Source organism: Eupeodes corollae, chromosome 1, assembly GCF_945859685.1.
Source record: "Eupeodes corollae chromosome 1, idEupCoro1.1, whole genome shotgun sequence".
Lineage (NCBI taxonomy): Eukaryota > Metazoa > Arthropoda > Insecta > Diptera > Syrphidae > Eupeodes > Eupeodes corollae.
Window position 1 is genome coordinate 64,612,738 of NC_079147.1, and position 72,089 is coordinate 64,684,826.

The following is a 72,089-nucleotide window of genomic DNA, read 5'->3' on the forward strand; positions in this document are numbered from 1 at the left end:
GAACGCTTTTGAAGACCCTCAGCTTACTCAATACCAGCAATTCGAATTTAAACATAAACACTCGACTGAACACGCACTTCTTTCACAGCAAAATCACATCCTTAAAAATCTAAGATTAAAAAAGGGCAGTTGCTTAAGCTCTCCACTTAAATAAAGCGTTTTGATTCGGTTTGGCACGAAGGCCTCATCTACAAACTCAATCAACTCAATTTTCCAAAAACATTAATTAAAATCATCCGGTCATTCTTATCTAACCGCAGCACACAGATTTATTTTGAAAATACAAAGTCAGGCTCTATCCCAGTCCTTGCTGTAGTCCCCCAATGTTCTATTTTAGTCCCATTCCTTTTCAATATATACTTATATGATTTTCCCATCCAAATTAATCCTTCTGAAGCAATTCTGTATACAGACGACACATTGCTATTCAGTTCCCATGAGGCTCCGAGTCATGTAAGAACCCGCTTAAACGAAGTTCTTCCGTACTACAAGAAATGGGGAATCAAACCCAATTTTAAGATATGTGACTTTATTTGCTTTCGTAATGCCTCTGGTAGGGGGCATCATCTAGCCGCACGTGAAGGAAAGGAAAGAAGGAAATAACATTCCACATGCTAGAGTAGCCCTGCGCAACAGCAAAGCTGCAGCTGCAAAACTAAAATGAGGTTGAAAAAAAACTAAATTACTAATGTAAAAAACACTATTTCGCCCTCTTATTTGTTATGGTTTCTTATTGTGGTTTTATATAACCCCAAATGTCGCAATGGAATTACAAAGGTTTGAGAGAAAAATAATAAAAAATTGTGTCTTAAAAAGACGAAGACCATCAGGGAAGTGGCATAGCAATAAAACGTTATAAGAGGAATCAGGAATTGATCCCCTAATGAATTACTTATATTTTATATATACTCTCTAAAAGAAGAATCACTGCACTGCAGCATCATGACAACCCCATCCTGCAGAATATCTTTGCAGATAATTTTAACTATTCATACAATGACATATTTATTTCGCCAATTAGCATTCAACTTGTTTCTTGCTCCTTTTTATAAAAAAAAATTTATAAAAAAAGATCACCCAACAATTTTAGAGGCTAGGAGATTTCATCTTTAATGTCACTATAAATAAAAATGCTAAATTATAAATACAAATATTTGTGAGAATAACAAAAAATGTGTTTTCAAGTTCATGGTATTTTTTGACCATTGTACTCGTTGGTTAGCAATTTTAACTCGTTGATTTCGTTGTTGACTGTTGAACCACTAGTTAGATTTTGATTCATTGACTAACAAGATGTGGACTGCTGTTAAGAAATCAACTTCGCGTTGGTATCATTTATGAGAATTAACATCTGAAGAAACTGAAGATTTTACTGTGCAGGAATTATTTTTAATAAAAAAGTTTATTTGGATTCATATTCTAATAACACCACAGACCTGATGATACTAAATTGATACCAAGTTTGAGATTGACCGAAATGTCATTCTCTCTTTTCATTCAATTAATTTCAAAGTTTTATCACTAATTCTTATTCCAATTTAATAACCAAACCAAAAATATTAAAGATGAAACTAACTAACAGTCCAGTGTGAGCGGTGTTTAAAATGAGGCTGTCACTGCATTTAGCAATGCAATTTGTTAAACATCCCTGTTCGAAGCTGAAACGTATAAAGCTTGACATCTTCTTTTTTATAATAAAATATCTTTGATCTCTGGCAATGGTCATTTTTCAATTGTTTTTGCAAATGAAAAGTTTCTATTTCTTTATCTTATTAATTCAAGAAATTGAGGATTATTAAAACTGTAGCTACAGGGACACAATTGTCCATTAAACCGCACAATGGACCCACCGACATCGTCGTCAGACCTCAAGTTATTGAAGCGTCTAGAAAGTAAAAGGATAAACGAAGCTCTCGAAAGAGAACGCCATAAAGAAGAATTAAAATCCAAGGAAACACCAAGTGAGAAACGTGCACGTCGCTTAAAGGAAAAAAATGCCAAAGAAGCTAGACGTCGCGAACGAATGGGTTGGGACACCGAATACCAACATTACACTAACCAGGATAATCCCTTCGGTGATGCCCATTTAACATCGACCTTCGTTTGGAACAAGAAACTCAAAAAAGAAGGCTTCAAGAATGTTGCCCCCGAAGCCGTGGAAGTGATGCATCGCCAGAAACAAGTTGAAAATAAGAAGGAACTCGAGAAGGTGAAAAAGAGGCGCATAAAGAGGGAAATGGAGAAACAAATGCGCGAAGAAGAAATGCAGATGCTGCAACGTTCCCGGGAAGCTACAAAGTTTGAAGAGTGGGAAAAACAGGAAGATATGTTCCATTTGAAGCAGGCCCGTCTACGTAGTTCCATTCGAATTCGCGATGGAAGAGCGAAACCAATTGACTTACTCGCTCAATACATTTCCAATTCCAACTTGGAACAAACTATCGAGATGCAGATGCACGAACCGTACACCTTTCTCAATGGCTTGGATATTCAAGATCTAGAGGATCTCCTGGTAGATATTGAGGTGTACAAAGATTTGGAGAAGGGATCAAATTCAGACTTTTGGACTGACATGACCGAGATTGCCAACGATGAACTCCAGAAACTCCGCAAAATTAAACTTGGCCTTGAGGACGACACTCAAATCGGCAGGAGGGAAGGAATACACAAGAGTGTATCAAAGGAAGTGTCTGATGTATTTCGAGGCAAGTCTGCCCAGCAGCTGGATGAGCTAAGGAACAAGATCGAAACCAAGATAATGAGGAAAACTGATGGCGTCGACATAAGCTACTGGGAGAGTTTGTTGTCCAAGTTAAAGGCCCACATGGCCAGGGCAAGATTGCGAGATAAACATCAAGTAAACCTCAGACAAAAGCTGGAGTTGTTGAAGAACTCATCTTTCGACGAACCAACTCCAAAATCTACTTTTGTAAATTCGAATTCGAATGTTGATGAGAAATTGGACCCCAACTCAGCTGATGACACCAACGATGACGAAGCAGACGACGAAAACGCTACCAAACTTACCGACGAACCTCCTTCAGACGCATGCTTGGACCTCTACAATGACGGATGCTACAGTCCTCCATACCTAACAATGGACGAAGTCGAAAGTGGTAAAGTAATCTCAGCGAAGAAGGCTGAAGAGAAAATAGAAGCACTGCGAAAATCACTCGTCCAGGCGAGCTTCGCCGAGAATGCCATGAGTCGAGAGGATCAGCTACTTCACGAGGAAGCCCGGAAGGGCATGACCGATGATGAGGCGGTATTTTCGGTTGAAACCAAACTCGAATCACAGGTTTATCTGTGGTCAGATAAATATCGTCCCAGGAAGCCTCGATACTTCAATCGAGTCCACACAGGATTCGAATGGAATAAGTACAACCAAACCCATTACGATATGGACAATCCTCCTCCCAAGATCGTTCAGGGTTACAAATTCAATATATTCTATCCGGACTTAATAAATCAGGGCTGCACTCCGCAATACTTCCTGACAACGTGTGCCGATAATAATGACTTTGCTGTTCTGAGATTTCATGCTGGACCACCTTATGAAGATATAGCATTTAAAATTGTGAATCGAGAGTGGGAATTCAGTTACAAGCGTGGTTTCCGATGCCAGTTCCAGAATAATATATTTCAATTGTGGTTTCACTTCAAACGTTACAGATATCGTCGTTAAACCAACCGAAAAGACAGAGGTCTGTTTGTGTATCATTTTATTTTTTGCACCATCAAATATTTCACATAGAACAGAAAACGCTGCATGCAAGCGCTATAGTTTTTAAGTTATTATTATGTACATTTATGTAATATTAATAAATAATAAAATATACGTCAAGACAGTGACATACTAACCTATATTTCTTTTTCTTTTATAATTAACGGGAACTCAAGGGGTTAATTATACAATCAGCATAAGTTTAAACATAGTGCAAGCTTTAGGATAGTAGGGAAGGATTAAAGAGGAGATACCGATGTACATTGGTCTTAAAGTTTTGAATATCAAAATGATAGAGAAAAACAGAGCTGGGTAAAGCATTCCAAATTCTCGATGTGTGATTAAAAAAAGAATATCTTTACTTGTCAGTACGTCCGAAATTGAGCTCAAGGGTAAACTGATGAGCATTCCTGGAAGTGAGAGTATTACAGCTGAATCGTTTAAGGGGTGGAATGCAACTGGCTAGTTCAACAGAACATTGTTTGTAAAAGTATCGACAAAACAACGAAAGGCATGAAACATTGCGGCGGTGTTCTAGCGATGTAAATGTTTCGATTATAGTTCTATCGCCTATCATTTTTAAAGCCCTTTTTTGTATTCTATCCAAGAGATTTAAACTTGTTTTGGGGGCACCTGCCCAGATATGCGAATTATATTCAAGCTTTGGACGGATGAAGGCTTTGTAGCCAGATCATAAGGGGTGACAAATTTCTTGCACTGTCAAAGAAATCCTTAGAACCTATCAGTATTTTTGGCAATATCGAATATGTGATCATTCCATAAGATATGATCTGTGATACATGATTTTGATTTGTTTCCTGGATGCTAGTGCCGCTCGTGGAAAGAAATTAGTACAAACTTCATGAGGAAAAAAAGGTCAAAAATTGCACATACAGTTAATTACAATACCGGCCAAAAGTTTGAGACCACCTTCAAAGGGTTGCTTTATTTGTACCTGGCGCCTGGGTTGAATATAGGATTTTGTTACCTGCATTGTTAACTTAGACCATTTATAAAAGGTGCAAGTGAAAGAACCCAAGATATTAATCTTTTTCTGTAAATTATGAGGAATTTTGTAAAAAAAAGGTAAAAAAAACAGTATTGGGTTTTTGGCTTCTATTTGGGTTTCCCATAGTTTTTATTTTGTATGACTTTTTACATTCAATTTGGAATTTTTTTATGAGTGGGGTAATATTAAAGGGTAAAAAAATGTAAAATTTGAATACCTACATATTCAGGATTTTGTATGTAATGCTCAGTTTGATCAAATTTAAAATTATTTGAGACTGTGATCTTCTCCAGTAAACAAAGTTCGCTTTATGTGAAAAGTTAAGGAATAAACTATTGAAACTCGATGTGCGATTATGACCCTTATTGAAGAGGGCTTTTCGCAAAGAGAAATCGCTACAAAATTGAAGATATCCAAAGGAGCAGTTCACAGGACCATACAGCGTTACTCTAGTACCGTCGGTTTTAAGGATAAACCGAGGTCAGGACGACCTAGAGTTATGACGAAAACCGAAGATCTCCATATCATCACCATAAGCAAGCGTTCTAGGAAGAAAACAGCACCAGAAATACGCACCCAGCTCAATGAAATCCGGGAAGAACCATTATCTGTATCAAGGATACAACGAAGGCTAAGCCATGCTGGACTTTTTGGACGCGTTGCAGTGCAGAAACCATTTCTACGACCCCAAAACAAGATCAAACGGTTGGAATGAGCCAAAACCCATAAGGATTGGACAGATGAAGACTTCAACAGAGTCTTATGGAGCGATGAGTCCAAGTTTGAGATATTTGGCTCAAATCGCAGAGTGTACATCGGAAGAATGGATAAAGAAGTCTATAAAACAATATTGGAAGACCACGTTTTGGTATCTGGACTCCGATTAATGGGTGAAGGTTTTGTATTCCAGCAAGACAATGACCCGAAACACACTTTAAAACTTTGCCGGGGATACCTGAAACAAAAAGAAGATGAGTAAAATTCTAAAAGTAATGGTATGGCCACCGCAGTCTCCAGATATTAACCCCATTGAGCTCTTATGGGAAGAGCTTGACAGAAATGTCCGGAATCACCACATAACATCGGAATCTGCTCTTTGGGAAACTCTACAAAATTGCTGGAATAATATTCCATAAGAAAAAATACAAAACGTTGTAAGAAGATTTCCCAGAATTGTAAAAAAAATTATTGAATTTAAAAAAGAGTTTTTTGATAAGACTCATTTTAGAGCTTTTATTGCTTTTTTAAATAAATAATTTATGTTTAGTACAAAACTAGTTTATATTTTTCTATCATTTGCAACTAGACATGCTCTTCACTTTTTTCACGTATTAACTTTTTTCCTAAAACTTCAGTTTAGGGGTTAAAACTCGATATTTCAGAGGTGGTCTCAAACTTTTGACCGGTAGATATTTAAGTTTTTGAGTTTGATAATCTTTTGCGCTTATTACATCCTGATAGCGATTCTTTATGGAAAGAATTAGTTTTGAAGTGATTTAAGGTAAAATTCTGTTCCATTTTCCATGCTGGTTCTTATAGCTTATTTTTGGTTTTCGGACCTTCATCCTAAATAATTCCAAAAATCAATGGGATTTAGGTCTAGAGATTGGTGAGAATGAGGCATTTCGGACTAAACTTTATATAGAAGGCACTCTTTTACTATGCTTGAGGAATGTTTAGAGTCGTTGTCTTGCACTAGCAAAAAGTCGTCTTTTAAGCCAATTTTTAAAGCGCTGGCCTTCAAATTATCCTAAACTTGTAATTATTGTAATAGTCATATTCGATGAACCAAATTTTTGCATGATCAGAAATTAAAGCAAAAAATACTACAATGTCCCAAAGGTAGTACAAATTTCTGTTCATTTGTAAAGAACGTACCAAACACCACGTCTTCCTCGGTTCCAATCCCTATGTAAGCTCGATTGATAAAGCCAATTTGCTTACAGCACATTTTGCTGTTAATTCGAAGCTAGCGGATAGTGTCATGAGTCCTCCTCTTCTTGAGAGCGTAAATGATTCTATGGGTCGAATCTTCTTTCGCACTCGTGCAGTCGCAAGAGTACTGAAAGACTACACAAATCCGCTGGCCAGAAAACCTGACAAAACTACTGTGTAAGCTTTTTCATTTGTCCTATTCTTCAGGTCTCTTCCCGAGCGGATGGAAAACTGGATTTGTCCAGCCTGTCCCTAAAAATGGTGAATCCTCCCCCCCTCAAACTATCGTTCAATCGCACTTACGTCCCTTCTTTCTAAGGTCATGGAAACGCTGATTACTTTTCAGCTTAAGAAATATCTTGAAGAACGGAAGCTTCTTAACGACCGACAGTATGGCTTTCGTAACAATAGGTCCACTGGTGATCTCATGGTTCATCTCACCAAACAGTGGAACAAATCTTTTCATCGTTTTGGAGAAAGTAAGATTATTGCACTTGATATTTCAAAAGCATTTGATAGAGTTTGGCACCAAACTCTTTTATCGAAAATGCGTGCTTTTGGTATTGGTGAATCTCTTCCTCGTTGGATTAGAAATTACCTTCATAACCGTTCAATACAAGTTGTATTAGATGGTTTTCAAGTCTGAAATTCATAAAATAAATGCTGGTGTCCCCCAGCATTTTTTTTCAGCTCCGATTTGTCTCCGACTCTCTTCTTTATATTCATAGACGATCTTTTGTCTTTCACTTCTAATCCATTAAACTGTTTCGCCGACGACAGTACCCTCAGCTTTTCATATTCGTTTCTAGATTTACATCCTGGTTCTTCGGATGTGGAACATCAACGGCAGCGTATGATAAGCTCATTAAATTCTGATCTTGACAGCATTGTCCAATGGGGAATCAAAAACCGTGTACAATTTAATGCTTCGAAAACTCAATGCTATCTCCTGTGGTTAAAGCGTAACGCACCCTCGATGCCACTATCTATGAGTGGCACTTGCATCCAGGAAACCAATCAACTATCAGTACTCGGTATGTGTATTACAGATCACCTTTTATGCAATGATCACATATTCGATATCGCCAAAAATGCTGCCAGGTGCTTAGGATTTCTCCGACCATGCAAGACATTTTTCACCCCTTCTGATCTGGCTATAATCTACAAAGCTTTCATCCGTCCAAAGCTTGAATATAATGCGCATATCTTGGCAGGTGCCCCCAAAACAAGTTTAAATCTCTTAGATAGAATTCAAAAAAGGGCTTTAAAAATGATAGGCGACAGAACTATAATCGAAACATTTACATCGCTAGAACACCGCCGCAATGTTTCATGCCTTTCGTTGTTTAAGCATTCGACCCCTTAACCAACTCGCACTTCTAGGAATGCTCATCAGTTTACCCTTGAGCTCAATTTCAGGCGTACTGTAAAGTGTAGAGATTCTTTCTTAAATCGCACTTAGAGAATGTGGATGCTTTGGCCAACTCTGTTTTTCCCTCCCATTTTGATGTTCAGAACTTTAAGACCAATGTACACCGGTATCTCCTTTTAAATCCTTCCCTATTTTCCTAACGCTTAAATATAAACATATAAAGGGTACTAATAACCCCAAGGTGATCGTGAATCAGAAAAAAAAATATGTATTTGTTTTTGGTTTTGGATTGTTGTCTCTATAAAAACTAAATTTACCACAAAGTTATACCCCATATAGCTTCCCAGAGCATAACGTTTCCTCCTCCATGTTTCACCGTTTGATGCAAATTTTTCACATGTTGGTTTGGTTTCCTTCACACAAATCCGCGACCGTCCGACTCAAAGACATTAAACATCCTCTCGTTAAGGAATAACACATTCTTCCCTAATTCACCTGCTTTCAAAACGTATGCATACCCATACATAGTTCAAGCGTTTCGAAACGGTTACTTTTGAAATAAAGGTTTTTTGTACCGTGCGATCATTATATCCCTTTGAATGCAGAAAGTTTCGAACAGTTTGAGAGTTAAGCATTATTCCATGATTTCCTAAACTGTCAACAGATATTTTAGGAGCACTTAACTTGGGATCGGTCTTTATCATTCCTACAATTTTCCGTTCCATATGATCGTCTAATATTTATTTTCGACCTTTTCCTGTGGCCACTTCAAAACCTTAATTTTTCAAATAATTTTTTAATACATACCTACTGACCGTGTTCTACCAATAGTTGACGACATCTCAGCATAACTTTTTCCATCCATTGTTTAATGTACGAGGGGCGTTCAAAATATTCTTGGTATCGATATGAAGGAAAATGCGAATCCAATTTAAATTGTTTTTATTTTTCAATATAATCTCCCCCAACATCAATGCATTTGTTACATCTTGAGATAAGCTTTTTTAAACCCTCAAAAAAATAAGTTTCCTCTTTCCCTGCAAAATACCCATTTATTGTCGACTTGAGTTCTTCATCATCCGAAAATCTTTTTCCACGAAGACATTTTTTCAAATCCGGAAACAGGAAGTAATCATTAGGGGCAAGGTCTGGACTATTGGGTGGATGTTGAATTTCTGCAAAACCACAATCTCGCACAGCAGCCTTGGAAACTCGCGCCGTGTGAACAGGAGCGTTGTCATGAAGAAGCAACACACCCCCTGCGAGTTTACCCCGTCTTTTCTTTTTAATTTCCTCCCGCAAATTATGCAAAGTGGAAGCGTAGGATTTGGCGTTGATGGTTTCACCTTTTTTTTTGTACTCAATGAGTAAGATTCCCTTTGAGTCCCAAAAAACTGTGGCCATGAGCTTCCCGGCAGACGGAGTGACTTTGAACTTCTTCGGGGGGTCTGTTCCTTTTTTATGCCACTGCATGGACTCTTGTTTGCTTTCAGAGTCATAGTGGTGAACCCATGTTTCGTCCCCAGTAACAATCCGATGCATAACACCGTCCGCGTTCTCACTACACATCTCCAAAAGCTTTCTACAGCATGCGATTCTCACTTTTTTCTGAGGCGCTTTGAGCATTCGTGGCACCCACCTTGCACTGACCTTTGAAAGGTTAAGATGGTCATGAAGGATGGTGTGAATGGTACCAGTCGAAAGCTTGGTGATCTCTGCCATCATTTTCACCTTTATTCGGGCATCCTCGAAAACAAGTTTTTCGACTTCTTTGATGCTTTCTCTACTAACGGTAACAAATATGAGGAAAAGCTTATAGTTTTGTTGCATTTGCTAGTATACATATATTATAAATGGACAAATAAAGTCAATAAGCTCACATTGGTGGTTCGAAGTTCATAAACCCTCTATTTTCAGTTGCTGTACGTGCAATTTGATGTAGTGTATATAAATTTATGAATAAAATCGATGCCAATTTTAGCCCACCAGATCGGATCCAAAGCCCACTAAATCGTCTTTTATTGACTTTTTGTCTTCTAAACAAACATGACTTGATTTTGTATTAATTACCCCTATTATGGTCGAACGTTCGAAGTGAGATATTTTCATTAGCGAAATTACACATTCGACTTATGTACCACGGACGGTTGGCGAACTTTACAATTCGAGTTCGAAATTCAGTGCTACCATAAAAAAAATAACAGGCATAAATAAACTGTAAGTCATGAAATTTCAAGACAACTTTAATTTCTTGGAGCTCTCTAATCATCTCTTAAGTAAAACAAATATTTTGCACCTACTGGAAGTTCTTTTAATTCTCATTAATTCCTTAAGTTCCAGATCATATTTTCGACTGAATAAGGAAGTTTTTGTATTCGTTTTAAACAAGTTGTAAGGCAAATTTAAAAATGCAAGCACCTCATTAATCCTGCTATACTATAATTAGCTTCTGCTCTTAGATTTTTTGCTAGTGGGAGTTATCAGGGTACAGTAGGAAAAGATTTTGACTTAGGCCTGTCACAATCCTCGGTTTCCTTAGTAGTAAAACAATTTGTGTGTGTAATTGGAGACAAATTATGTCCAACCTAGATCTGTCTCAGCATTTCATCCGATGAGAAACAAAACGCACGAAACTACTTTTTTTTAACGGCCAGGTTACCAGAAGTAATAGAATGCGTCGACGGAACCCTTATAGGAATCGTTGCTCCGATTGAGTTGTGTCATCAGTATCTTAGCAGGAAAGGATATTACAGTTTATACGCAATGGTAGTAAGTTTTTTCCCCGAGATTTTTTAAGGCGTGTGACCATAAAATGTGTATTCTTTATGATAGATAGATAGATATGTTTATTTGTTTATAAGCTTAGCTTTTACAAATTGATTGGCAATATGTAAATATTACATTATTTCATAAGGTAAGTGCAATATAATTATAATTCATCTAACATAACAATAAGGTAAGATATGAAGCAACAATTATAAAGAAAATACAAAAATTAATTACTTTTATTACTTAACCTGAAACCTGGATTTATCATTCGTTAAGGATAAAAGCTCTTAAGTTAAGCGAGTTTGTAACATATTTGTATATATTCAGTGCAACGTTTTGATCTTCAACTTTCATTATACTATTCATGTCAGTTAAGTTCATAGGGGATAGGAAGTGGTTTCTAACTGCATTCAAAATTGGGCTTCCTCAAAGGATTGTTCAATTGTATCATCTTCATATGTATTACACAATGTGCAAATGTTCATTGGGTCAAATATATGTCTATCACCGTGTAAAACTGTTCTGTGGGCATATCTGTTCGCGCACCTAATTTGCGCTAAGACTTTATGCACGTATGGTTTGCAGGATGAATTCAGGTACGGAGCCGGTTTATATTCTGGTTCTTGTATATTCGCTAAATAAGGAGCATAATAGCAGCAAGAAGTTGAGTTAGATGCCTTCCTGAAATCTTCATTTATATAGCTTCTCTTCTTGTCTTCCAGGATGCTTACAAAGTATTGACGAACAGGTAATAAGTTTTGCTGTTCCCATATATGTATCTATAAAATTACTCATTAAGGCGGCCTTAAATTTTGTTGCCCAGTTTGGTCGTTGGGAGTTGTTATGGGTTCTCAAGATTTCGTTGTAACACTTTTTAATTAGGCGCTCATCAGAGGCATTCAACAGTTTTTCCCAGAAATGCAAAGCTCTTTTCGCTATCTCGTAATCTAATGGAAGTGTACCAGTTTCTAAACGAACCATATTGCTTTGTGTGTTTTTAGCTAGACCAAGCAACTTCTTTAAAACTGAAGTTTGAATAACTTCAATTTTGTCTCCAGCTTCCAGGCCCCATATCTCCGCACAGTATAGTAAAGACGTTTTAATTGTTGAATTATAAACTTTGATTCTTCCTTCCCAGTTTTCCATGTAAGGGCTCCTCATAGCTTTTTCGGTTACTGCTGCTGCTGCTCTTGCCTTGGTTTTGAAGACATTCATGGTTTCATTCCAAAATCCAGTTCGACTCAAGGTTATTCCCAGATATTCAAAGCTATCTACAACTTCAATTGAGTCTTCTTTATATGCAAATCTTTCCGGGCATGATGATATTTTTCTTTTTGCAAAGTTTACTATCTTCGATTTTTCAGTATTTAATGTCATATCTTTTGCTGTAAAATATTTTTCAAGTGATTTCAGAGTTTTTCTTAAATGAAGCTCAGACTGAGCGAAGACAGCAATATCGTCGGATTATGCTATCGGGATAGCATTTGTTGTTTCCGAAATATCTATTCCTGTAAGGCCCTCGATTCTTAAGAATTCTTCCAAATCATTTATATATAAGTTAAATAGGAGGACACTTGATGGATCACCCTGTAGAACACCCTTTGTGACATTCACTTCTTTTGTTAGGCCAATTGTTGTCTTAATAGCAATTTTGGTTTTCACATATATGTTTTGAAATGCATGTATTATTTTCCCACTTGCTCGAATGGATCTAAGGTGGGTCCATAGCTTATCGTGATTCACACTATCGAATGCTCCTTTAAGGTCAACAAAGACTACAAAAAAACTTCCTTTTTTTTTGCAAGAGTAATATCTGTGATTGCACTTAGGATAAAGAGGTTATCAATACAACTTCGTCCTTTTCTGAAACCGTTCTGAAATTCAGGAATTAGTTGCTCTTCTTCTGCCCACTCTTGAAGTCTGTTTGATAGGATTTGGGTGTAAACTTTCATCAAAGCATTTTCGATCGCTATAGGTCAATAGTTCGTTGGTAGAGATTTATCACCTTTTTTAAATTCTTTATTCTTTATGTTGACTCAAGATATACTGGATATACCCATGATTCCTTTGTACGGAACTCCAAGTCTTAGGTCAGTTCTTGAAACGTGGTACCAAAGAGAACTTTTAGTGTTCCTTAGTAGCATTTATATTTTTATTTCGTCGTTCAATAATATTTCTTTTCCATCGCGAACGTTCAAATCAACGAACATTCGATAATGACAATAGAGTGAGATCAATCTTCGAAAAATGTATGACATTTAAGTCGAATCAACGGTTCTCAAATTTCTGACACTCAGACGTTTATTCATTCGAAGTTTATAAGCTTTGTCTACCACTCAAGAAAACCGTTTAATGTTTTTATTTTAACTGCAGCGTTTTTCATACATTGCCTGAATAAATAAGTTAGTATGGATGCAGAAAAAAATAGTATTATTTTGTGACTCATAAAGCCTTATCTATGTTTATTTCTCCAAGAGACCTTCCAATTGATTACATAAGCGTATTTTTTAAATACTTGCGTTGTATTAAATTTTAACAGATAAACATAAAAACGATAAGATTACTCTTTTTTTAAATTTATTATTTCATAAGATTAATTAAGATTAATTAAAATTAACTCTGATTATCCTTCAATTTAATTGTTTCTTCGACCATAGTATTTAAATCCAACAATTTATCGATTTGTGTTGGCATAAAATCCATATTGGATAACTCCTTTGTCCATGCTCCGACATCTACTCGAAGTTGCAATCGTATCTTATCATCGTCAGACATTGCACCACCACTCGTTGTTGTTGATTGTTGTTGATTTGTAGACTTTTCCTTAAGGTTCTTTAAACGACGTAAGGATTCCTCGGTTTTTTGAACTGATGTTAACACTTCCGTAACTGATGTGTAATACCTGTGGAGAGGAACAATATTTTTTGATAACAACACACATTCTAAATCAAAGAAAATGTTTTCAACTTACTCTTTTGTTATTCTCACAAAGACTTGTCTAAGTATTCTCTGGACAATATAATCATCGAGTTTGTCACCCAATCCTTCCTGGAAAGCTTTGACAGGCTTTAGCATTTGCTCCACATAGCCAGAACTTCGAGTTGGAACTTCTCTGTTCGTCTTTCTATACAATCGTGGCAGATCATTCACTTGCTGAATGCTGTCGATACTTTCAACGGTCAGAATGTCAATCAAAGCCTTCTCTATTCCAGCTAGATGCCCCTGGAGAGTCTCTTTAACATCATCAATAGAATCACTTAGAACATCATTGTTTTCCGAGATATTCGAGGACAACAGACCAAGGACATAAGGCAGCTTCTCAATAAACTTTGTGGTGTCTGCATAGAGAAAGACCATCATATTAATCTTGGGAGTTTTGAGAACCAAGTCCTTTCTCTGCAAAGCCGTCACTGCATCATTGATCCAATGAGAAAGTCTCAGAATAATTTGTATGGTGAGCTTGAAGAATTTCGGAAATACCTCGTAGAGGTACACTCCATCCGACCAACAGCGATCGATAGCTTTTAGAGCGGAATTGAAAGGAATCAAATGGAAATCACCCTCATCGACGAGCTTGCTATCGTCCAGAACTGGCTCGAGAACGCCCTCGAATTTACCGGCGATTTCTTGGAAGCAAATCTGAAAATAAACCGGCAGATTCCATCGGGAGTGGAAACTTTTCGTCTGCGAATGTTGTCGGAACAACTGAATCGATTCGGGGCTTTGGAGGATCTCCTCGATTTTCTGGATAAAGTCTCTCGTACATTTGTATTTCACATAGAAAACTTCGGAATTACCAGGAGCAAAGATAGAGGACATATGGGCTTCAAGACGTTGCTCCACATCGCTCCAAAAGCTATTCACCAAAAAGTTGAAGCCTTTCATTTTGTCAGAGTATTGTGTGATCCTCAGTAAGTCGGTCATGTGGAGTGAAATGAAGTTGAGAACTTTGTTGTAAATGCCAGCCAAACCTTGTGGGGAATTCTGCAGGTGATGCTCTGATATGGTGTTGGCCATATATGGACCAACGGTGTCTTCTTTGAAAACCAGCTCAGCCTCAGGGCATGCATCGAGTGTGATGTAGATTCGGAGACATCGTTCTAGACTCTCACTGGCTGTACTAGTTGAGGTCTTGAGGGTGGAGTTGAAGAGAATCCTTAATTTTTTGAGGATTTCCTCATTCAAGGTCTCAATCTTTTCCATTTGTCCAGTATTCAAATATTCCTCACAGAATTTTCTATTGAATTTTAATTGAATCAATTCTAGAGCGGCTCTTTCTAGATCGACCGGCTTAATAGCTTCTGTGTTCAGTTTATTGGCAAGCAGTTCTTCGAGCTTTGCCATGGTTTCCAAGACTTTCTTTAAACTTTGAAGGTTTCTCTTCAAAATCCGTAGATCATTCTTTTGCTTTAAATATCCACTGACTTCTTGTTCGTTTTCGTTGATCAAGTCTTTGATGCTCAAGATTTCCTCCCGAAAGACTTCCAATGGCTTCCGAATGGCGCCGATCGATTGATCCAGTCCTACAAGATTCGCTGATAGGCTCACAAAGTCAGCGTAGTCTTCGTTTATAAGATCAATCATGGAGGATCGTAGGACTTTTAAGTAGACACCAAGATTGTCGCGGAGTTGTTCCAGACTCGGTGCATTACGATTTCGGTGGAGGAACTCATCAACTGAGAAATTTGTCTAAATAGGAGATGATTATATCTTCTCGTTAAGTTTTAGGGTTCCAAATTTAATTTACTTACTTTCATGAATTCATTTTTATCGAAACAAAGCTCAGTTGATGCGGCTACAACCGAGTTATCGTTATGCGATTGCATAGTGGTGGAATTTGATTAAATTCAATCCAAAAACCAGAAAAATATTAACTTTTATTCTCGGATGAAAAAATTTACAAAAATCACAACAAAACACTAATTTTGCCAAGTTGTCATTTTTTTATTTTGACATATGACAGTTCTTTTTGTAAGAAAGGGAGTGTTCGCAAATGAATACATTTTAGGCTGTGCACACAGTTGCAGTGTAGCGACCTTCAGCTGCATTATGGTTAATCTACATGTATCTGTATTTGATTTCTGCAAAACAAAGGTAGTACATATTAAATTAATATTTTTGACATAGATAAAGACCGAAATGCAGTGAGGTTTATGTAAATAATTGCAATATTTCATTTAAATCAGGGAAAACTTCTCCAAATTTAAAGCTGGCCAATTGGATTCGAACCGATCCAAAATCAACCGTGTTTGGTTAAACTGAGGTGACCTCGGTTTAGCTCAGTCGTTCCATTTGGGTTTTCTGCAAGTCAGAAAATTATGAGCCCGATATAAATTTCTACGAGCTAAGTAGTTTTATCTGTGTACATAATCGTATGTCCAACTCATACTGAAGGAAACAAATTCTTAATGTCTCTTTCCCTCTATTTATGTTTTCTAATTCAATTGTCAACTTTTTCGTCCATGTTTTTCTGCTCAAGACTTTCGTAATTTTAAGATATTTCTCTGAAAAAAAAGGTTGGAAATTATTTATTTAATTATAAGAACCCTTCTCTTTGTTGATTATTATCCAGAGCTATGAGCTTAAAATGAAAAATATAAAAATGATTTATCTATGTATCGTGTATACCGGGCAAATCTATTTCTTGAGGGCTTCGGAATTTCAAAAGAGTTTTAATATTTTATAGGGACTACAACATCGAGTTAGCATTGCCGCTTTCGGGCTTCAACATAAAATATAATAAACACTGTCACTGTTAACTTTTGTATAACTTAACTAAATTTCTTAAAAACATCAAATTGACACCTTTATTTTCACAAAAGGCGAATATATAGAAGATCAACTAAAAAGTGATAGTTTTAGTATTTTTTAGGGACTACAACATCGAGTTAGCACTGCCACTTTCGGGCTTCAACATAAAATATAATAAAGATTGTCACTGTTAACTTTTGTATAACTTAACTGAATTTCTTAAAAACATCAAATTGACACCTTTATTTTCATAAAAGGTGAAAATCTAGAAGATCAACTAAAAAGTGATAGCAAATGGGTTTCAACTCAAGTACAAAGAAAGATATTGAGTTAAACTTTTTCACCTTACACTACATTTTGTTTATATTTTTCAAATCTTGGGAAGTAATCAGTATAGGTCACATCCCAGCCTATTTTTTACTTTTCCAATATAACAAGAAAACATTTATAGAGGAAATATATTTTATATTATTATATAAAAGTAGGCATTTCTAACTTATTGCTCTGCTAGTTTCTATCTCTTAAAGACCCGGTCCTACCAACAACAAGCGAGATAGAATCCATTTGATCCCGGGAGTAGCTAAGAAAGGGTTCTTCATCTGACAGATTATGCAGATGAGGCTAGTAAATCCAGGTGTCCCCAGGTACTTTACCCTCAGCTAGGTCAATACTTAAAATGGGTTGTAGGTTAGTTTAGGTTAAAGTGGCTGGGGATTCAGAAACAACACATTTAGGCCAAAAGAAAGGGCCTTTTGCTATCGCAAAAGCTGTTTCTTTTAGCAGAAGTTTACATATAGCTATGGGTATACCCATCTTCTCCCTTTCAAGTGAAATAGGTATGATGGTTCCATTTTTAACGAGTTCATCGGCTGAAGGCTCTACAATTTCCTGTGATGTCTCTGTGGCCCAGCACCAAACAGAGGTGAATGTTAAATTGCTGCGCCATCTCTATAAGAGACGATCGGCAATCGAGGGCCGTTTGAGATTTGGTTGAGACACCGTCAAGAGATTTGATAGCAGCCTGACTGTCAGAGAAGATGCGGATATCACGTTTTGTCTTAGCCAGGAGTGAACCTCTTTAGACTCTAAAATCTCCGCTTGGAAGACGCTACAATGATTAGGGAGGCGGAATGAGATGCTTAGATTAAGCTTTTCTGAGTACACACCACTACCAACTCCCTCATTTGTCTTGGATCCATCTGTATAAAAATGAATGCTTTTGTTATCCAGGTGTTTTTTGTCTTTCCATTCATGTCTAGATAGAATGGATACCTGGAAGTTTTTTTTTCCAAATTGGGGTTTAGGAATAGTGTAGTCTGTGTACTTTGGTATAGAACCAAAGAGGTTCAAAATGATGGAGTTCCCCACATTGTTGTTAGTCCATTGAGATGAGGCGTTGACTCTTATAGCTGTACTCGCTGCCACTTGTTTGCTGAAGATGTCGAGGGGTGTCAGATGGAGAAGAGTGTCTAACGCTGCTGAGGTTGTGGTTCTCAATGCCCCGCTTATGCCGAGATATGCAGTGCGTTGGATTTTGCTGAGTTTGTCGAAGTATGTGACTCTCTCCAGTGCGTATGTGCATATAAAGCCAATAGGTTATGCGAGGCTAAAAACCCCATTTGCTTCCTATGGCTTTCTTGCAAAGGAAAAGATTGACTGTAGCTTTTTTAACTCTTTCCTGAATGTTAGGTTTCCAACTTAATTTGTTGTTCAATATCAGACCAAGATATTTGGCTTCATTGGTAAAAATTAGTGGAGCACCTTTTATTGAAAGAGGTATAATTACTGGGATCTTGTATTTCCGTGTAAACAGGACGAGGTCTGTTTTTTGAGGATTAATACTGAGTCCGCAGTGATCAGCCCATCTAGTGAGCATATTGAGTGCATTTTGGAGGAGGTCTCTCAGTGTATTAGGATGTTCCCCTGTGACGGCGATAGCAACATCATCGGCATATGCAGCCACTCTGTAGCCTTCCCTCACAAGGGATATTAGTAATTCGTTAACCACTATGTTCCACAGGGGAGGGGACAGAACACCATCTTGCGGAGTGCCTCTACTGACAGAACTTCTTGTGTAAAAATCCTCCATCTTAGAGTTGATGATCCTGCTTTTTAGCATTAGATTAATCAACTTACAGAGTGAGTGTTCGAAGTTTAGGGTCGTCATAGCAGAAGTGATAGCGGATATGTCAACGCTGTTGGAAGCACCCTCAATATCCAGGAAGGCCACCATAGTATATTCCTTTTGCTCTAGGGAGTATTCGATAGTTCTTACCAGAGTGTGCAAGGCTGTTTCTACCGATTTCCCTTCACAGCAAGCATGCTGAGACATCGATAGTCTCTTATCAATGCTTTTACGTACATGGATATCAATAAATCGTTCCAGAGTTTTGAGAATGAATGATTATAGGCTAATAGGTCTTAGATCTCCAGGTTTGACATGCGAGCATTTGGGTTGTATACTCAACTTTCAACTGGGAACTTTTCAAAACAAGGAAAGCTCAAGGAGTTAGTAAGTACAGGCACCATTCTGAAAGAAGGATATTTAGGTTGGGGGTGGAGTTGGTAACATTGGATCTCCATTCCTTGGTTGGAGAGGAAGAGATTTACGGAGAGGTTGGCGAGCACCCTTTGGTTTCATGATCTATCTAGAGAAGACTTTTCGAGAATAATTGATCCTACTCAGCTGCTACAACTCGGCAAGTTCGACACTCAGGTAGAAGAACAACCTTATTTAGTTCCAAATCAACGAAATTTCGGACACAATTCTTATCCATGAGTCTAGTACAAAACGGATAATATGATAGTCCTTAAAAGTTTGAATTCCTGTTGCCATTTAATAAGGAAAACATTTTAAAGTTATCTTGAAAAATTCCTCAATCATTCCATGCATCTCCAGCAACCTTAAAAAACAAACAACCATTTTTTTTTTAGAAAAGAAACAAAAATAAAATTTATTTTTTGTTTTCGCAAAATGTTTTTTGAGTGTTCCATGTGTTATTACTTGTTTTTTTTTTGTTTTGTTTTTCGTTTTACCTCTCTTAATTGGTTTTACCTTTTATTTTGAAGTTCTTATGTAACTTATATCTAATGAATACAAGCCCATTTAAAAACCAGTTTTATAAATATTTTTTGTTTTAATTACTTTATGTGAAAGAGTTGATGTCTTTAAATTGTAATGCACTCTATTTTTCTTTTTAGTTTGAACTTAAAAAATAAAATCTACTCTTTTATAACATATATAATAATTATAGCAAAACAAAATTTTGTTATTACATTATTATAATATTATTTTATTATAAAAAAAATCTTCGATAAATCACAGCAAATGACTTTCTGTATGTGTACCGAATCAAACGTTAACAGATCAATTCTAAGTTTTGTATTGGAAATTGTGTAAGAGATAGCAATTGGATAAAATAAATAATAAATTTAAAAAAGAAGATGTATCTATTTTTTTGTTTTGTTTTATTTTGTTTTTATTCTTAAATCATTAACACGTTACGCTTTAGACAATTATCTTTTTTGCCTAAAACGTAACGTGTTAAATTTGATATTCAAGAACATGCCTAAATTTTAATATTTTCTTGGATTAAAAATCACTTCTTAAGGTAAATTGTAAATCTGTATTTTTTGTTTGTTTTTTTACAATGCAAAAAATGAGGCTTATTTATTTTGTTTAAATGTTTTTTTTTGCTTTGCTTTGCCTTCTTTTCGTTTTAATACAAGATTTTTGTTTTTTTATATTTGTTGTTGTTTTAAATTTACAATTATATATATAATTTGTTGTTTTGTTTCCTATATGGCGACGATTAATCGATATACTGCGCTAACCAACGGAATCCTTCGCCATAGCCTTGTCTTTTTAACACTGAGCACATAAATAATTCTAATGGACGACCGGGTAAGTCTGATCGAGCTACTTTACCCTAAAATTTTAATTAAATAAATTTTGTCAGTAAAGAGGAGCAATGAAAAGAAAAGAATAATTATAAATTTACCTTTCCTGTGGTAAGCCTGTAGAGACCAAAATCATTTCTCAATTCATCTTCACTGGCAGCACCGGGCTTGTCGATTTTATTACCGAGGATCAAAATGGGGCAGTTGGAGAGAGCCTCATCTGTTAGAAGAGAGTCCAATTCATTTTTGCTTTCTTGGAAACGGCTACGATCCCAGGCATCTATTAAGAAAACGATAGCATCTACGGCTGGGAAGTAGTCTTTCCACACACGACGCGCTGTAAAAAGGAGTAATGAGTTAAAAGTGTTAAATGGATTTTTATAGTCTTGCTTATTTATAAGACCCCTTTATTTGAAGTCGAAAAACAAATTTGGCAACTGTGAGACAATAATTGGTACCCGAAACCGACATTAGCTTGTATATCTAATTTTATAGAAGGCACGCACTAAGTGGCTGAGTGTTTTAAGTTATTATGAAAATCTCATAATACAATGTTTTCCAATAAGAGGCCTAATTTTGATATTAAAAAAATGGTTAACTAATAAACATTCTCAGAAGCTAGAGTGTTAAGGTTAAACTGTTTGAGGGAAGAAATGCAGCTGTTTCTTTTACTAGAGCAAAATCCTTTAAAATAATGATTTAAAAAGGCTTCGGCAAGAATCTTCATGAAGATGTTCGAGTGGCGTTATTGATGATGTTAATTTTAAAAACTCTTATTTGAATATTGCCGAAGTAGTTTAAGTAAGATTTTGTGCAATAGTCCAGAGGTGAAAGTTATACTCAAATAAGACGTATACAGATTTTGTAAATTGAAGCGAGATCAGAAGGAGAGACAAATCGTTCCACACGAGTGTTTCTCCAAGATTAAGGCGTTCACGATTCAACGATTCAAGAATTCATTAAAATTAAAATGGGGAGGAGGAAAACGAAGTCCTTGTGCACACCAGCATTTATATTGTGGGTTTCAGGTCTAAGAAATCTTGTTTTGAACAGTTCGAAAGAATATTTCTAATTAAACGAAGAAAGGATTCGTCACTATTAAAGGCAAGCATTTTCGATGAGAGAACAAGATTCCAGGCTTTGGCATGTGCCTAAACGATTTGTTCTATTTTTCGATGAACAATGAACAAATGCTTGGTCCTTTAGAATTTTCCTAAGCTGATATAATAATTCCTAGCACACAGAAACAAGATCTTGAAACACTCGCGAAGCATTTACTTGGCTCAGAAAATAGAAGTCTAAAAGTGTTAAATAACAAGATCTCAGTGGCCACCTCTTCAATAAATAACACGGTCAGGAAACTTTGACTGTGATTTCAAATAATCACTTTTTTTTAGTAAGTTTTAACAATTCTAGTTCGTTCTTAACAAACTTACCTTCGATATCATGCACTTTAAAAAAGACATAACCACAGCTATCTTCTTATAACAGCTTATTGGTCAATAAGTCTATCTAGGTTTTGAAGTCAACGACAATAATAATAATAAAAATAAAATAAATAAAGTGTGAAACAATCTTGGAATTTTTGATTAATGCTGGCATATAGTACTGTTTTTCTGTTTAAAAAAATTAAATCTTCTTATTAATTTATCTATTAGTTTAAAACTTTAAAACCTGCTTATTGATGTTGAAAGGTCTAATATAAACTCCGAAATACCATATTTTACCACGGGCCAAGAGTTGTAATACTTAAGACGTAGTAGCACTTTAAAGTGGCGTCAGAAGGATTTATTCATATTATAGTTTCATAGTTATAGTTTATAGTTTACATTTCACACAGCTCTAGAACGAGAATTGGTGTTTAAATTAAAAACCCCTTCTCTTTGCCGATTAATTTAAAAACAACAGATATCGTCTCTAGTGCGTAGTCATTTTCTTTAAGCAATAATCTTTAGTGAACATTAAAGTTTAACTTTTTAACTTAAACTTGGATTTTAAGGATAACAATTGCACATCAGAAAAGCGGTAAAAGGTTACAATGGTCGTCGACAAGATTTTGTTTCTAGCATTAAATCAAATCCGATTTCACTCTATCATGTCTGATTTTTATGATAACCTACTACAATTTCGAAAAAGCACTTCCAAATTTTTGAGCGTATCAAAATTTATAAAGTAGTGTTCTATTTCTATATTTCCTATCTTCAATATTGAGTTCAAATATTTGAGTACATATTTCGTACAATTTTTGAAATATAGGTTTTATGATGGGTTGATTTTGCCATCCTTATTGTTTCTCCTACTTTCTGTCATCATATCTTCTTTTAATTAGTCCCTAAAGACATATCATGAAAATTTACAGCGTCGAGCAAACGTTCAAATGATAAAACTTTATTTAAAAAAATGTGTGTTCTCCATATGCAACGATGCGGGCATTGCTCCCTTTTAATAGGGTACATAGGTCGTCTTTCCAAGTCGACTGTTCAACGTTTGGTGGCCAAATTCGAGTCCAATGGCTCAGTGAAGAGTACGCCAACGGCGATCAACATATGTAGTTCGATGATTACCAACTTCTTTTGGCCTGAATTGGATGATATGGACACCAAACACATATAGTTTTAACAGGATGGCTCTTTGTGTAACACAGCTCAAGACACAGTCGATATTCTGTTCCATCAGCTTCATGGCATGATTATATCGAGCCGAGGCGATGTGAATTTATCACCAAGATCGTGTGATTTGACCCCTATAGACTTTTCTGTGGAGATTTCTTAAGTCGCATGTTGATGCGAATAAGCCACAAACAACCGCTGCCCGGGCCCTCACAAACTTATCAAAACCTGGACCTTTGTAATACACGCCACCAAGCGAAGCCAAGGCGACCACTTAAACGATGTGATATGCACTTATTTTATTCTATTTAAAAATCGACCCGCCTTAAATGAAAAAGCCTTTATAAAATACAGTGTGAAAGTAATTTTTGTTTTGGTAACGGATTCGTTGTCTAATATATTGAAATCCAAATAATGTTGAAATTGGAAGCAATTAGTAAAATCTTAGTTTGGACTCTAAATCAGCATATAAAAAAGTGTTTTTCAAACCCAGAAAAGCTTTAAATTCAAGTTTTTTTTTCAAAAACCCATCACCAAAAAATTTCAAATGAAGACTGATAACTAATGAGGATTTATAGAAATATGGAGGGACCACTTCTGCAGACTGTATAAAGGCGACGACGACTAGAAATCCGAATGAACCCCACATTCATTCAACCATTTCTACAGCATCTACAGGGATCCCTGCCAAACTAGTCCGTTTGTGCAGGAGGACCATGGAGAATTCAGGCTGCTCCATTAAGGTTAGAAACTACTTAGCAGAACCTTTCGATGTCAAAAAAGGTTTTAGACAAGGTGATGCGTTGTCATGCGGTTTGTTTAACATCGTACTTGAAAGAATAGTGCAGGGCTTCCACTTCAACTCTAGAGACACTTTCTTTTAAAAGTCTGTCCAATTACTAACATATGCTGATTAAATTGACATAATCGGAAGAACTCAGCGTAATGTCAATAGAGATTTTGTGAGTATTGGGGCAGAGGCGGCAAAAATAAGTTTAGGGGTTAATGAGGGCAAAACAAAGTACATGTTGTCATAAACAAAAGACCTACAATACCGACGTATCGGTCAAAACGTTATCATATACAGACGTAACTTTGAGGTATTAAAGGAATTTGTGTACGTAGACTCCGCCTTGAACACAGAAAACAAGACCAGCGCTGTGAACAAACCGAGAATTACTCTTGCTAAGCACTGTTTCTTTGGAATAAGAAAGCAATTGAGTAGTAAAGCCTTCTCTCGAGCGACGAAAGTCTCCCTATATAAGATCCTCATCATCCCCGTACTGCTATACTATGCAGAATCATGGACTACAAAAAAGCGGGTGAAAGCAACTTGAGTCGTTTCGAAAGAAAAGTTCATCGTGGGATCTACAGTCCCTTAGGCATAGAAGATGAGTGCAGAAGATGCAACGGCGAGCTGTACGGACCGTATTTCGGCAAATATTTTTGACATGGTTTTCTGTGCAAGTCCAGAATTCGTGTCATCACCGATTTGGTTTTGGTAACCTCCTATTGCAAAAAACTTCAATGCTGCTGATAACTTAATGATATTCGGAACAGAATAGAGAATGAGCTAGATGGAGAATTTTGTTGGGTGAGGCCCTTGTTCAAAGAGGAATGTCGAACAACCTTAAGTAAGTAAGATTTGTTTTTGTTTTAAAAAAAGGAAGAAAACTAGTGGTTGCTGGTTTTCTTTTTAATACATTTGTCTACTATTATTAATAGTTTTGTACACGTTGCAATAGGTCCACTGGTGATCTCATAGTTTATCTCACCGAACATTGGAACAAATCTTTACATTGTTTTGGAGAAAGTAAGATTATTGCACTAGATATTTCAAAGGCATTTGATAGAGTTTGGCATCAAGCTCTCTTATCGAAAATTAGTGCTTTTGGTATTGATGAATCTCTTGTGTGTTTGGTTAGAAATAACCTTTCGGACCGTTCAATTCAAGTAGTATTGGACGTGTTCAAATCTGATATCCACAATAAAAACGCTGTGTGGTGTAGAATTTAATGCTTCGAAAAGTCAATGCTGTCTACTGTCACTAAAGCGTAACCCTCCCCCAATGCCACTATCCATGAGTGGTACTTGCATCGAGGAGACTTGAACAGCTGTCAGTCCTTGGTATGTGCATTACAAACCACTTGCTGTGGAGTGATCACATATTATGATATGGGCTTGCTTTTAATATTACGGGGTCGGGCCTATTTCTCTTATAGGGGGTATAAGGTATGAACCGACAATGTGAAAATTCTCGAGGAGGTTATGCTACCCTATGCTGAAGACGAAATGCCGTTGGTTTGGGTATACCGACAAGACTATGACCCAAAGCGTACGTCAAAAAATGCAAAATCATGGTTTACGCAGAAGAAGTTATCCGTTATGGAGTGGCGCGCTCAATCCCTCGACCTTAACCCCATCGAAAATTTGTGGGAGGATATTAAGAACGCAATTCATAAAGCAAACCCCAAGAATTCGAAAGAAGCAGTGGGAAGCAGTGCGTCATTCGTGGAACGCAATACATGTCGAGAGGTGTCAGGTTTTAGTGGACTCACATCCACGTAGATGTTAAGCAGTCCTAAAAAAATTGGTTATGCAACAAAGTAATAATTGTAAGCTTGCATTATTTGTATACTTTCATATAACTTATTACAGTTTTTCTTACTTCTTACGTAATAGATCCAGTACTTTGTCATGCACTGCTTTTTTATGAACAGCCATATATTTAAAAAACGGTTTTTACTGTGACAAAACTAACGGTAAAAAATCAATAATACTTATTTTCGGTTTTTATGAATAAAATATTTTAGTTTGTTATTAGAAGTTTAATGAAATATATTATAAAGTTGATATTGAAGGCCTTTTTGTTTTATTTGGAGAGCACTGCTATTTTTATGAACACAACTGTAACTCTCATAATTCGGCTGGTGCTCCATTAACGTACTTGAGTCTTTTGGTTAGAATTGAAAATAGAGCTCTAAAATGATTGGAGATCGTTCTCTTACCGAGACATTTGCTTCTGTCATTGTTGTATCGTTACTGCATTCCTCCCCTTAAACAATTCAACCGTTATACCCGTGCAGACATTCAAAACCAATGTCTAACAGTTTCTCCTTTCTAATCCTATCCTCCTTTCCTAATTGCTCGAATTGTGATTGATCATTATAAGGGTATTCATAACACCTTTAGTGCGCACATAATAAAAAAAATTAAAATCCATTTAAAATTTGTATCAGTAGAAGAAGTCACCAAAACCAATTCATGACTTCCACTTTTTGTATGTTTAAAATTTATATGAACCGTTTTAAAACTAAATAAATAACTTTTGACTAATTTTCACAAAAATATTCTGATTCACTTCATTTTATCTAAAATCAAACAAAGATCAGAGTACACAATATTTTTCTGGATATCTTGTTTTCTATTCAGTAAGAAATTCTAATCGTTTCAAATTACCTTAATATCAGACAAGAGTGTAACATACGTATTTAATTATCTATGTACATTAATACTTAGGTAAATAGTCTTATTCTATAAATATAATTGAAATAAGATCTCCGCAGTAGGCAGATTTAATTTAATTGCCATTACAATGCGCACTAACAAAATCATATACCTACAATCGTATTTAATCTCCTATAATAAGTTTCTATTGTCTAAATATTGATATGTTTAACAAAGTCATGAAAACTCATTTTCAAAACAAAGAATAGCAATGAAAATTATGCACCTCAATGCCTACATCAATAATCATGATGATAATAGAGAAACTTATCAGCCGTTTACGTATACAATTCTACTGCTTTAAAAAACTACCACATTAAATATCTTGTTTAGCTTCAGCACGTGGTAATCTATATTAGCATAGTCATCTTCATATGTATAAACAGTGGCGGAGAAAAACAATGGGACGACTTTTTATGTTTTAAGATTTTATGAGGGGAAAAACAAACTAAATATTTAAAGTTCTATCTGCAACTAATTTAGATTTTATAAAAATACTTGAAACATTAAAAAACCAAAGACTCAGTTTTGTAAACTAAGTTATTAAAGCTTTAAGTGCGTTTTTATGGTATTCCATGATAAATTGCCAACAAAACGATCCGCAAGAGCCCGATTTTTGTATTTAAAAATTGGTACAACTGAAAGAAGATCTGTCAGAATAAAAATAAAAAATAACTCACAAATAGAAGAAAGTTTTGTGAAAATAAAATATTAAAATTAACTTAGCACAAAAAAAATGGAAAATTTTCAAGAAGAAATGGTAAGAAAACATGGAAATTGAGATTATATAAAAAACGTTCATTTAACAATTGCTTCAAGGAGGGGGTTTGTTCGTAGACTACTACAATAACATGTGGTGTTGAAGCGAACTTATATACCTGAATCGACTTGAAATAAGCTTGATTCGACCCGATTCCGGTCGGTGATCGGTTTCGAGTCGAAATTTGTGAAGAAAAACCTGTGAGGAGGAGTTGGTTTTACAGATTATGATCTGTTTATTTGCATTTTTGTGTACAAAAAATATAGTTTTATTCTAATTAAATTAGAAAAAAAAATTGAACATGGAGTAGACAGGGGTGCCAGCACGTAACTTGATACAATCGAGGATTGTTGATCGTCGATCAAATCGGAACAAATTATTTTTGACAGCAGTTAATTTGAGACGAGTGTCAAATGAGTTTTCTTTAAAATTATTTAATTCTATTTTCAATTTTAAGATTTTTTCGAAATGTTTTTCTTTGATTCGGAAAGTGAAGGCGAAGAAGTGTCCTGTGCTAAAATCAAAAGAATATATTTGAGAGATAATAGCAACCCATCAGAATTGAGTGAAAATGAGTAAATATTCAAAAAGAAAAGAAAGACCATGTAAAACAATAATTTTTTTTTATTTGTGCAGCAGTTTAAAGTCACCAAGGAATGTTTTCACAAGATACTCAACTTGTGAGATCTTCCAGAAGACAGAAGATGAACATCAGTTCCACAACTTTGTGCAACATTAAATCTCCTAGCCAGTGGGAGTTATCAAACCAATGTTGGAACAAATGTGTTGCTAAGTATAGCACACGCAACAGTTTCCAAGTTCTTTTGCCGAACGTTGAGTCTCTTGGATAATAAGTTTTATCAGCAATGGCTTAAATTTGATAACTCTAAATTTGGAGACAGCAAGGAGTATTATTATAGGAAATTTAAACTACTGGGAATAGTGGGATGCGTTGATGGTACTCATATTTTTCCTTCCTTGGGCAGTTTTAAGAATTCCCCTCTCTAAATCAGCGTGGGAACTCATAAAATTGATCAAAATCTCAGTCTGTTTTTAATTTATTGACATATTATTTTATTATTCCATTTTTCTAACACAAAAATCGCTTCCGACGATAACTAATTTCTGTCGAGTGAAAACTTTTGTTTCAAACGTAAATTCGAAATGTGTGCTGTGAAATCTGGCGAAACAATCGAGGACACTCGATTGAACCAAAATGAGTGCTTCCAATGCTCGATTGTATCGACTAAACTCGGTTGTATCAAGTTACATGCTGGCATCCCAGCATAGTCTTTAATGGTGCTGAACTATTTAGTCCTTCATTGTTTAACACGATTCAAACTATCTCACTTGCACTTCATAAGAAACATCGAAACACCATTTGCATTTAAGAAACTGCTGTCTTACTTAATCATTTCTAAATCTTTTTGTGCGGTGGAAACACCAACAAGATTTATTTAATCTAATCTGAGATAAACCTTTGGTGGAAACTTAGCAAAACTTAAATTATCTTATCTATTGTTTTCTCTTGCAAAATAAGCCCAGTTAGTCCATTTTCATTAACAAAACTAAATAATAACAGTAACAGATTGATTTTTTTCCCCAATGGAAAACAGATGCATAATTCCAAATGCACAACTACTCAACGAACACATCCATCGAGATACAAATGCAATATCAATCGTACGAAAATTTGAGAACGAAATCACATAAGATCCATTCGAGACTCGTATAAATGCCAAAAACCCATCCATAGTAAAATTCTACTCTAACTTTTATCGGTGTTATTCATACTATGGATAATGTTTTTGTTATTTGTGTAAATTCCTACTGTACTATGGATAGATTTTCCAACAAAACACGGGTATTATTTATTTCTTTGTCAACATGTGCCCTTTTTTCAACTATTTATTTTTTAGTAAACCATTGTTTTATCTTGATCACTTTGATTACAATGGGGCAGGTTTAGACAACTTAAGGCACTTTATTTGCAGTCAACTCCATTCTTTGAACGTACATTTTGACCGAGGCAACTAGTTACTTCAGCAAGAGTCATACATTTCAAACTCGGAACCTTACTTTAGAAACCTCTACCTTATGTTGATTGGGCAAAAACTAAGAAAAGCATTATTGTCAACAAAACATTTCTCAGGCAAGCTACAAGTCGAACGCCATTTGTATTTTGTATTGTAAAGAAATATAACTTATTAATTTTCCAATTTGACAAGGAACCTTTTCACTTGGCCAATCAGATACTTAAAACTTGCCTTACTTTCAAGTCGCTTATGTCGTCTGAACCTGACCATTATAAAATGCAAACAATTATAATCCTTAACATTTTAGTTTTCCTAAAAAAATCTAAACTCATAAAAAAAATCGTCCCATAATTTTGTTCGTCACTGTATATGAATACACTCAAAGGGCAATCGAATAAAATCGATGCAAATAAACAAAAGCACACACAGACAGACAGACAGACCGAGAGTAAGTTAAAGCACCTATCATATAAACACATTTATTGAAGAAAAAAAAAACATATTAAGTCATTGTCCGTTATATATGAAGAAATTAATAATCTACGTAATGTTACACATCTATTGCACGTATTGCAGATAACAGATTTTTGTTAAGGTTCACTGGAATCAAAATTTTTAATTTAATTTCTATTTTTAATTAAAGCTATCAATCAACACAATCATATGGATTAGGAAATTAGCAGAGAGATAGTCGATGTACATGTAGGTTAGGCACCTATACGTGTAGCTCTAGATAGACCATGATTTCGAATGGTCATGAATTAGGTATGAAGACGAATGACCTTCTAGCAATAACGCGACCCAGAAACCCATAAATTAACACACGCACATATCTTCATTATTATTATTGTTATTGCCCACAGTTCCAAATTCCGTATAAAAATGTACTTAAATTATTCAAAACCAAAAACAAAAAACGAAGAAAAACAAAATAAATTACCTTGAGTGTGACCTCCCAAGTCGAATGTTGTGAATCGCATATTGCCAATAGACAATTCTTCAGAAGCTTTTATGAAAAAAAAAATAAAAATTATAGAATCTTTTTTTAACGGGAGCAAATATCGAGAATTTTTGACACTTACTAGGATGCAACGTGGGAACATGCTGTGCTAGTTTATCATCTTTGAGCATATGCAACAGTGTTGTCTTTCCAGCGTTGTCAAGCCCGAGGAATAAAAGTTTTCCTGACTTCTTCCATAGACCTATATTTTTGTAAAACAAAAAAAAGGTTTATATTTTTTTGACAATGAACTTGAGCGACTACGACGACGACGTGCAATGACAATCAAAAAGTCTAAAACAGGCCGTAGTCCGACTCGATTATAATTATGTCGTGTTTGCGTTTTGCTTTGTTGGCAAACGATCAAGTTCATCAAAATTGTTTCAGATTTTTCACAATAGGAGGAAGAAGTGAAAGGATAGGATAGGGGAGGGCACAACTGATATAACATAAAAATACTACTTCTCCTGGGTCTAAACAAATGTTATAAATAAATTATAGAATTGACTTACCCAAGTACCCAAGAACACCAGTGAACCAATCCCAGATGAACATGTTTTCTTTTATTTTATTAAATATTTATTTAAAAGGTATTATCTAAAATTAAATAAAAATAACGATATTAAAAAATGATAGTTGATTTCTGTGGTGGGAGTTGTAGGAAGAAAATGAAAACGCGTTAACATTAACAGCCACTTGTCATGCTCTCTGTGTGTTACCGAGTTAGCAACCCAACCAGAGCAAGAGCCACTTCCACTAGTGGCTGTGGCACTAGATCGTCGAGGGGTTCAGGGAGGGGACAGATACAATCTATTGTGGTTGTCGCCAATTGGTCCGACAATTTTTTTTTTTTATTTCAGTGACACTTTTCTCAATACATTATTTTTTGGAAAACAAAATAAACAAAGGAAAAAAATCTTTTGTTTTTCCTCAAAATTGACTGAAATTGCACTTTGGACGGAATTCTTCGAATTTGTGGTCTTTGCAAAAGATTTAAGAGTTTTTGTTTTGTGTCACTGCTCTTTTGAGATTTTTCGTTTTTTTTTTCAATGAAGAATGAAGTCTCTGTTAATTTTCACTTTATTTTTTCTTCTTTTTTGATTTATAGGTAGGTAGGTAGCTAATAAGAGAAGAAGCGTGGATATTTACCTATTTTTGTTTTATTGATGGTCAATAAATAAATTAATAAACAACCAGAGGTGTGAATGGAGAATGTTTATTTTTTTGAAAAATATAATAAAAAAATAATTTACTTATAAGATAAGAAAGAAATTATCCCTTATTATACACTTCAAAATTAAAAAAACTGAGAAATTGGTGCGAAGTTCTTTTTTGCACTTGAATCTGGCTGGATTGAACGAAATATGACAGAAAACGTCATCTGTGAGGGTTCGTTAAGTTGTGGCAGGGCTACGTCATTCTTCCGGTCATTCGGTTAGTTTTACTAGTGACATCTGTAAGTTGATGGGTTATAATGGGAGAGTGTTTCCTGTTTGGGAAATGCGTTATTTTTGAATTTTGTGCACAATGAGGATTTCTTTTTCTTTAGCTATTGTTGCAAGGATTTAACGACATTCTCAAAAGAAGTGTTTTTTTTTTAACAAAATTCACATTTTTGGTTTTTATTTTTGTTTAAAGATTTTTAAGTTTTAAATAATTTAATTGTGATTTGACATCTGACAGTTTTAATAAATGTGTAGGTATAGGATGGAACTTTTGACGTTATTGCTGTCAAAGACTGCGTTCAACTTTGTGCGGGATATGCTATCCCGAATATGCGAATTTTTAAAACCATACACGTTGGATACCTTCATTGCGATAGCTGCCAAAAAATAGAAACAACTGCTGGGCTCAAAAAGCAGATAAATATTTAAATTTCGTGATCCAACTTTATTGTAAAAAAAGAGGCTGAGATGCGACCCATAATAACTTCCCATCCCGTCTTTCGTTTTGTCTTGCTTAAACGTTTTGTAGGTTTTCGTGTTTTGTTAAAAAAATTGTGAGTTGAATTTTCATAAAAATATAACTAAAAATTGCCAACAATATTTTGCATATGATGAAATCGTTTGATTTTAAAATCTATTTTTGTTAACTGGAATTTTATTCGAAAAATAAATCTTAATTAATTTTTGAAGTATTTCTTGAAAGTTTGAATTTCTTTTATAAACAAATGCAGATTGGATTTTTGTAAGAACATCTATCAGAGAATGAAATCATTTTAAAATTCACGAGATATCGAGAACCGAACATCAATTTTTACCAATTTTGTATACTATTTTTTTGTAGATTGAATTTTGTAGTAAATTTTGAAATTAAAAATTAGGAAGTTTTAGTAACACTTTCTTTTTAGGTTTTTATTAAAAAACTGTCTTTTCAATTTTTCTTAAAATTGTACCATATGTCAAAAACGTTACTCTTCGTTCAGTAAAATTATTGTGCAGATAGCCACGTAAAATATTCGAGGTGATAGTTATATTTTTTCAGTTTTTTGATTTATAAAAAAAAACCGTTAATAGATTTTTCCAAAAATTTACTAGTTTGGTACCACGTCACAATATATAATATTAAATTTTATTCAATTTGCTTAAGTTATTTGTTCGTGAATTTTGGATTAACCAAAATGTTCACCTTTTTTTTAATTGCTATGGTAAGTAAACCAACCACTCAATATTTTTGAGAGTCTTTTCTTCATCTTTCTGCATTTTTATATGTAGAACACAATTTATTTGAAGTCGATATCTCCACTGGTTCTTGAGATATGGACGACGAAAAACACTTCGCGGTGGTACGGACATACGTGCACATGTACGCATAGAGATCTCTCTAAAAATCTTTTTTTTTAGACTCTAGGAACCCTAGGGTTATAATAACTTCCTATATTAAATTAACGAACATTTAAATTGATAACTTTAATATTTCACCGGATTTTTACCAAGAAGCTTACAAAGTTGATATTAAAATGTCGGGTTCCTTTAAATTCGATATGTTGCGAATAAGCTCTTCTGTCAGGTACTCACAGAAATTCTTGGACACCTATTTTTTTTAAAAAACCAACAAGCGTCTCCAGCCAGCTCGGTCCCTAGCTAGCTGTCTCTAGTTTCGCACGCCAAGTTGGTTGAGGTCCTCTCCCACCTGGGTGCGCCGCTTGAGTCGCGGTCTTCCTCTACTGCACCGTCCCTCGGGATTGGATTCGAAGACCTTTCGGGCTGGAGCGTTGATGTCCATCAGCTCTACATGACCTATCCATCTAAGCCGTTGGACTTTAATTCTGCTAACTAGGTCAGTGCCGCTGTACAGCCCGTACGGTTCGTCGCTTTATCTTCTCCTCCATTCTCCATCGATGCGTACGGGACCAAAAATCAACCTAAGAATTTTTTTGTAGAACCGGGATGATGGTGATTATATATATAGATGGTGATTTTAGATGCTCGAGAGAGGACTTTACTTCTCAATTGCCTACTAAGTCCAAAGAAGCAGCGATTTGCAAGAGTTATTCTTAGTTTGATTTCAGCGCTGGTGTCGTTGTCTGTGTTAATAGCGGTGCCTATATAGACAAAGACCTTAACTATCTCAATGTTATAGCTGTTCATGGTGACGTTTTGATGACAGCATATACTTGGTCTTGCCCTCATTGACCACTAAACCCATCTTCTTCGCTTCTGTCACAATGCTCAAAAACGCTCCACTGACATCACGCTTTGATCTTCCAATTATGTCAATATCATCTGCGTATCCGAGTAATTGGATGGACCTTTGGAAGATTGTGCCTCTAGTGTTGACGGTTGAGTTTTGCACAATTCTTTCCAGAACGATGTTGAAGAAGTCGCATGCCAGTGCATTGCCTTGTCTAAAACCTTTTTTGACATCAAATGCATCGGTAAGATCTTTTCCGACCTTGATAGAGCAGCGTGCATTCTGCACAAACGGATAAGTTTGACAGGGATGCCAAAACTAGACATTGCTAGGTAGAGCTCTTCCCTATAGATGCTATCATACGCGGTTTTGAAATCGATAAAGAGATGGTGGGAATTGATAAGCTCCTGGGTTTTTTCTAAGATCTGCCGTAGTGTGAATATTTGGTCGATAGTAGACTTACCTGGTCTGAAGCCACACTGATAAGGACCAATCAGGTTGTTGACGAATGGCTTCAGACGTTCACATAATACGGCAGTAAAGATCTTATATGCAATGTTAAGGAGACTGATGCCTCTGTAGTTGGTCCTTTCTTATGTATCGGGCACACTATGCTGGATTCCACTCATCGAGCATGCTTTCTTCTGATAATATTTTGCATATGAGTTGGTGCATGCTCCCTACCAAGTCATCGCCTGCTGGTTTGAATAGTTCGGCAGCCATGCCGTCAGCTCCAGCAGCTTTGTTTGGCTTCAGTTTATAGTTCGTCTAGGCGGAATTGTTCGCCCTTATAGCGGAATTCGGTTCGTCATCGCCGTTATATAATTTGGGGAAGTAATCTTTCCATATTCTCAGCATCGACTGTGGTTCTACTACGATGTTCCCTTTATCGTGTTTACAGGCTTCGGTTCGTGGCTGGTACCCTTGGGAGGTTTTTTTTTACCTTTTGGTAAAAGTTACGAACCTTATTCCTGTTGTGACCTATCTCTATCTTGACATTGTAGCCTTGTTGTTGAGCATTCAAGGTCAACTAACAGGACTGCAAAGTCAGATAAAGGAGCAAGGCAAAAGGGTAGATCATCTCTACTTTTTGTTGCCTGGCCTGGTGCAATTTAGACAATAAATGTAAATTCACTGATTAGGATTGAACGAAGAGCCAATATGTTCCAATTGTTGACAGACTACAGTCCCGATGTGTTAATGGCTAGCGAAACTAAGCTCAACCACAAACACAAATTGACTCATAAAAATTACAATATCGTAAGAAGAGACCGGCCCGACTCCACTCAAGGGGGCGGTGTCGCTCTCCTTATACGAAAAGGCATTAATTATAAAGTCATATACAACAATGAATTGCGAAAGCTCAAGACGCTAGAGGTTTGCGTTGTATGCATCTCTCTCTCAAGGGAAGCGGATGTATATGATTGTGGCTTATGCGGCTGGAGCTCCGCAGGTCACTAACTTTGCATCAGAACTCGAGATTGTTTTTAGAGAACTTAAACTGAGCTTGGAAGAAAACTATTTCATCTTGGCCGTTGATTTGAACGCAAAACATGAAGATTGGGGAAATCAACATAGTAATCCCAGAGGTAATCATCAAGTTGAATATGGCGTCGAACTGCTGGCTACTGAGAAGCCATCGTATCCAAGAAGCGGCTCCTTTCTGGATCTTTTGCTGTACGACACTAGACTGACAGTAACAGACAAAGTGGGTAATCATTCTCGAAACTGCTTACAGACAGTCGAGTACGACAGTGATCACTGCGGACTGGCTGCTGTAATGCAGATTCCGAACGAACGCGTGGAGTTGGAGGAATACGTTGCAACGCACTCTTACAATTACAGTAAGATGCGTTGGCCTCGTTTCACCAACGCCTTAGCGAGAGAACTTCCTTCGAGTGACATAGCCCCACCAAACAACAGAAACCTGACAAATACAGAAATTGACCAACATTTACAACAGATGGACGAAACAATAAAACGAACGATGGAACGGACAATCCCAAAGTACAGAGAACGAGACCAAATGGACACTTACAGAAACGCGACAATCGACGCACTGCGAAAGCACAAGAGTGGCTTACTGACAAGACTCAAAAACTTGTACAGACGACTTACAGACCCACACGACTTGGAGGTTAGGACACTGAAGTCGTCAATAAAAAATGTCAATCTGTTGATTAAGGAGAACTACAGGTTATCAATTAACAAGTACTGGGACCGCAAGATCCGGTCAGTTAATTCGAGTGACCCTAGTATGTGCCCTAAAATCAACAAGATATTCAGGAAAAAGAACGACAATGACCTTCCGAGTCTGAAACTCCAAAGAACCGAAGAGAACAGAGACGTGCTGAGGACAGCGCAAATAGATCCTGAAGAAGCCATCTTTGACGATGACTTTTATATAACTGAAGATCCGAAGGAAAAAGTGGAGGCGGTGGGAGCTGCTTTCCAGCAAGTGTACAAGGTGAATGTTAGCATTCGCCCCAACCACGACCTGGAAAACAGAGCCCTACTTAATCACTTTTACCTTCGAAATGATATGACACAATGGCGATCTGAGAACCGCGGTTTCATGCGGTTCAATGACGATTCCTTGGCAAATGCCATAATCGCCGAGCAAACGGGACCAAGTCCCTTGTTAGTGACGAAGGTTGAGCTTCAGCTCATCTTTAATTCAATAAAAAACAAAAATTCAGCAGGTGTCGATGGTATATCCAACGTTGTACTAAGATATTTACCGATGGAAGCAATTGACATTTACACCACACTCTTCAACAATGCACTGAATAATGCATATTATCCAGTGCATTGGAAGACTGCTGTGGTTCATCCTCTCCCGAAAAAGGGAAAGGACAACTCCAACCCGTCAAATCTTCGGTCGATAAGTCTTCTTCCGAGCATCAGCAAAGATTTCGAAAAAATCATTAATAGGGATCTGACTAAGTGCGCTGCTGACAACAAAATAATTTCGGATAAACAGTTCGGGTTCAAGGCGGGTCATGACACAATTCATGCTGCGTCTAAACTCGTTTCTGATATCCAATTTGGAAAAGGCCTTTGACACCGTATGGTTAGAGGGTCTTTACCTAAAACTGAGCAGGCTTGGCATAAGCAATCCATTTTTGTATTATACTTTATGATATGCTTAACGGTAGAAAGTTTGTTGTCAAAAGTGGCAATGTAACTTCTACCACAACATTCTCAATTAAAAATGGTCTTCAACAGGGAGCGGTGAATTCGCCGATTCTCTTCAGCGTTTACACCAGCGATCTGATAGGTAGTGTTACAAAGGCAATTGCGTACGCCAACGATCTAATTGCGTACAGAACGGCCCGAAAGGTTGAGGTTATTAGAATTCTCTTGCAGCGTGATTTCGACAAGATTCAGCGATATTGCGACGACTGGAAACTGAAAATAAATGTCCAGAAGTCAGAGACAATTCTGGTCCGGACTCCGTTGGCTAGGGCCAGGAGGGATACGTGCAGAATTGGCGCATATGATGGTCATCGTTGATCTTCACGGGCAGCCATTAGCGAGCAAAAGTGTAGTGAAGTACCTCGGTATCTGGTTAGATCAGTATTTATATTTCGACAGACATATAAATGCTGCTCTGACCAGGGCCAGAGGAGCATTCGCTTTGACGAAACGGCTGTTTTTTAGCAGTCGGCTTGACCCCAGAGTGAAGGTAATTTGCTACATAGCCCAGGTGTTCCAGCGGCAGTGTTTACGACGCTGTACCGGCTTATATCGAACAGCCGAATCTTCTTATGTGCATTACTATTCCAACGAGGTCCTATACAACGGGGCTCAAATCAACAGAATTGACAATTTCGTGATAAAACTCGTTCGAGGTCACATTGCAAGAGCTATGTCTTCGACCAACAATTTAATTTTCGGGGCGTTCTATCCGAACGACGAGTATTTTGAAAGTGCACGCTTGAGCTGGCTCATTTCACCAGAGGCATTCCTCTTTTTAGACAAATGCGGTCTGATACAGGATAGATTGGCAGTTCCGTTAATCTACCACGTCAGACGAAGAACCGTGGATATGCGACTCCAGTACAGTCGGGACATCATGGCACAAGGCGGAGCGGAGCTCCTTCGGTTCAGTAGGGCTGTGTCCAAACGGGACCGAACTGATAGGGTGAAGCAGGAGAACCAGTTTTGGTGACTTCAATCGGCACTTGATAGTGGGTAGTCGGGATGGGGTTTTAAGCCTTCGCCGGCTTTCATACTTGTTTTACAGTTTTAGGGTTTAGTTTTAAGTAGAATAGGCATGGTGGCACGAAAAAAAAATACAAAAAAAAAACAAAAAAATACAAAAAAAAAACATTAAAAAAAATAAATAAAATAAATAAAAATTAAAAAAAAGACAACAAAATATGAAAAACAAAAATGTTAGATAGTTAGATTTGCTGCTGTGGTTGTTCTAGTTTTAAGTAGTTTATGGGTAGAATTGGTAGTTTAAGATAGTTTTAAGTTTTATTTTAGGACGTAATTTTAAGTAGTTTGTAAGTAAAAATAAAAAAGGATATTGATATTAGTTTTTTTTTTCAAATTTTCTAATAAATACAAACTAAATAAAATTTAAATGAAATAAAATGCTCTTAGAGCTCGCAAGCAGCTCTAGCCTTTTGTGCAGCGCCGTTTTGTATGCCTCTTGTTTCGCTGCGTACACTTGCCGGCATTCGTCGAAAAAACAAGGGGGTTCGCTAAAGTGGCCGTGTGAAAGAAGTGTCGTGCGTCGATCGCAATGTGGTCAATCTGGTTGACGGTTGATTGATAAGGAGATTTCCATGTCCCCTTGTGGATATTAAGATGCGTGAACTGCGTACTAGCTTCCAGAACGTCTCGCCCCGCAGCGAAATCGACCAGTCTGAATACGTTCTCGGAGGTGGTGTCGTGCAGAATGTATCTCCCGATTGTGCCACCAAAGATGTCTTCTCTTCCTAGCTTGGCATTAAAAACTCCTAAGACAATTTTAATGTCATAGCAGGGCACTGCTCATATGTCTTGTCCAAGAGCTCGAAGAATATGTCTTTGGTGTCTTCATCTTTCTCCTCTGTTGGGGCATGCGCGCATATTACGCTTATGTTGGCGAATTTAGCCTTGATGTGGATTGTCGTGAAGCCCTCGCTTACACTATTGAAACTCAAGACTTTTTGCCTGAGTCTAGTTTTAACAACAAATCCACACCCAAATAGACGCTGTCTTTGTTCTCGGTAGTAGTCGCCGTAGTATATATCGAAGTCTTTCATTTTGCGTTTGCCCGGTCCATCCCATCGCACTTCTTGGATGGCTGTAATATCTGCCTTGCAGCAGTTTAGGGCTTCCGCTAATTGTTCGGCTGCACGTGGTCTGTTAAGGGACCTAACATTCTACGTACATATCCGAAGTTCGTTGTCCTTATTTCGTTTGCGTGTGTTGTCAACAGTGAATCCGTCCGTATCCGAGGCTTGTTGGTGCTTCGCAACTAAAGGTATTTTTTACGTGGCCAGGAAGTCACGTCGACGGCACAACCCAGATCCTTAGTATAACTCCAATGAAGGGGAGCCGGATAAACTGCTCCTTACAGGCCTGGGCTCCAAATATGCCGAAGAAGCCCTATAAGGTGTTCACTAAGTAGTTCAACCTTACTGGAACTGTAGACGCCACCGTTGATTACATCTCGAGAATTCGTCCGCTGCCGCCTGGATAAGGAGAGGTGCCTTAGTGGAAACACCTCTCCCCCTCTCTCATTTGCTGCCCCCAACAACTTTCCACTGGGGTTTGGAACCCAATCTCCAGTTGAGGTACTAGGCACCCGATGTTCACCGCGGGGAGGTGAGAGTAGGAGTCGATAGGCAGAGGTGGGTTTTGGGAAAAACCTGTGGATGCTTGTGTCCTCTTGAATGCACATGTCTAACATTTGAACATCACAGTATTTATTTGTTAAATTTTAATTAAAAAACAATTGACAACTTATTTACAACAAAACGGAAAATTACAAATGTAACTACAAAATAGGGGATGGAAAATGTTTGTATTTTGAGTACAAAGAAAGATATTGGTTTTAAAGTTCTTCTTCAATGGAAGCTTATTAGCGTTGGTCGCATCCCAGCATCTTTCTAATCTTTCATATGATACATTTTATAGCTTTGGACTCCACAATCTAAAGCCAAAAATATTAAAAACGACCCATTCAAACCCATTATAAAATTGGCTTATTAAGAGTAATTAATCATAAGTGATTAAAATTTTTATAACCTTATAAACTTCTTTTTTTCAGAATTGTTTAAAAACAGTTGCGAAAATCGCACTTTCTAGTGCAATAATATCGATGTTTTATATAACCTCGTATAACAAATATAAAACTCAAACTATTTGAGTGCTTCTCAGTCATGCTTTTAATTTACATAATTAACATCTCATCAGCTGCATTGAAATAAACATAATGAAATGACACTCGCGTCTTTTTATTTTTTATTTGAAAGCACTTAACAAACTTTCAATTAAGTTCAATCAACCTCAATGAACCTTATATAATATCAATAACCATGTGCTTATGCAAATAAGATACTTTATACCATAAAATACCATAACCGCAACGAACGGGAATTGCTTGTAATAGAAGTACTTAAGCCAATTTAAATAAGAGGCACTATTCGAGTATTCAAAAATGCAAAACTAAAACTAAAATCTAAAATTTTGTTCTTTAAATAATAAAAGTTTCACTTCTCTATTTTTTGTTAGTACCTTCTTTTTGAAATTTCCATTTGGGATCGCGACGTGGAATAATTTTGGGTAAGTATAAAAAGCCACCAGAATAAGTAATTAATAATAAATGGAATTCCAAGCTAGGGTAATTGTGTAAGGTACTGCTGGTTCCTACATAGAGCTACATACAAGTTTATGTATTTCCTTTCGCTATCTAGAAACCCTCTGGCACAAAATGCGCGAATTCGAAAACTTTTTAATTGATGCATAATAATTTTTGCCTACAAATGATATTTCCGCATTTGTAATTGTGACATTTCTTACTCAAAATTTTAGGGGAAGTATTGTTCTTGGTATCGTTTATGTACTTGGAAGATATACTTTATACATTTTTACTGTTTAGAAAGTCCTTGAATGAATTGAGTACGTTATTTTTAGGTAAATTGAAAAATTTAACTGATTTTCAATGTTCACTTTAGAATTTTCGATTTTGTGAAATAATTCTGCTAATATGTAGAATAGAAAAGACACAGTATTTAATTTAAAACACCATAATATTGAAAAAGTTGAATCTAAGCTTGATAAGTTGCAGTTCTTTTGTTGCATTTTAATTTGGTGACCAAGTATTTTACAATCCAAGCACATCTACTCAAAAACTGCATTTGCATTTAAGGATTCTAGGAATTCACATCAGTTCATCCTTAAGCCTGTTCTTTAAAGAGATTCATTCTTTAGCCGTACTAGGCGAATGTTAAACTCTTCACCACAATCTATCTTTCCCAATCATTGTAATATTCATCATTATACAAAAAAGATGCACAAGATTTGAATTTCTTAAACTCAAGCAAAACTCTCCAACGCATCTTTGAAATATTTTAAACTTCTTCCAAGTAATTTCTTGCCAACCGACAAAGTTTTCGCAAAGGCAATATTCGGTTGGCTATTTATTCTTTTTGGCTAAGGCTAAAGTAACTTTGCTGTTATTCTTATAATTAGTTTTTCATACCGAAAAGCTTTTTTCCCTTAGAAGTACATAAGCCGTCCTTGGTTCTTGTTCGTCGTCGCGGTAGAGTTGTGGTCGCGGTTGGTCAGTAGCTGGCATATACCAAACTAAAAATGTCCATAATGCGGTGATAGTGGATTTTACTTTAAGGGTCTTTGGAAAAGTAGTGAATATTTTGATTTGCAGATTTAAATTATTTCTAATTCATCACAATGCATGACGAAAAGTTATTCTCTTCGACTATGACGAGACGACGAGCGGCGTTTGTTTGCATAAGAAGCAGGGATTGCATTTATATTAAAGAATAAGTTTATTTTTAAGAGTTGTGAAAAAGCTTTATAAAAGAATTTTTTCTTGAAAAGAAGTTTATGAAAACTTTATTTTTTTTTAAAAACGAATATAAATTCATTTAGTTTCTTGCATTTTGTTTTTAATTTTATAGTCCTTGAAAGAAAAACGATCAATAATTTATGGACTTGAGGCTACTTAGAATGTCTCTCTTTCCACTGGTCATTTCTGATGTTTTGTTGGATTGATTAATGTTTTTCATAATTATAGTTTTTAAGTTTCTGTGAATGTTTTAAAATTTTGTTTGTTCCTAGATTCTGAATATCAGTAATTTTATTTAGGTAATAACGCGTTTACCAGATGTCCAACAAGGACTTTTGACGTTCCTTATTGTAAACGTTTTTTCTAACTTAAAAAAAAAACAATTGTAAAGGACTTAACACTTTACTAATTACCAAATTTTCTGAATATAGTAAATGAAAATAGTAAATAATGAAGCACTTATTTCTCTTCATAAGAAACTGTGTATCTGAACAGTGAACACACCTTAACAGGAACAGCTTTTCAGAAGAAAAAACTAATCGAACAAAGCTAAAAGTAATGGGTCTATTACTTTAAAATGTCAAAAAGACTGAATTTTATTTACTATTTACTATAAAAATTTAAAAAGTCATTTTGTAAATTTTACTTTTGTAATATGTCAAGGAATATGCTAAGTTCAACAACATTAGCAGATTCTTGAATAGGCCAGTTCATATTTCTAAGATTTCTTGGAATTTTCTCTGACGGATTAACAAAGTAGTAGAATTTTTTTTTATAATAATCGCACATTTAAAAGGAATATATTACCCTTATTATGTAGACACATTGTGAGCTCTAGGAAAGGGAGGGAGGGGTTGAAAAAGAGATGTCGGTGCACATTGGTTTTGAATTCCTGAATATTGCAATAGCTGGGAAAGACAGAGTGTGGCAAGGCATTCCACATTCGCATAGTACGGCTAAGGAACGAATCTCTGTATTTGACAGTAGGACCGAAGTTGGGGTCGAGGGTATATTGATGAGCATTCCTAGAAGTGCGAGTATTACGGTTGAACTGTTTAAGGGTATTAATGCAGCTGGCTATTTCTCTAGAGCATAAACCATTTAAATAACGGTAAAAGAGGGTGAGACAAGAAACATTTCGACGATGTTCAAGTGACGTAAATGATTTCATGATTTATTTATTTATTTATTTATTTATTTATTTAGCTTAATACAAGCTATCATAACTTAACTTAACTTAAAACTAGCTTAACATTTTTTTTTTTTTTTTTTTTTGCAGTTATTGTTATCAGTTTTCAACATTAATTCATGTGGGCCCTAAGGCCCACATCAAAGCTCTTTAATGTACAAGAACTTACAGTTTTGATTTTACTTAACTTTAAATTACAGGGGACAGGGGATTCGGACTCAAAAAGGGAAAAAGTAAAGGGTATCTTTCAGATGGGATTTGGAAATGTTTTAATCGAAAACTACCATAGCAGCGTTGCAGTGACGAAGAATTCTGGACATTGGTTCAAAGTGCCCGTAATTAGTGCGGTAATGAGGGATATAGAAAAGGGAAACAGATCGCAGATTTCGAGGGTTGGTGTTAAGATGAATATCACTCAGGAGTGCCGGGGAATCTATATTGCCCATTAACAATTGGTGAGCAAATAATATATCAGCGTTTTTGCGTCTAATATATTATAAGGGCTGCAAACCTATCAGTTTTAGTCGATCGGCATAAGGAGGCAAGTTGGATGTATCATCCCAGGGGAGGCCACGTAGAGCAAATCGAACGAAACGTCTTTGAACATTTTCAATTCTGAGTGAATGGTTTTCATAAAAGGGAGACCATACTTGGCATGCATATTCAAGATGAGGACGGACTAGGGAAATGTAAAGCGCTTTAGTAACATAGGGGTTGGAAAATTCTTTTGACCATCTCTTAATAAAACCGAGAGATCTATTAGCTTTATTAATAATTTGGTCAAAATGGGAATGGAAATTCAGGTGTTTGTCACACATAATACCAAGATCTCTAATAGAATCGACTACGTTGACGGCGTCATTAAGGAAGTAGTATACTCTATGAGATGGAATTTGTTTGCGCGAAAAGGTCATTTGTTTACATTTACCTACATTTAACTCTAGGAAATTATGCATGCACCAAACAAAAAAGATATTAAGATCATTTTGTAAAAGTAAGGAATCAGATGGAGTAGAGATAATCTTAAAAATTTTCTTATCATCCGCAAACATTAGGATATCTGAGTTTTTTAATTTAAGACAGACATCGTTAACAGATAAGACGAAGAGAAGGGGGCCAAGGTGACTACCTTGTGGGACTCCAGAAGTTGCATGTATAGGACTGGAGACTGAGTTACGGAAAAGGACTCTATAAGTTCTATTCGCAAGATAGGAGCTTATCCAGTTTATAAATATAGATGGAAAGCCTAGAGCTCTTAGTTTGAGATAAATTATGTTATGGGATATTTTATCAAAGGCTTTGATGTAATCAGTGTATACGACATCAACTTCTTTGCCATTCTCAAGGGCTGACAAAACTTTGGATATAAATTCAATTAAGTTAGTCGTAGTGGATCTACCTTTAAGAAAACCATGTTGAGCGGGGGAGAATAAAGGCTTGCAATGGAAATAAACGGAATCATAAACTAAGCTTTCAAAAAGTTTTGGAATGCATGAAAGTTTAGCAATAGGTCTATAATTGTTAATTTCAGTTTTATTGCCTTGTTTATGAATGGGAAATATAAATGAATCTTTCCATATATGAGGAAACACACCTTGGGAAAGAGAGAGTTCAAAGAGTGCAGTTAGAGGCTTTGACAGAGAATGCATACATTTTTTTAGAACAACTGATGGGACGCCATCAGAACCAGGGCTAAAGTTTTCTTTGAGGCTTACGATTTTGGCAAGTACCATTTCTTCAGTTATTGTAAACGATGAAAGGGAGGTTTGAGTGCAACCATCTAAATAACTAAAGTAGTGTGGATCAGGATCATGCAGATGTTCAGTATACGATTTGCTAAAGTAATTAGCAAATAGATTTGATATGGTTGTTGGATCAGAGGAGATTATGTTGGAGAAACTCATTGAAGGTGGGAACCCATCAGATTTTCGTTTGACATTTATAAACTTGAAAAATTTCCTTGCATCAGAAAGAAGGTTATTTTCCATTTGGTTAAGATATTGGTTATAAAGGGATTCCCTTAATTCAGAGAAAGAATTATAGGCGAGAAGATAGTTGTTGTGATCAGTATCAGATTTGGACTGTAAAAAGATCTTCCAAAGCTTGTTACGGGTATTTCTTAGGCTACGGAGCTCTCTGTTGTACCAAGGGGGAGCAGAGGTGAAATCTTTTCTACGAGAGAACGGTACTGATTCTTCAATACAGTACGAAAGAATCAAATAAAACCAATTTGTAAGGGACTCAACTGTTAATTGGATTGATCTTAATTCAAAATCGGCTGAGCTAAGAAGATTGTTAAGTTTGGAGAAATCAGCCCTACGAAAATCATAACAGTAATTTTCCATTTCAAAAAAGTTGTCTTCAAATTCAATGGGGAAGGAGAGATTAAGGGGTGGATGATAGCGATCCAAGGTTGAGAGAAGATGAGGGCTCGGGGAGACAACACAGTTATCGCAATCAGATGAGAATATGAGATCGAGGTGTCTCCCCATAAAGTTTCCTACTCCATTTAGTTGAAAAAGACCACAATCAGACAGACGATCAATGAACAGCGATTCAGATTGAGAAGAGATGTTAGTTGGAAAGAAGGATGTCTGATCATCTGAGGTGGACCAATTGAGATGGGGAAGATTAAAGTCACCTAGAACGATGATTAAATCATTAGGTTGCACTAGTTCAAGCAGATAATCAATGGCATTAACAGCGGCTTGGTATGCTTTAATTTGTTGGGCTGGCCGAATGTAACAACAAAGGACAAAAAGACAAAACTTAGGGAGTGTAACCTTAGCTGATACACCTTCAAATTCGATTGAAGTGGGAATACAGAGTAATGAACTTTCAAAATTATTAGCGATAGCTAAAAGCACACCACGACCGTGTGTATTACTCGCACATTCCACGACATCCATTCGATAGATGGAATAGTCGTTAGTGAAGAGTTCAGTACTAAGGATATCAGGTGTGAGGTTGGTTTCGGTAAGGGCAAAGATGTCATAAGGAAGGTTTTGGGAGTTATTAAAGACGGCAGAAGTTTTAGACCTTAACCCTCTTACATTTTGATAGTAAAGGCTAAGACATTTAGGTTTAGTGGTCTTTAGGTTAGGAGCGATAGTATTTCTTCATATCTGCACGGGATTTTTGGATATGAGATAGTCGTTTTGAAGAGATAAAAGACGCAAAAGAGGTAAGGTCTTCTCTCACTTTTTGAGGAGAAATTTCAAGGCCATCATGAAATTTCAAGAAAATTTTCATAAGTGCATCACGTTTGGTAGGGAGGCCTTCTTGGGAGATTAAAACCTTAATGTTTGTATTTGTTTTACCTTCAAAGCAAACAGAATCTGGTTTGTCGTGCAGGAAAGCTAGGTAAAAACGAACATTATTGTAGATTTTGTGGTCTCTAAGACGGGACATAACATACCGATCATTAATATTGGCCTCAGATAAATGTTTAGTTAATTTAACATTTGGAGGGATCATTGGGTTAAGGAATCCTTGAGGTTCTTGGGAAACTGATGAAGAAGAAGTAGGGTTAATGGTGTGAGAATGAATGAAATTTGTATAAGCGGGTATTTTAGCAGGAGCATCAACCATCGGAGAGCAAAAACCAAGACCCGGATGAGAGGTTTTAAAAGAAACTCGTTTGGGTGGAGGCTTTACAGATGTGGGAGAAGTTTTTCGTTTAAGGGACGAAAGTTGGTTGGAGAGAGAAAAGTTTGGAAAGATTTGTGTTTTAAGGGTCCAGTTAGTTTCAATATTTTTTTTGGGATAAGGTTTGATATTAGGTTGGTGATTAGGTTGGGGATTAGGTTTAGGACTAGGTTTAAGATTAGGTTTGGGATTAGGTTTGGGATTAGGTTTGGGATTAGGCTTGGGAATAGGTTTGGAATTAGGTTTGGATTTGTTAGACTTAATTAGATTATTATTGCTATTTATACTGGAAAGCCGCATTTGCCCAATTTGTAAGTATACTTTTTGGTGATGAAACATCCAGTTATATTTGGAGGGAATCAGGAACTTGAATCTTCTTCCAGACAATTGAAGACATTCGCAGATATTGACACAGTATTCTCTTTTGAAATAGGAGCGAACCCATGTAGCATCAGCATATCCGGGACAATTATTAAGCACGAACCATGTATTATTAGCAGATTCAAGCCTGCTTAGTCTCAAATTCCAGTCCGATAACTTCCAGGAATGGCCACACTTGTTAATTATTTCGTCCTCTGCAATAGTATTCGCTGAGGTGGTTTGTTGCAGAGAGTCAGCAGCCGGGTTTGCCGCAAGAATTTCATCACGAATGGATACGTTCGCGATATCACATGACGGTATGCCGGGTTGTTTAATGATGTCGTAGAGAAGCGATTCAATTTTTTGAGATTTAACATTAAGGCTTTCAAGCTCGCGGTACACACTCGTATATTTCTGTTCTTGATTGCTTATATCGTAAGCAATAGATATGAGTGCCGTTGAAACCCGAGTAAGCATACAATTAATGTTTTCGAATTCGTTAACGAGTCTGAGGTTTGTAACTTCACTCATTTGATTGGAGGAGGGGGAGAGCCGTGATGACGAACTTTGCAAACAGCAATCAATATCAGATTTTAGTAGGTTTAACTGGTCAGACAAGTTTTTTTTCAGATCGTTTGCCGACCAAGTTAGCACCTTTAACTTATCGTCAATGTCTACACGAAGAGAATTCAACCCACCTATGACGTCACAATATTGTTTTTCCAAAGAACGTATCGTGGAAAGGCACTGCGTAGACGATTGTTGACATTGGATGTTTGAGTCCTCAACACTGTTACAAACATGATCAAATTTCTTGGAGAGATTAGAAATTTGATCTTGGCAAACCGAATGTTCGTTAGATAGGGATTCTTTTAAACATTGAATTGCAATCATAATATCCGACACAGATATTTTATTGCATTCATCGCAATAAAACGCAAAATTGCGTAGATAGTCTTTTAGTTTAGTCTTTTAATTGGGGTCGGTAAAAAGGTGGCAAAGGGCAACTGAGGAGCGAAAAGAAAATGCGACTGCACTTGACGAAGGTTAGGTTATTATTATGATGGTAATATCACTAATCAATCCAGCCCAGATATAGGCTGGATTGATTGGATCAGAAATGGATCAGAGGAGGAGAAAAACTTCTTGCATCGCCTTAGAAAACCCAAGCATCTTGCCGCATTTTTGGCAACATCGCGTATGTGATCATTCCACAAGAGGAGTTGGTGCACATACCGAGAATATCGAGATGTTCAGTCTCCTCGGTGTAAGTGCCATCCAGGGATAGTGGCAAGGGCCGGATATCACGCTTTAACGATACAAGACAGCATTGCGTTTTTAAAGCATTAAATTCCACGCTGTTTTGTATTCCCCATGTACAATGCAATTTAGGTTGGAATTTAATGAGCTTATCATATTTTGTCGTTGCAGTTCCCCATCCGAAGGTAAGGGATGTAATTCTGAAAACGAATATAAACAGCTAAGAGTACTATCGTCAGCGAAACAATGTATTGGATAAGAAGTTGCAGACAGGAGATCGTTAATAAAAATGAGAAAGAGTTTTAGAGATGAAACGGAGCCCTGAACTTGAACCCATCTTATAAAACTTGTATTGAACGATCCAAAAGGTAATTACTAATCCAATGAAGGAGGGTTTCGTGAAAACCGAAAGTACGTATTTTATAAACGAGCTTGATGCCAAAACCTATCAAATGCTGTTTTTTTTTTCTTTCTTTCGTTTCTCCAAAACGATGTAAAGATTTGCTTAACTGTTCGGTGACATGAACTATGAGATCACCAGTGGACCTATTGCTGCGAAAGCCGTACTACCGGTCATTGAGAAGCTTTCGATCTTCAAGATATTTCTTTAGCTGATAATTAATCAGCGTTTCCATGACCTTAGAAAGAAGGGACGTAAGTGCCATCGGTCGGTAATTAGACGGTGAGGAAGATTCGCTTTTTTTTTGGAAAGGCTGGACAAATGCGGTTTTCCATCCGCTCGGAACGAGACCTGAGGAGTAGGACAGATGAAAAAGCTTACGCAGTGGTTTTGCCAGCGATAAAGAACACCTCTTCAGAACAATAGCGGGGATATTATCCGACCGAAAAAAATTTGTACTGCCTTTGGGACATTGCAGTATTTTTTGCAGTCATTTTTGGTCATGTAAAAATTTGGTCCGTCGAATATGGGCGTTGGAGGCCTTCCTGGCATGCTTCAACTTATTCCGGTTTTCCTCAGTTGGATTGGCTTTAAAACAACGGAAACTTACCTTCTTGACCCTAATAACCTCTTTACAGCTCGCATCGAACCATGCGTTTTCCTTAGGTCTGATGCTTTTAACCCTATTCGGGATAAAAGTTCTCATTCCCAGGAGGATCAAACTTGTGATCATTTCAGCGCTGGCGTCAACGTCACTATCGAGGAAGCATAGTGACGAGTTAAAGATCCTAACAAATTATTGAGACCATCCCAGTTGACTTTCTCGTATTGCCAAACGGTTCTCTTAGGAGGTCTTTCTTTAACTGGAGAGATTTTACACGAGGAATATAAGCACAAATCACCGCTCATTCTTATTTAGTAATCCAATTAGCTTTGTATTTTTCGTCCTTTTGTAATTTGCGATAGATATTTCTTGAGAAATCGAATCATAAAAATTTAGTTTTTAGATTTCTAACAGCAAAAGTGAAAAATTTGCATTGGAAATTTTGTTTATGTATATTTAGTATAAGAATTCGGAAATCTTTGAAATATTAAAAAAATATACATAAACTGGCCAAGTGTAAACTTACAATTTTGTATAACAATGGGCAAGTTCAGGTGACATAGGGGACTTGAAAGTTAGGCTAGTTTCTAGTATCTGATTGGCCAGCTGCCAAAAATGTACCTTCCAATTAATGGAAAGTTGACTGGAAAGTTAGTCACGAAAAATCTCCCTTACTATCAGGCCAAGTCTACTTCTATCAAAATGACAGTTGATTATCAAAATGACAGTCGATAATGTTTTTTCTATGATATTAGTTATTACTCTATGATTTATTTATTTCCATCACAACTTTATTTAATGCTTTCTGTAAAAGGGTTCCTTGTCAATTTGGAAAAAAATAACTAATATTTCTTTACAATACAAAATATGACGCTTGATAAACTAACTAGTTGCCTTGTTCAAAATTTAGTTCAAAGAAAGCAGTTGACTGCAAAAAGTCTCTTATGTTGTCTGAACCTGCCCAATGAGTAAATTCACAAACGTCAAATGTTTGTTACTGGCTGAATACGCTCGTGACAATGAAATTTTTCGGTACTGTCAAAGTACAAAAACATTACACAGCGCTACAATACGAATTTAAAGCCGTAGCTGAAGCGCAAGTTGGGTGAACACGCTTTGTGATTCTTAAATGTATTTCAGAACTTATGCTTTGTAAACGAAAGACAAACAAATAGATGGGTTTACATTGACTTACTTATTTGACAGACCGATTGGCATTTAGCTAAATGATGTTATGCGTTCACACACATCAGACAACTTTCATAAAAACCTTTTCTTTAGCGAATTTTTAATGCTTATATGCCAGATTTATAAGCCGGATCTAACGAGTAACAAAATTTCATTAAATCTGTCACTAAAATTACATAGATGCCGGAACCTTTTCATTAATGACATGCGTTCATGCAAAATTAAAAACTTAAAAAGTAAAACTTCACTTCTGTGAACGGTTATTTTGTTTGACGTTAGAAATCACTTTTTGCTTTTATTTAATTAATGCGTGAAGCAATAAGTAGGCGGTTTAACAGAGAGCGTTTAGTATTTGAATTAGTATCCATTTTATTTTAGATTTTGTGAAGTACTGCCTAAAAATACAAAACAATCATACATAAATTCAAATTTAATAAATATTTGATATTAAATTGCTTACTTTTCGTGTTTCTTCTCCTTTTTTCAACATGAATCAATGGCGTCACCAGCTGATCACTTTCTCAGCTTGATGCTTTTTTGTTTAGTTTTTGCGCATAATGAACTGAATGTTTGACGTTGAACGTTTGGGCATAATATCTGCAGTGATGAGTTTATGACTGCGTTCAATCTCAGACAGATAAGGGTATCCGGATACCTTTTTGTTAGTGTTTTACGCGTAAAATAACAGCTGATCAAAAACAGCTGAGATGTCAAAAAAGGAATCCAAAGGTATCCAAGAATTTCTAGGGTATGTAGGTATCTGACAGAACAGCTGATTCATTTCCTCGTTGAATTTCAAGAAACTTGAAAATTGATTTCAGCTTTTTGTATTTGTTGGTAAACAAACAGATACAAAATATTAGTTGAAGTTGTATTTGAGGATGTTCTGTACATAATAGCTAGAAGCTATTTGCCTCCGAATTTTAGAAGGTAATTATGATCTATTTCTTCTTCACAATTGACGTATTTTGTTCTCGTTTTGTAGATGACCAATTTGCTAGGTCTTCAGAACCTCATCCTGTTCCAGAGGTAGAACAAAATACAGGTAAATATATATTAATCTTTTGGGAATAAATAAATCTAACAGACAGAGGCAGACAGCTTGTGAAGCTACAAGCAAATAAGGTCGCTGAAAGGAAAGGTAAGTTCTTCTTTCAGATGATTCAAAACCCCAAAGAAGGTTGGGAACATAAATCCATTCTGCTCTTCTTGGAGGAGTGCAGAAAGAAAAAGGACCAGCTGGAGAATTTCGCTGAATGCAAAATGAGCAGAACTCTTCTTAAATTGAACCGGTCTCCAGCTGATATGAAACTTTCTTGCTTACTTAAGATCCAACCAAAAAAACAACAGTTTTTTCTCCAAGTTAAAATTTATTTTATTTTGCTGCACTTTGTGCAAGAGATCAATAATTTGAAGTCGTTAATAATTTTATTGACTATTCTAGTTGATGGTGCCCCTTGAATAGTTTTCGAAGAAGCGTTGGATAACCAAACGGATATATCATACAACAAAAGTTCTTGCGTTGGTCCCACCTTCAAGCTAAAATTTTATATACTGTGAAAATACAAACTCAAAATCTTACCGCAAAGCAACTTCTGCTCATTCGAAAATGAGATCTATTTAGGTACTGTCACTTTCACTTCATAATAGTCCTCGTTACCATCAGGATAGTTTTCTGTTAAACGTAAATCATTTAAAACCGGAGATTTCGCAAGTAAATTATTAATGGTATAGAATTCCAATTGAGCTAAGAGGAAATTTAACATACATTACAGATTAAGGTTATTTCGTATTTATTAAATTGTAACGCACCTATCAATTCATCATAATCCGACAAATCAAGTAAATTATCCATTAAATGTTTTATCTTACAACAATTTCGACTTCGAAGCTTAAATATTTCCCTGCTTTTTGTGAACAGCTGAAAGTTCTTTTTATTTTTTGGCAGCTATCCAACTCGTTCAACAAGGTATCTAAAAATCAACCTATCCAAGATTGAACGCAGCCTATGAATTCACACAATTCTACAAGAAACGTCACTGTCAGCAATTGTCAGACGACGACAACTTTTGAAATTGTAAGATGTTGTTGCTTCATGTGGAATTAACATTTTTCTGTTTTTTGAGCAAAATCTGGCAACCGCATGCACGCACCATTTTTCATTGAACAAGTTTTGGCTATTGTTAGCTCATCTTTAGCAATTGTCAGATATCTGACCGATGAAAAATTCTGAAAATCGTATGTACTCAGCTTAATTTTTTTGTAAAACCGTTAAAAAGTATCAAATTCACCTTTTTAGTTTAGTAATTTACTAAACCGGTTTTGTAACATATTTAACTAAATCGTTTAAAATTTTAAGACGTTTTGGCGCAAAATTAAAAAAAATATAATTTACTAGTTATCAATTTACTAAGGGACTCCAAAATTTTAAACCTTTCTTTTAGTTTTGCTTACTAGTACATTTCTGATTGCCTTATATTAATAAACAAACATATCTTAAAAGTGAAAGTAAACAACGCAAATACGCTTAAACGGGCCTATTATTCACAACTGTTGACTGGACTAGAATAATTGTATAGATGTCATATGGATTTAGCAGATTGAAAGTTAAGGACATTTCGGGGTTTAACTAAAGCAAATTGTTAAAATATAAGAAGATATTAAAACCCTTTAAAATTAATCATCATTTAAGCTTAGTAAATTGCTAAAAATGGTTCTTACATTTTACTAAGTCGTTTAAAATGTTTTGCCATTGTGTTTGCTAAATTTAAAAACAGGTTGATGATTAAACTAAGCATGCGTTCACAGTGACACTTCCAAGTTGTCAATAATACAATTTAACATTTTTAAATCTCCACGGTTTTTTTTAATCTCATCTCCCTGAAATGTCCGCCTCACTTCCTTATCACTTTTTAAATAAGTAGAAACAAGATAAAATTATGATGTATCATGATAAGTTGCTTCAAAAAATCTAATGTCAAAATCACCTGTTTTTCCATTCCTTAATGTCTGAATATTTTGACATTTAATCTTTGGTTATTGGTTTTATGGTGCGTTCAGTGTGAAAAATACTAACTGTCAAATTCGACTTTTTACACTCTTTATAATCACCAAGTAATATGCATGTAATTTTTTTTATTGCACAAAAAAAGAAATTTATAATTTATTATAATTTATTAATATTTTAGGGTACATGTTACATTTTAAATATTGCGTTAATTTCAAATTTATATTTTTCAGCTTCAAAAGTTTATTCCTCCTTTTCTTCTTTCTTATTTGGAGATTCATGTTCAGGTATTGCTTGAAGTATGATTTCCTCAATCTAAAAACAAATTTATTAAATTTTACATTTTAAAAAATTAATTAAAATAATTGTTTTCGTTTACCTGAACTGTAGGTGGTGTGTGTAAGGCATAAAGGACAGCATCAGCAACATCTTTTGGTTGTAATTTTGGAATTGGAGCATATGATGCTGGATTGTATACTTTAAGGAAGTCAGTTTCAACCATTCCCGGACTGATGCTCTATTAAGAAAAGATGGATTTATTTATAGGACTTCAAAGGTTTAGTAAAAATGTTAAAAAGAAAACTGTAGTAGGTTGAATTAGAGTTCAGTAATTTACACAAGCTTTTAATTTGTCTTCTTTTAGGCGGTAAAATATTAATAGCTCTTTTAGAAATAATTTGACAGCATGAAGCTATAGAGGCAATATTGTTCAAGTGTCATTGTTAAGATTAGGTATATAAAACATGTAGATTTTAAATACAAATTTATTTAAGTATCTTTAAATATACACCGCATTTGTTCAACAATAAAGACAAATTATGTAATGAAATTACGTACAAATTAAAAGATGAATTCTCATGTGATTATTGGTTAAAATACTCGTATAAGTTAAGAAGCCTTAGAACGTTTTAATAACTAAGTTACTTAATTATTATTGATTTCAATTTTTTTTGAAGAAATAAAATAATTAAAATTGGTGTAAGAAATAAAATTGCAAATAACTTACCGTTAGTTTAACATTTAATTTATTGTAACGAATTTCTTGTCTTACTGTTTGACAAAGTGCAGTTAGAGCATGTTTGGTAGCTGGATAAACATTAAATGCTGGTTTTGGTAGTTCTAAGACTCGATGACCAAGAATGCTAAAAAAAAAAACAAAATAATGTTAATGTTTTTAATTAACTTATGTATTTTAAATTGTATAACACATAATAAAATCAAGATTTGAAGTCTTAAGACAAAAATTGCATTTTAGGTTTGATTTGGATAACTAATATTTTCTTTAAAGTATTTTGTTCTCGAAATACTTAAGTCTTTTAACTATCGTATTATTTAAATCTTTATCATTCATATTATCTAAATCAGAAAAATTACATATTTGATTTGATAATAACTTCTTAAGTTTATTTAATTATTTGTGACCAGTTTCTGACTCAGTAATTTTTGCATAACGTCAAAGAAAAAATTCGCTAAAAGGTTGGTTTTTTTATTGGTAAACGTCTTTGACAGTGTTTTTGCAAAAACTAAAAACCTTTGAAAAACGGCTGCTCGAAAACAAAATTTCCAATCGAATATCTTTAGAAAAATTGAATATTGGTGCTAAATTTTAAACGGTTCAGTAAAATGATGAAAATATTTTTAGCAATTTACTAAGCTTAAAAGATGTTTAACCTTATTTAAAAAGATTTCTTACTATCTTTTAACAAATTGCCAAATTTAAATTCATAGTAAGGCTGCTTTAACTTTTAGCAATTTGTTACATCTGTACAATTATTCTTATGAGAGTAGTGGATGAAACGGTCCAGTGTACAGTTGAAAATTCCAATTAATAAGTCCGTTAAAGCATATTTGCAACCATAAGTACGTTCGTGTTTTTGCACTTTCGGGACTACTTTTTTCGTCAGCTAAAGCCAAGAAATTGTGGAATTATTTTCTTCAAATAAACTTTGCTTCGCAATTGTAGAATTGTAGCCTTTTCCAAAAAATATTAGTGGCAGCTTAAAATAATTCTATGCATCGAAAAATGACGTTTTTGGCATCTATTAAAGGTTTAAGAAAAATCCGTGATTTACGCGCACTTGCTCTTTATCCAAAGATTCTGTTTAAAAAAAAAATAAATTGGGTGGTGCAACAGTCCGTTTGAGAACTAATGACAACTCTCAACCATTCCTGTTGTCAGGGATTTGAGAAAGCACTTTTCATGACGAGAATTACTTTTGGAGAATTTGTCAATTCCTCGCAAGATGCAGTACCCGTGAAAAAAACCATAGGTGGCATAGGCAGGGATCGAACCCAAGACCTCTCGCGTGACCTCGGTGAGGTAGATCACACGAAGAACTTTTCTCTCGAACCGACCCAAGGTGCTTTCATCCGCTTTTGTCATAGTCCATGTTTCTGCACCATATAGCAGGAAGGGGATGATAAGGGTCTTATGTAGCAACATTTTGTTCCCTCGAGAGAGGATTTTACCACTCAATTGCTTTCTTAGTCCAAAGAAAGAGCGGTTAGCAAGAGTTATTCTGCGTTTGATCTCAGCACTGGTGTTGCTTTTTGCGTTTACAGCGGAGCCTAGATAGACGCAGTCCTTGACTACCTCAAAGTTACGTCTGTCGATAGTGATGTTTATTAACCATTAAACCCATTTTGCCGCCTCTGCCTCAATACTCACAAAAGCGCTTATGTCAATGCCATCAGCATGTGCTAGTAATTGGACAGACTTTTGAAAGATAATGCCTCTAGTGTTGACGTGTGAGCTCTGCACTATTCTTTCAAGCACGATGTTAAAAAAAATCACATGACAGCGCATCACCTTGTCTAAAACCTTTTTTGACATCGGAAGGTTCTGTTAAGTTGTTTCCAACCTTTATGGAGTAGCGTGAATTCTCCATAGTCATCCTACACAAACGGACGAGTTTGACAGGGATGCCAAAACTAGACATGGATCTATACAGCTCGTCCCTGTAGATGCTATCATATGCGGGCTTGAAGTCGATGAAAAGATGGTGGGTGTCGATTTGGTGCTCTTGGGTTTTTTCCAGGATCTGCCGTAATGTGAATATTTGATCGAGAGTGGAATTTCCTGGTCTAAAACCACACTGATAAGGTCTTATCAGGTTGTTGACGATGGGCTTTAGACGTTCACATATTACGGCAGAGAAGATTTTATAGGCGATGTTTAGTAGATTGATTCCTCTATAGTTGGTGCAGTTTAGAGGGTCTCCTGTTTTTCAGGATCGGGCAAACAATACTGAGGTTCCATTCATCGGGCATGCTTTCTTCCGACCATATCTTACAGATAAGTTGGTGCATGCTCCTAACCAACTTATCTCCAGCTGCTTTAAAGAGCTCAACATTCAAGCCATCCGCTCCAGCGGCTTTATTAGACTTCAGCTTAGATATGGCAATCTTTACTTCGTCTAAGTCGGGAGCACGGGATTGTTGGCTTTCGTCGTCTATTTTGACCATATCATCCTGCCTGACAGCGGAATTCAGTTCGTCATCGCCGTTATACAGTCTGCAGAAGTGGTCCTTCCTATCCTCAGCATTGACTGCCACTATGATCTTTCCACTTTCGTCTTTGCAGCCTTCTGTTCTAGGTGTATGTACCTGTGAATTTCGTTTCACCTGTTCATAAAACTTTCAAACTTCATTCCTGCTTTTAAACCTCTCAACATCTTTACCCGCACGCTTCCCATGCCCTCTCGTTTTACCTCTGAGAAGTCGTAGTTCCTCTAGCCTCTTCTGCTCAAAGAGCTTATAAGCAGCCCCTCGTCCTTTTATGCAACCCTGGCGATTGTAGCAGTTTGACGTTGTACCTGTTTTGGGTCTGGAAATCCGAAGTGCTACCTTGGCTACACCGAGGTAGTGGTCCGAGTCGATGTTAGTTCCTCGGAAAGTTCGTACATCCATAAATGCTATGAGTCTGAATCCGTTGTCGGAAGTGTTTCCGTGCAGACTGTTTTTCCGATTATTTCAGCAAAGATGTCTTCCCTTCCTAGCTTGGAATTAAAATTGCCCAGGACTGTTTTAATATCGTAGCTAGGACACTGCTCATATGTTTTACCTAGGAGCTCGAAGAACAAATCTTTGGGGTTGTCGTCTTTCTCTTCTGTGGGAGCGTGCGCGTATATCAGGCTAATATTGCCGAATTCAGCCTTGGCGCGTACATGAGGCGCTCATTGATGCACCTATAGCTCAAGACTTCTTGCTTAACTCTGGCTCCAATGACGAAGCCGCATTCGGTTTTCGTGGTTGCAGTCACCATAGTAAACATCGCAGTTTTTCATCCTCTTTTTGCCCGGCCAATCCCTTCGTATTTCCTGGATGGCGGTGATGTCTGCTTTATAGCAGTCTAGGGCCTCCGCTAATTCTTCGGCTGCACGTGGTCTATTAAGGGACCTAACATTCCACGTGCATATCCGAAGTTCGTTGTCTTAAATTCGTTTGTGTTGGTTGTCAACAGTAAATCCGTCCGTATCCAAGGCTTGTTGGTGCTTCGAAACTATGATAGCTTTTACGTGGCCAGGAAGTCACCCTGACGGCACGACCCCCCCAACCTGAAGGGCCAGATCCTTAGTATAACTCCAAAAATGGGGAGTCGGATAAAACCGCTCCTTAAAGGCCTGGGCTCCGAACAAGCCTTAGTGTTCACTAAGTAGTTCAACCTTACTGGAACTGTTGATTCTATCTCGAGAATTCCTCCGCTGCCGCCTGGATAAGGAGAGGTGCCTTAGTGGAAACACCTCTCCCCCTCTCTCGTTTGCTGCCTTCAACAACTTTCCACTGGGGCTGCAAGTTGAGGTACTAGGCATCCGATGTTCACCACGGGGAGGTGACAGTAGGAGCTGATAGACAGAGGTGGGTTTTGAGAAAAACCTGTGGACGCTTGTGTCCTCTTGAATACATATGTCTTTCATTTGTTTAAAATAAGCTTAATAATCTTTTTAGCCTAGTAAATTGCTAAAAATGAATTTAAGTATTTGCTATTGACTTTAAACTTCTTTTATTCTTGCGAAAAATGTGTTTGATGACATTTTGTTTTTATTTAAGAAATATCGAATTGACAGGCAGGAACAAAGATTGGAAACACCAATTCAGGAGTTACGTGGTTATTTCACAATATTTGTCTACATGGCACTACTAAACATCAAATGGAAGTATCTTTAGCTCCTCCAAAAAGCATCTGACAAAATTAAATCATTTTAAATCGAATAAAAGTCATTTCAATATAAAAATTACAATATTTGCATTCACTCCCATTCAATCTGATTAACCCACAAAAATTACCAGAAGTTCCGGGTTTGTTTTTTTAAGTAATTAAGTCTGATTTTTAATTCTTCCAACTGTATGTAAGGTACATTTACAATGTGTGTGTAAACTATGTACTCGGACATGTGTTCATTCATGTTAATTTAACTTTGGTATAAATCTTTCAATATTATGCGTATAGCAAAGTTAACAAATACAACAACAAAAATACGCGTTTAATAAGCTTATTTTTCTACTTGCCAAATGATAAAAATAAAAATTAAAAAAAAACAACAAAATAAATAAAAGTATTGCAAACAAAGTTTCGAAGGTTCTGTTTCGTTGGTTTAATGTTGGTTTGTATGAACATTCGAAGCAAATATTTAAGGATGCAAGTTCATTACGGTCAGATATGCAATTAAAAACTTGTTAAATGTGGAGGCAATTACAAAAACAAAAAAATAAAAAAAGTTACAAAAGTCCAGCAACATTAAAGGATATATACTCTACCCTACTCTACCCTACTCTTCCTTACCCTTTAAGGATTGCAGTGTTGAAAAAAAGTGCAAGGATATTTTTGTGTGCACTATATTTCATTTATATTATGCGTAGACTACGTATTTCATGGTTTATTAATTTTTGTTTTTTAAACACATCAGGATTTAATTGTTGTTTTTGTAGGACTTCTCCTGTCTCATGAGTTTTACATTTACATAGGTACAATACAAACACATATGTACATATGTATTGTAGACTTACGCGCTTACTCATTGATGTACTTTTATACCGAGTGTACATTTGTTTTGTGTGGGCAATTTAATTATAATTATTAATTGCAAGGACATAATATAAATTTATTTTTCACAGTGCAGCATTAAAAATTAAACACTAGCAATTATTTCGGAATGCGAAAGTTAAATAATCGCTTTGGCATGGAAATGTGAATGAAATAATTCGCCAACAACGCCATCTGTGAGATGGAAAATTTGTTCTATACATACTGATACTCGAATATATTTACAATATATGAATGTATGTAAATAGATTGAAGAATAATTACATGTTACGTTTGTATTAAATTAAATTCTCAAACTGAGATATATGGAATTAAATGAATGTATTTCAAAATGATGGGCTTTCATGCAGGAAATATTTTAAGAAATTATTTCAAAAATTTCTGAAGTATGAATTTTTGGTTGAATGTCTCGTTTGGAAGGTAGGTGTGCATATTTTTTGGTTTTTCAGATATATTTTTGAGACATTTATTTGATAAAAACAATATTTCATATCATGAGTCAGATTTATTATTGATGTTCAAATGGTAGACATGTGAATTCAAGAGGACACAAGCGTCCACAGGTTTTTCTCAAAACCCACCTCTCGGTGGGTTTATCCGGGTCCCCTTCCTTGGAGTTATATTAAGAATCTGGCCCTCCAGGTTGGGGGTTGTACCATCGGGAAGAATTCCTGGCCACGTAAAAGCTTTCATAGTTTCGAAGCACCAACAAGCCTTGGATACGGACGGATTTACTGTTGACAACCAACACAAACGAAATAAGAACAACGAACTTCGGATATGTACGTGGAATTTTAGGCCTCTTAACAGACCACTTGCAGCCGAACAATTAGCGGAAGCCCTAAACTGTTGCAAGGCAGATATTACCGCCATCCAAGAAGTGCGATGGGAAACTAAACGACTGCGATATATACTACGGCGACTTTGTGAGTGGATTTGTTGTTAAAACTAGACTCAGGCAAAAAGTCTTGAGTTTCAACCGTGTGAGCGAGCGCATCACTACAATCCGCATCAAGAATAAATTCGCCAACATAAGCCTAATAAGCGCGCATGCTCCAACAGAGGAGAAAGATGAAGACACCAAAGACATATTCTTCGAGCTCTTGGACAAGACATATAATGAGTGCCCTGGCTATGACATTAAAATTGCCTTAGGAGATTTTAAAGCCAAGCTAGGAAGAGAAGACATCTTTGGTGGGATAATCGGGAGATACAGCCTGCACGACACTACCTCCGACAACGGATTCAGGCTGATCGATTTCGCTGCGGCGCAAGACGTTCTGGTAGCTAGTACGCAGCTCACGCATCTCATATCCACAAGGGGACATGGAAATCTCCTGATCAATCAACCGTCAACCAGATTGACCACATTGCGATCGACGCACGACACTTCTCAAATATCCAGGATATCCGAACATTCCGAGAGGCCAACATTGACTCGGACCACTACCTCGTTGTAGCCAAGGTACGGATACGGATAACCCGATCCAAGCCAAAACAAGGAAGTACTGTGAGAAGATTCGACGTTAAACGGCTACAATCGCAAGAGACAGCCATGTCCTTTTCCGACCGAGTCTCTAATAACCTCTTAAGGAGTCCTATGCTGCCTGCATTAAGTATTGAAAACCAGTGGCAACATTGCCTTGCAGCCATCAGAGATGCCGACTCTGAAGTGCTAGGTTTCACACAGTCGCCACAGCGAAACCCCTGGTTTGACGACGAATGCCGGCAAGTGCACGCAGCGAAACAAGATGCATACAAAACGGCGAGCTCTATGAGCAGAAGAGGAGAGAGGAACACCGGCTTCTTAAATGGAAAAAAAGAGAGCACGAGAAGTGCGCGATCGAAGAGCTAGAGGGATGTCACAACAGTAATGAGGTTTGTAAATTTAAAAAAAAAAAAACCTAACAAGGGTACCAGACCAGCCCCGAACCGAAGCCTGTAAAGACGATCAGGGGAAAATCGTAGTAGAACTGCAGTCGATGCTGAGAATATGGAAAGATCACTTCTCCAAAATATATAACGGCGATGACGAACCGAATTCTGCTGTAAGGGAGATAGAACCACTTAACCTCGGCGACGCAGATCAACAATTCCGCCTACCCGACCTTGACAAAGCTGCTGGAACTGACGGCATCGCTGTCGAACTATTCAAAGCAGCAGGCGATGACTTGGTAAGGAGCATGCACCAACTCATCTGCTAAATATGGTCGGAAGAAAGCATGCATCCCTATCAAACTTATCCGTTTGTGCAGAATGACGATGGAGAATGAACGCTGCTCTATCAAGGTTAAAACAAAAACACTAGAGGCACAATCTTCCAAAGGTCCATCCAATTACTCGGAGCGAGCTTCGAGAGAAAAATTCTTAGGGTGATTTTTGGTCCGGTATGCATCAATGGAGAATATAGGAAAGATATAACGACGAACTGTACGGGCTGTACAGCAACACTGACTTAGATGGCTAGGTCATGTAGAGCGAATGGACATCCACGCTCAATCCCGAGAGACGGCGCAGTAGAGGAAGACCGCGACTCAGGTGGCGCACCCAGGTGGGAGAGGACCTCAACCAACTTGGCATGCGAAACTGGAGTAAGCCAGCTAGGGACCGAGCTGGTTGGAGACGCATGTTGGTTGAGGCCCAGGTCCGCCCCGGACTGTAGCGCCACCTTAAGTAAGTAATTAAGTAAGTAAGAGTCAGATTTATTAATGAAAGAAAAAGAGGTTGGAATGTAACCCGTAGTATTAATTTCCCCTTGGTAATCTCTGAAATCAAGATTTTCTTTGCAATTCGTCAAATTGTGACTAAGAGAACTTAAATAAAAGGAAGTTAAAGTTATTTTCTGCCGAGCAAACATCCAACAAGTTTAAACCAAAATTATATAAAAGAGGCTGGGATGCGGCACACAATGATAACTTCCCATCCCGTCAGTCGATTTGTTTTGCTTAAAAGTTTGTAAGTTTTCGTGTTTTGTTAAGAAAGTTGTCAACTGAATTATTCTTAAAAATTTAAAAATTACCAACAACATTTTGCATAAAATTAATTTGAATGATTTCCAAATCTACATATTTTTGTAAACGAGATTTTTAGTCGAAAGCTAATTTTTATCAACTTTATTAGCATTTAAAAAAAATTGTATTTCTTATATAAATAAAAACAAATTGGATGAATGAAATTTATTTAAAGTCAATATCTTCTACTGCTTACAAGATATCGAGAACTAAACATCAATTTTTAAGAAAATTTGCGTACTATTTTTTGTAGATTATAAAAAAATTATTCAATATCGAAAACAATATTTTCTGTGAGATAAAATAAGTTTGAAGCCAATATTATTAATTTCTGAAAAGATATTTACTTACTTACTTACTTACTTAAGGTGGCGCTACAGTCATGTGTTAACTAGGCCTCACACAACAAACTTCTCCATCTAGCTCGGTCCCTAGATAGATGTCTCCAGTTTCGCGCTCCAAGTTGGGTGAGGTCACTTTCCACTTGTGAGCGCCACCTGATCCGCTGTCCTGTGGGTGTAGATTCAAAGACTTTCCGGGCCGGAGCATTGGTTTCCACGCGCTATTCTGACCCAGCCATCTTAGTCTTTGAACTTTTACCCTTCTGGCTAGGTCTACGTCGCTGTACAGCCCGTACAGCTCGTCTCGAAGAACTTTTCTCTCGAAGCGACCCAAGGTGCTTTCATCCGCTTTTCTCATAGTCCATGCTTCTGCACTGTATAGAAGGACGAGGATACGAAGGGTTTTGTATAGCAACACTTTTGTCCCTCGAGAGAGGACTTTACCACTCAATTGCTTTCTTAGTTCAAAGAAACAGCGGTAAGCGAGAGTTATTCTGCGTTTGATCTCAGCGCTGGTGTTGTTTTCTGCGTTTACAGCGGAGCCTAGATAGACGAAGTCCTTGACTACCTCAAAGTTAAGTCTGTCGATAGTGATGTTTATTAATCGTTAAACCCATTTTTGCCGCCTATGCCTTAATACTCACAAAAGCCCCATTGACATCACGCTGAGTTCTTCCGATTATGTTAATGTCATCAGCATATGCCAGTAATTGGGCAGACTTTTGAAAGATAGTGCCTCTAGTCTTGACGTGTGAGCTCTGCACTATTCTTTCAAGCACGATGTTAAGAAAATCATTTGAAAGCGCATCACCTTGTCTAAAACCTTTTTTGACATCGAAAGGTTCTGTTAAGTTGTTTCCAACCTTTATGGAGCAGCGTGAATTTTCCATGGTCATCCTGCACAAACGGACGAGTTTGCCAGGGATGCAAAAACTAGACATGGCTCTATACAGCTCGTACCTGTAAATGCTGTCATATGCGGCCTTGAAATCGATGAAAAGATGGTGGGTGTCGATTTGGTATTTTTGGGTTTTTCCTGGATCTGCCGTAATGTGAATATTTGATCAACTGTGGGCTTTAGACGTTCACATATTACGGCAGAGAAGATTTTATAGGCGATGTTAAGTAGACTGATTCCCCTGTAGTTGGTGCAATTTAGAGGGTCTGAGGTTCCATTCATCGGGCATGCTTTCTTCCGACCATATCTTACAGATAAATTGATGCATGCTCCTAACTAAATCATCTCCAGCTGCTTTAAAGAGCTTGGTATTCAAGCCATCTATTGCAGCAGCTTTATTAGAGTTCAGCTTAGATATGGCAATCTTTACTTGGTCTAAGTCAGGAGGACGGGATTGTTGGCTTTCGTCGTCTATGTTGAATAGATCATCCTGCCTGACAGCGGAATTCAGTTCGTCGTCGCCGTTATACATTCTGAAGAACTGATGACGTTTCAACTTTCGTCTTTGCAGCCTTCGGTTCTAGGTTTATGTATCTGCGAATTTCGTTTCACCTGTTCATAAAACTTTCGAACTTCATTCCTGCTTTTAAACCTCTCAACATCTTCGACCCACGCTTCTCATGCCCTCTCTTTTTTTTCTGAGAAGTCGGCGTTCCTCTCGCCTCTTGTGCTTATAGAGCTCATGAGTAGCTCTCGTCCTTTTATGCAGCGCCGCTTTGCGTGCCTGTTGTTTGGCTGCATTTGACTGCCGACATTTCTCACTAAACCAGGGGTTCCTTGTTGGTGGGTGCTTGAAACCCAGCACGCCATAGGTGGCTTCTCTGATTGCATCTTGGCAATATTGCCACAGGTTTTCGATACATTGTGTTGGATGCAGAGGACTTCGAAAGAGGTTACTTGTACCTCGGTGGGAGAAGGATTTGACGATCTCTTTCGGTTATAACGAGGTAGTGGTCCGAGTCGATGTTAGCTCCTCGGAAAGTTCGTACATTCATGATGCTGGAAGCGTGTCTGCCGTCGATCGCAATATGGTCAATCTGTTTGACGGTAGATTGATCTGGAGAACTCCAAGTTCCTTTGTGGATGTTGAGGTGTGGAAAACGCGTACTGGTTACGTTTCGCCTCGCAGCAAAATCTATGAGTTTGAATCCGTTGTCGGAAGTGTTGTCGTGCAGGCTGTTCTTCCCGATTATTTCATCACCAAAGATGTCTTCCCTTCCTAGCTTGACATTAAAATTACCCAGGACTATTTTAATATCGTAGCTAGGACACAGCTCATATGTTTTGTCTAAGAGCTCGAAGAACATATCTATGGTGTTGTCGTCTTTCTCTTCTGTGGGGGCGTGCGCGCATATCAGGCTAATATTGCCGAATTTAACCTTGATGCGTATCGTCATGAGGCGCTCATTGATGCACCTTTAGCTCAAGGCCTAAGTCTGGCTCCAACGACGAAGCCGCATCCAAATAAGCGCTGTTGGTTTTCGTGGTAGCAGAGCAGTCACCATAGTAAATATCGCAGTTTTTCATCCTCTTTTTGCCCGGCCCATCCCATCGTATTTCCTGGATGGCGGTGATGTCTGCTTTATAGCAGTCTAGGGCCTTCGCTAATTCTTCGGCTGCACGTGGTCTATTAAGGGACTTAACATTCCACGTGCATATCCGAAATTCGTTGTCCTTAATTCGTTTGCGTAGGTTGTCAACAGTAAATCCGTCCGTATCCAAGTCTTGTTGGTAGATATTTGAGTCGAAAATCAATGTTTACCAACTTTTATTAATTTTGTTTAAGGTTTTTATTGTTGGTAAAAAAACTGTCCATTCGATTTTTTGACGAATATTTGAAAAGAAATTCAATTTTTACTAACTTTCAGTACTGTTTTTTTTAGGTTTTTTTAATTTTTTGTAAAAAAAACTGTCTATTCGATTTTTCTCAATATATTAACAGATTTTGAAAACGTTATTCTTCGTTGGCCAAAATTGTTTTCAAGATGAAATACTTTTTTGTTCGTAAAATGTTCGAGGTGACAAATATTTTTTTTCACTTTTTTTTTGATTTATAGAAAAAACCATGAATAAAGAAAAAAAGATCAATTTTTTCCAAAAATATATCTTGTATCGCGTTACAATATATAATATACAATTTAATTTAAGTCTCTAGCGTTATTGGTTCATGAGATATTTAGGGTTAACTAAAATGTTCAACATTTTTCAAATTGCTTTGGTGAAAAAAACACCATTAAATTTTTTTGATAGCCCTTTTTGCATCTTTCTGCCCTATTATCTGTTTAACAAAATTTATTTGAAGTCGATATCTCTACTGGTTCTTGAGCTATGGATGACGCAAAAAACGTCGAACGTACGTACACATGCTGCAACAAACATCTCTCTAAAAATCTTTCTAGGGACCTTGAAATTTCGAGAAATGAAAACATTTCAATACAATTTTTGCAATTTTTTTCATTTTGTAGATAAAAATTAAATAAAATAAGAATTGAAAGAAATGGGTCCGTTCGTAAATTATGCTCTAACTACGTGTAGGTCTTCGAAACCGATTACGTTATATTTAGTGACATTAACTTTATGCATATTAAGAAACTATTTAAGTATTAAATAAGTTTGTCGATTCAGCAAAAATTAATTTTTATTAAGTTTAGGTAGCTGTACTACATTCGATACGGAGTAAAAAAAATACAAAATTTCGTGGCACCAGAAAACAAATTTAAAACTTTTATTAACAAGTATCAAATATCAAATTTATTAAGTACCAAAGTAGGTAGGTAGAAATGGCGATCTCAAGGCATCCTAGCCTGAGATCCAATTAGCGCTGTAGTGCGCCGTTTTGATACCAAAAACTCGTTTGACCTTTGATTAAAAGGGATAGATTTATAGAGAAGCTTCGTAGCGATTATGTTAGAGCCATTTTGTCGCATTGAGAAAAAAGATTAGGTCTCTAATCTATGTCTCAGGTAGCTCATCAAGTTCTTGAAGGAATGCTTTTCCAAAGCATTTCATTCTGACGTTTGCCAAAGCAGGACATTTGCAGAGGAAATGGATTATGGTTTCACTTTCTCTTTGGTCACTACAGCTACGGCAAAAGGTGTTATAAGAGATACCCAACTTCTCCGCATGAACTCCTATAGGCCAATGTCCGGTACAAACCGCAACAATCCTGGCTATTTCTTGCTTTGGCCTGCATAGAAGATCGTTTGTGCTTGTTTTATTATAGGTGGGCCATATCTTCCTAGATATAATGCAGTTGGGTTAATTGCTCCACCTTCGGTTTGATTCAGTTTGGAAGATAAAAAAAAAGATTTTACCCTTCATAGCACCAAGAGGAATGTTAACCATTTCCGCAAGTGAGCTATGAAGGGCCGATCCTTGCCTGGCTAGCTCGTCAGCCCGTTCATTTCTTACGATACCACTATGGCCCGGAACCCAGATCAGGGTGACACCGAGGTTTATATTTAGGCTCGCAAGCTCATCGTGACATTGCTGGACGAATTTAGATGAGGATATGGCCGAGTTAATGGCTTTGACAGCTGCCTGACTGTCTGTAAAGATAGCCGCATTTCGGTTTTGGTTTTGGCTTTGTTAAAGTATCTTACATGCCTCTCTTATTGCTAGTATTTTAGCCTGAAAAACGCTAGCAAAATCAGGAAGCCTAAAGGATTTGGCTACATTTAGAGACTCAGAAAAGATCCCAGAACCAACTCCGCACTCCATCTTTGAGCCGTCAGTAAAGATGGTTGTGTAGAAACCTATCGAAACGATGTCATCCTCCCAATCTTCTCTGGATGGGAAAATAACCTCAAAACCCTTACTAAGGCTCAAAGTAGGAGTGCAGTAGTCAGTGTCTACCGAGATAATATCTGAGGGAATCAATTTCGTTGTGTTGCTGTGACCATAAGGTTTTGACAACCAGCTGTTTGATTCCTTCAGCCTAATAGCGCTGCAGGAAACTATGTATTTAATAAAAAGGTCGATTGGTAGAAGATCCAAAACTAACGTTTAAGGCGTCCGTTGGGCAAGTACGCATGACCCTTGTGGTGCCCACGCAAGCTGTTCTCTGAACCTTCTTTAGCTTATCAATATTAAAGGCTTTGCTAAGAGCAGGCCACTTCATGCAGCTTGGATACCCATTGCTTTTGCGCTTAGCGTTAATGTACTTCCAAAAACTTTCACTTTTATATTAAATATTTGACTCAATAGAGAACAAATAAGCCCGGTATAAAAATTTATTAAGCGTATCGAATTCTTTTTGAATAGACATATGCTTAGATCTCAAATTCGGATCATGGCGATTAGTTTTAAGTATCTTAAAAGATTTAGTTTTTCTATTTCTAAGATTTATGGTCTCTTGTTAAACCATGCAGGATTATTTCTAGATTTGGCTTTTTTATTTGGGACAAATCTACTTACAGATTCATTGACAATAGATACTAGAGTTTCATTAGCATTATTTAATTAACTTTTAGATAAAAGCGATTCCGAAGGAATAGATGCAAAATACTCATTCATTGCATCAAAGTTAGAGTTTTTATAATTAGGTATAAAAGTATTATTATTTAAAACTTTTTTCATAAAAGTATAAAAACATAAGTTACCTTCATGTGCAATATGATGGACAGAATTATTCTCAATTGGAGTATCAGATTTTCAACATAATATCTATATTTTTATTATGTAAAAGAGACTGGGATGTGGCCCACACTGATAACTTCCCATTCCGTCTTTCGATTTGTTTTGCTTAAAAGTTTGTAAGTTTTCGTGTTTTGTTAAAAAATTGTTAACGGAGTTATTCTTAAAAAAATAAAAAGTAACAACAAAATTTTGCATATAATGAAATAGTTTGATTTCGAAATTTATTTTCGTTAACGAGATTTTTAATCGAAAAGAATTTTTATCAATTTTAGTCTCATTTCTTAAAAGCGTTTTTAGGTTTTAATTTTTGTAAAAAAAAACTTCAATTCGATTTTCCTCAAAATCTTATCGAATATTGAAAACAATATTTCTTTAATAAATAAATAAATTGGGTGGCGCAACAGTCCGTTTGAGAACTAGTGACTGACAACTCTCAACCATTCCTGTGTGCGAGTACTGTTGTCAGGGATGGAAGGGACCTACAGTTTTAAGCCGAATCCGAACGGCAAATTTGAGAAAGCACTTTTTTAAGACAAGTATTACTCTTGGAGAATTTGTTAATTCCTCGCTTTTTCTTAAAATTTTACTGAATGTTAACAACATTATTTTTTAAAAGACGAAATTAGTTAAAAGAAAATATGTAAAAGTTTTGAAAAGATATCTGAGTCGAAAATCAATTTTTAGCAACTTTCTTAAATTTTTTATTTTTTGCACAAAAACTGTCAAAACGATTTTTATCAAAATTGTATCGAATGTTGAAAACAATGTTTTTTAAAGGACCAAAATAGTTTTAAGCCACTATCTATAACTTTTAAAATGATTTTTAAGTCAAAAATGCATTTTTACCAACTTTTGTTAATTTTTTTACAGGTTATCATTTTTTGAAAAAAAAAACTGTCACTTCGATTTTTCTTAAAACTTAACTGAATATTAGCAGCAATATTTTTAAAAAGATAAAGTAGTTTAAAGCCAAAATCTCAAAGTTTTGAAAAGATACTTGAGTCGAAAATCAATTTTTACCAACTTTTGTAATTTTTTAAGGTTTTTATTTAAAAAAATTGTCTATTCGATTTTTCTCAAAATTTTACCAGATGTTGAAAACGCTATTCCACAAAATTGTTTGGGAGATGAAATCATTTTTTGTTTGTAAGATTTTTGAGGTAACAAATATATTTTCAGTTAAATTCAAATGAAATTAACATTGAAAGAAATGGGTTCGTTCGTAAATGATGCTCTTACTACGTGGAGGTTTCGAAACAGATGACTCTATATTTATTGACATCAAATTAATGCTTAACATAACAAACTCTACTTCCATATTAAACAACTTGGCCAATGCAACGTACGAAAACCAACATACATTTTTTTTTAGTTTAAGAGTTACAAAATACAAAATTTCGTGGGACTAGAAAACAAATTAAACAACTTTAATTTACAAGTATCAAGTACCGGACACTTAAAAAAATATCAGAGTTCATTTTGAGTTCCAAAATAACTTCATTGGGTGAATTCACAAAGGTATTGACTACGTAGTCAAAATTCAACTAGCTTTGCGAATGCAAATTATGACCACAAAGCTAGTCAATCCGGAACTTTCATATTAATGACAAATACAAATATATAAAATAAGAAACCTTTGTATTTTCAGAACGTTAAATAGTTTTTTTTTCTTTTTAAATTCAATATAACTAAATAGAAGATATAATAAAATTGATTTATATTTCTATTCAAATATCGAAAGATTAATTTCATTTTGAATTCTTATGTTTTTACCGAGCAGCTGATTGTGAAACGTCTGAATAGAGTGCACTAACTTTGTAGCAGAAATTTGTACACTATTACGGAGGGAAAATTTCAACTACTTTTGTAGTTAGATTTAGCCAATCAGAATCCCTTGAATACGTAGCCACTAGCTTTGTGAATGCTACCACTATTTTTTTTTCGACATATGTTGGACTCTACTCTACGAACACATCCTTCAAGACTCAATGAGGTACTAAACTAACACACGACGACGTCTTGAAATGATAAACTCGAAAATTGATTTCGATACTAGAAAAAAGTAGAATCTCTATCCACAGTAGGATTTCACTTAACAGTTTATCTGCAGTAATTCTACTGCTGATGTTTCTCTTCTTATTCATATAAGTGTCTACTGTACTATGGATGGATTTAACAAAAACACTCTCTTATTATCATCTGCACGTCGGTGTCCCTACTGGTTCTTGAGATTTAGCCGACACAAGAAGGAATTCAAAAATTTATATTTCTAAAAACCATGGAATTAGAATTTAGTGTCAGAGAAATTTAACATTTTGTAATTTGTAAAAAATGGAACCAATTAAAAGAAATAAATTTAATTTAAAAAATTACCTATTAATGATGATAATATGTGATCGCAGACCATGGAGCTTCATTAATTCTACTGATTGCATTATACAAGTACACGTGGCTATAACGTTCAAATCAAACACATCTTTGACTTCTCCAGCTGAACTCTCTGCAAGGATAAAATGAAACATACATACATATAAATACATGTTTATGAAAATTTTGTAATTATTTGTTTTTGTAATTTTAATAGTTATTGCTTTCGACTTCACTCAATTTCAGATATTATTAATTTTTTTGATTTAAAAGAGTTGAGATTAAATTAATTAAATATTTTAATATTTAGATAGCAAGAGTTTTAGCAGAGATATATTTTGATGTATAAATGCACAAAAAAGGTTAAGAAAAATATCAAAATAACCCTAGTTCTATTTATCACCTTTGATGCAAGTAAGTCCTAGGCTCTAAGAAAAACATGTGGGTACCTAAAGTTATTAAGACCAAAACAAATGCCTTAAAAGTTATTCTATAATATTTTTGGAAGCAGAAATTTAGTTGGAAATTTGATCAATCTAAATGGTCAAACATTTGTACCCGTGACGTGGTGGTTCTTGGGTTCAATCCCTGTCTGTGCCATCTAAAAGTTTTTCTCCTACAATATAATTCTTGTCATGAAATGTGCTTTCTCAAATTGGCAGTTTGGATTCTGTATACAAATTTTAGGTCTCTTTTGCACATAAGAATGGTTTGAACATACGTACATTCGTACGTCCGTACGTCTGTTCGTCTGTACGTCTGTACGTCCGTGCGTTCGTACGTGCGCGACGTTTTGCGTTGGTGTTTTTTTACCTAGCAGTTTAAAAAAAGGTAAACATTTTGGTTAACCATAAATATCTCACGAACCAATAACGCTAGAGACGTGAATTAAAATTTATATTATACATTGTAACGTGATACCAAACTTGTATAATTTTATAAAAAATCCAAATTGCGGTTTTTCTTTATAAATAAAAAAAAATTAAAAAAAATATTTGTCACCTCGAAATTTTCACGAATACAAAATTATTTCACCTG

The 72,089-nt window shown here is 36.2% G+C and overlaps 4 protein-coding genes across 5 annotated transcripts in view; 1 reads left to right on the forward strand and 3 right to left on the reverse strand.

Moving 5' to 3' along the window:
• Positions 1-1,704: 1,704 nt before the first annotated feature.
• Positions 1,705-3,864, forward strand: LOC129940444 (splicing factor Cactin). Its single transcript, XM_056048790.1, has one exon. It carries the CDS (start codon positions 1,841-1,843, stop codon positions 3,683-3,685), a length of 1,845 nt encoding a protein of 614 aa, XP_055904765.1. The 5' UTR covers positions 1,705-1,840; the 3' UTR covers positions 3,686-3,864.
• A 9,377-nt stretch (positions 3,865-13,241) lies between these two features.
• On the reverse strand, positions 13,242-15,747 carry LOC129953966 (conserved oligomeric Golgi complex subunit 2). The gene is made up of 3 exons (XM_056067534.1): positions 15,561-15,747; positions 13,781-15,498; positions 13,242-13,711 (listed from the first exon to the last, which is right to left on the reverse strand). Exons 1-3 carry the CDS (start codon positions 15,633-15,635, stop codon positions 13,423-13,425), a joined length of 2,082 nt encoding a protein of 693 aa, XP_055923509.1. The 5' UTR covers positions 15,636-15,747; the 3' UTR covers positions 13,242-13,422.
• Positions 15,748-20,013: 4,266 nt separating this feature from the next.
• On the reverse strand, positions 20,014-31,728 carry LOC129953967 (GTP-binding protein SAR1). 2 transcript variants are annotated; one of them, XM_056067535.1, is made up of 6 exons: positions 31,522-31,728; positions 30,885-30,969; positions 30,455-30,574; positions 30,313-30,378; positions 20,562-20,797; positions 20,014-20,489 (listed from the first exon to the last, which is right to left on the reverse strand). In XM_056067535.1, the coding sequence occupies exons 2-6, from the start codon at positions 30,925-30,927 to the stop codon at positions 20,373-20,375; spliced, it is 582 nt and encodes a 193-aa protein (XP_055923510.1). In that variant the 5' UTR covers positions 30,928-30,969; positions 31,522-31,728; the 3' UTR covers positions 20,014-20,372. The 2 variants fall into 2 exon arrangements, with proteins under 2 accessions (XP_055923510.1, XP_055923511.1); XM_056067536.1 differs by having other exon boundaries at positions 31,626-31,713.
• Positions 31,729-53,841: 22,113 nt separating this feature from the next.
• The window catches only part of LOC129940489 (farnesol dehydrogenase), a 23,158-nt gene continuing 4,910 nt past the window's right edge, over positions 53,842-72,089 (reverse strand). The window contains exons 3-6 of the mRNA XM_056048843.1: positions 71,058-71,184; positions 54,700-54,835; positions 54,073-54,210; positions 53,842-54,008 (exon numbers count right to left, since the gene is read on the reverse strand). Coding sequence (XP_055904818.1) covers positions 53,937-54,008; positions 54,073-54,210; positions 54,700-54,835; positions 71,058-71,184 — 473 coding nt within the window. The 3' untranslated portion in view covers positions 53,842-53,936. The remainder of the gene's footprint in view (positions 54,009-54,072; positions 54,211-54,699; positions 54,836-71,057; positions 71,185-72,089) is intronic.

Coding starts and splice junctions, on each gene's coding strand:
- LOC129940444 (XM_056048790.1), top strand. CDS start 1,841: ATGGACCCACCGACATCGTCGTCAGACCTCAAGTTATTGAAGCGTCTA.
- LOC129953967 (XM_056067535.1), bottom strand. CDS start 30,927: ATGTTCATCTGGGATTGGTTCACTGGTGTTCTTGGGTACTTGG. Junction 30,379..30,454: donor TGTTCCCACGTTGCATCCTA/GTAAGTGTCAAA, acceptor TTTTCATAAAAG/CTTCTGAAGAATTGTCTATT. Junction 20,490..20,561: donor ACAGGCTTACCACAGGAAAG/GTAAATTTATAA, acceptor TTAAAATTTTAG/GGTAAAGTAGCTCGATCAGA.
- LOC129953966 (XM_056067534.1), bottom strand. CDS start 15,635: ATGCAATCGCATAACGATAACTCGGTTGTAGCCGCATCAACTGAGCTT. Junction 15,499..15,560: donor ATAAAAATGAATTCATGAAA/GTAAGTAAATTA, acceptor TCTCCTATTTAG/ACAAATTTCTCAGTTGATGA. Junction 13,712..13,780: donor TTTGTGAGAATAACAAAAGA/GTAAGTTGAAAA, acceptor TCCTCTCCACAG/GTATTACACATCAGTTACGG.